Source organism: Mytilus edulis, chromosome 1 (assembly GCF_963676685.1).
Source record: "Mytilus edulis chromosome 1, xbMytEdul2.2, whole genome shotgun sequence".
NCBI classification, from domain to species: domain Eukaryota; kingdom Metazoa; phylum Mollusca; class Bivalvia; order Mytilida; family Mytilidae; genus Mytilus; species Mytilus edulis.
Window position 1 is genome coordinate 69,811,788 of NC_092344.1, and position 72,089 is coordinate 69,883,876.

Sequence of the window (72,089 nt, forward strand, 5' to 3'; positions counted from 1 at the left end):
CTCGATCAATAAGATTGCTTTTAATAAATTTTATTTTATTTAAAAAAAAATCACATATAATTATTAGTGAAACATACTTGAAGCAAAGACCCAGACATTTTATAGGTCGTACAAAATGTTTGCGGCATAACACCGAACGCTATAGATAACCAATCTGCAGACCAAGATCATCTTTTAGCCGATTTGTTCCTTATGGATGTACTTAGGTGAGGTTAGGTAAAAATTAAGAAATTAAGAAATTAAAATTGATACTATAAGCCGGTAGAGCATCAATTAAGGATAAAGATAAGCTAAAAATATTGATAGGTCATGGATCTCCTTTTCGAGATATTAGAGATTTAAAATATGGCGGGAAAAGGCTGACTCGGTCTTTTACCTTATATTTGCATTGGTATTATTTGGGTCTCAAAACAAAAGAAAGAAAATTAGGAATCTTCTAAAATTTTGGTAAATGACAGTCCATGAGCTATTAAGTCTTACATAAAAAAATAAATGGGTGTTATGGGGCAAAATATTTTACATTGTATTGTATGGATAAACACCAAGGAGTCCGAAAATTTGACACAAATTCCAAAACCTCACCTAAGTACATCCTTATGATTTGTAGCATGACTTAGTTATAAATTATTTTGTAACCTCAACCTCTAAGGGAGCTACCATTTGATTTTTATGGGGGGGGGGGGATAGGATGAAATTTGAAAAAATAGGCAGGACAGGAGTTTTGAGTAAAAAAAAGGCAGGATGAGAAACTTGTTAAAAAAAGGCAGGATGACAATTTGTGTAAAAAAAGTCAGGATAAACTAGTAAAAAAAAGGCAGGACCGAATAGAGTAAAAAATAAAAAGGCAGGACAGAGATTACAACTAAAAAAAAGCAGGACAACATTTTTCATCCTAGCCCCCCCCCCCCCCCCCCCCATATAAATCAAATGGTAGCTCCCTAATGCTCAAAACTGTTCTGGACTTGAATTGTTCGTTACCTTGTTGGTTTTTTTTTAATTCCTTTGTTCGCAATAAATCTTAATTTAAATAATCTTATCCACCTGCCTGCGAATCCGTGTTGTTTATAAAAACGTCAAAACAACTAAAAGTCGTGCTAAACCATCGCCCTCAGCGAAAGGACCATCGCACTTCGGCATAGTCCATCGCACTTCAGCGTGACCATCGCACTTCAGCGTCCCCATCGCACCTCCGAGTCCTACATTTATATGCTAAAGATGTCCTTTTTATACGACCGCAACATTTTTTTCAGGTTCGTATAATCAGAGACATATATATGTCCCTGGTATAATGCTATGATGTCGTCGTCGTTGTCCGAAGACATAGAATCATATTCAAAACAGTGTGGCTGAGGTCATTGATTGACGACCTAAATTATCCCATTGACTGGGACAGATTATGTGAACGTTTGTCTGTAACGACCGCTGCTCACTATGTACTTGTTAAAGACACTTAAACTGTGGGGTCACAAAAGGTTCTCAACACCTAAATAAAGTAATTAGAAAAACTAATCAAGAATAACACGATGTTTTGATTTATATCAATAATATAAATCAAAATATAAAGTTATTCCTTACAAGGTTCCATACCACAAAGAAAAGGCTGGGATTGAGTTTTGGGGTTATTGCTAAATGAGGGGTTTAAAAAAGTTAGGGGAGAGGTTCTAATTTTTTTTAAGGGATTCATATATTTTTTCAAAATTTTTCAAATTTCGAATTTTTGAAAAGTTTCAAGAAGAAATCTTGAATTGCACAATATTGGGCAATAGATTTGTAAGATCTTTGACCACATTTAATTTGTGTCAGAAACCTATATTATGTCAAATTTGATCACAATCCAAATTCAGACAGTATCAAGCTTGAATGTTGTGTCCAAATTTGCCCCAACTGTTCAGGGTTCGACCTCTGCGGTCGTATCAGGCTGTGCTCAGCAAGGCATTTTATTTTTAAAGGGTTCATAACTTTTTTCCAAAATATTTTCAAATTTCAATTTTTTTTAAAAGTTTTAAGAAGATATCTTTAAATGCACAGTATTGTGCAATAAATTTTAAGATCTTTGACCACATTTATTTTGTAAGAAACCTATATTATATCAAAAATTCAGACAGTATGTAGCTTGAATACCCAAATCTGCCCAAACTGTTCAGGGTTCGACCTCTGCGGTCGTATAAGCCTTCACTCAGCAATGCATTTTATTCATTTCCGTCCGAGACTACTATATGCGTCATAGAAGTCTCAGTTTTCATTATTTAATTTTTTTAGGTCAAAATGTGTGTTGGGTGGGGATAAAAACACATAGTGGTACCCCTCTCCCCAAAGCTCCTTCGCCAGTGAGCCCGGTTTCATTTAGAAGCAGGTAGTATACAAATCAATGTATGTCCTTCATTCTTCCGTCTGTACCACATTTTTATCTGCTGCTCCTGAACGGCTTGAAAAATATTGTGAAACTTAAAAAGACTCTTACTCACAAGATGCTCTTTTGCAACACCTACTTTATTTCTTTATGCGATTGGTTTCTGGGGTGGATGTTGCCAACTTGGCATAACATGGACTGTTCATATCTGCACACTTGACACACATTTGTAACGACTTAAAACCCTGTTCAGTATTGATTTTTTTTTACTAAAAATGTAAACCATTTCAGAACTTATGGTATCCATGCTTTAGCGTTTGTCACAAAATTCCTTAGCGAGTCCTTATATGTCTCCGATATATAGTACTAGTAATAAATAAAATATATATGGTGAATATAATCAGGTTTTTGCTAAATGATCTCCGAGTGAAGACGATTATATTCTATAGTTAAGTTTGGCATGAAATATATATATATATAGCACAGAGCAACCTAGTTTACAACAGTGCACACGCTGTAATGTCTCGCCTGCTTTACTGACCATTGATTTTATGTTGAAAGTTCCAAAGTTAAATTAAGGTTTAACAAAAACAGAACAGAAACCCAGGTCTTTATGTTGTCAGACAGACCGACATATACACCTACAGTAAATATAACTGACCTATTGCTTATGAAAATTATAAAACAGACCCAAAAAACTTACTATTGACCAAATTGGCAAATGAAAATGAGGCCAAGGTCAGATGATGCCTTTCAGACAGACCTATACACCTTAAAACCATTCCATACACCCAAAATAGCCAACACTTATTTAACTACTTGAAAAAACAGACCAAAACACAAAATTTAACATTAACCAATGAAACATGAAATGAGATTATAAAGGTCAGATGATACATGCCAGACAGACATAAATCTATCATGATTTCCTTGAAAACTGTCAGACAGGTATGAGGACCTAGCAAGAGTATTCACAATGATCCAATTACTCATAAGAGAGAAACAGGTACTACAATTGCTTTTCTTTTAAGTAGTCACTCAACCATGAAATTGAGGTCAATGATTGATTGATTGTTGTTTTTTTGTTTTGTTTCATTTTGTTGTCTACTCTCTATTGAGCCTCTTCACCAATTTCATTTGTTTAAAGTGATTTTTTCTAAAGAAACTCTTTATTTTTGTGATTATCTTGTTTCACATTACAAACTTGCTTAAATTGTGAAAATGACTTTAACTACAGACTCACATTGTGCTTTTAGCCTTTTACAGTACACAATGTATTTAATTGTACATTCATGTGCTATTATATCATCATTCCATACACACTGTCAGTTAGGCTTTGGCAACATACAAATTTGAGGACCTTGAACCAGTAATACTGGTCCAGTGGTTCTGATGTATCAAACTTCTCCAAGTCTACTTCTTTCTCAAGACTAATATACTGTTTTCAATCTCCCTCTATTCCAAGTTGTTTTGGTAAACCACATCTTTTTTTCAATAGATCTTTGTATGTCTGTGCATTTATTATTGTAATGTAGTTATATGAAAATGGATGGGCTTTAAAAGGAATTTTTGTTGAAAAAATAAAATTATTGTGAAAAAAATGTTAAGATGGGCTTTCGTTTGTAATTTATTTACAAAATGAACTGCCTGGCTATCTTTGAATACTATATAATAATCGCTAGATTTCTTTCTGGTTTTATTGTGATGCAAGATTTCTGTCGAGAATACGTAGGACCTCTAGATGACAATTGTTTTTCTGTTGTTGTTTTTCTCTCATTGACATTTACGCTATATTCTAATCTACTGTATCAATAACACTCAATTTGATTAAAATACACACTATGAGTCCAGATATTGTGGTTTAAATTTTTCAAGTACAATTAACGTACTCAGACTTAGAATTTAACCAATCAAAATACTGGATTTGGTGTTACAATCACAAATTTTGTACTACAAGTACCAAGAGCAGTATTATGACTGAGACATTGCTTAAAAGAATTTGAAAATACTCAGTTCTACTATCTGTTTAGAAGATCATTTTGGGATAATGTTTTATGTAGAAATGAAACACACTTTCAAATATTGGAGGCAGAGATTTCATTGGTTGATACAATAATGCCAGCAAAAAGGTGGAACAGAGCTTTGTCTAGACATTGTTAGCAGATTGGAAACCTGGTTTGTACTCAGATTACAAATACACTACCATTCCCTTTATTTCCTTGTTGTGGAAACTGTTATAAATAATGAATAGTAATTCAGTGATGTCAAAAAATATTATTAACATGGCAATTCAAAGATAACAAGTCACAATACATTCAAACATATAGTTCTTAGAATTATTTGCAAGTTTACATCTAAGGTATAACAATATTACAGCAGGACAATAAATAGTTTCTTTCATTCAAAACTATAAATCAACACCAAAATGTGCCATTGCTGAGCAACAAGTCTTGAAGACTACTTTTGCTAAAATCTGAAAACAGATTTATTAAATCAATCATACAACTGCAAGTAACATGTAGAACATTAGATTTTAAATCTAATAATTTTACAGTCAATGACAATGGGACTTTTCACCCATGGTATACGTTTGTAACTAGCACTTTAAAATTCTGATTCATGCACAAATCATGTCATATTCAAGTCATTACATTAGGACAAAGCAAAGCCTGAGTGTTTACATAATACAGAAAAGCAAATCATGTTAAATGCTTATTTGGTATTATCAAATCTAGTTCATATACTGTGTTTAGTATAAAATAATTGTTTAATTTCCTTTCACACTGTCACCCCAGCAGCTGTAAGGTACTGTTGTACAAATGTCTGAGCTTCTGCCTGTAATCCTGCACTTATTAAAGCAGGAACCTGAAAAATAAATATTGATATATTAAGCTATTCAACACAATCCTTATTATTTATTTTAAGACAATTGTTTTGATTATTTTCATGCTATTATTAAGTCCTTGTCCCTACTATATATAAAGTGGCAAGGACATATAGTATTACTCATATATGCATGTCCATCATTTTGAATTCAAACAGGAATTTATTCATTATGACTGCAGATTTTGTTCTATTATTAGACATTCAATATAAGTATTAAATGATGACATTGTCATTTTTTATGGCATCGGTGTCGTACAAACATATCTGGTTTAGTGATATTTACTTCTATTCAATAAGATTTTAAACAGCATTTTTTTTCAAAATATAATTTGCCAATATCTACTTCCTAACTCAGTTGTTCCATCTGTTTATTTGACAAAAATCTTGTAAGGTTCCACATATTGTTTTCAGATAATTAGGTCTTTCCACCTTTCCGTGTGGAAAGACCTATTGAACTATTATTATTTTATTTTTTTTGCCTAATTTTTTTCTTGCGGTGTAAAAATGTTTCAAAAGATGTCACTTATCTATATCTTTTTCCATAGAAACCATACATTTTTGGAATCAGCTTCCAATAAGCTGTCATTTGACGCTACAATTGACATTTAAAACCAAATTCTAATATTTTCATATAAAAAAAAAAATCCTTACTGGTGGAAAGACCATCAATGGTTCTCTGAACAATTGGTTTTTAATTTTGTTTAAAAATGTTGTAAAACTAATTCATTCAATAGAAGATATTAAATACCTTTCCAGGATGAGCAGCTGATAATTTGTGAAGTTGTCGTGCAAGGTTTATTTTAACATCTGTTACTTCTGCTACAGGATCATGTTCCTTCTTTCCAGCAAATGCTAACTGTGAATAGGCTGTTTGGTATCCTGAAATATCAAATATCCAAATGTTAAAAATAAAACACAAATAAATTAATTTACAACTGTCCAGACTTTTTCAAACTTTTGTTAAGAACATGGAATAAAAATTTGTCAAAATCTTTATACTAAATTTTACTTTCACAAATACTAGCATATTGAACAAATTGTTAAACAGCATAGCCTATTGAAGATTTTCTTTTGGAATGCTAGTACCGAATAAAAACTACACCCAATTAACAATAAGAGAACAGAAAGGAACTTATTTCAGTGGAAATGCATTTTTTTTCCTGTGTAAATTAATTATTGGACAGTTATTACTTATCCAGTGGTAACACAATGCTGGTTTTCTAGTCTAGAATTAGTAAATGCTGCACAAACCTGGTGTATCTTCTATCTCAATGAAGTGCTCATCATCTGGAACATTGGTGTCTTCAGGTAATTCTATCAAGCTAATTAATCCTTGTAAAAACTGTGCCCTGTAAAATATCATATAGTCCATGTTAGGCAAACTCACTTAATTTCATTTATTGGTAACAAATCCATACTTTAGTTAATACTATTAGTGTTTTTTTCCAAAAATAATTGAAACATTGACGGATGGGATAAGGTCAGAGGTCAAGATATGTCTATTTTGTCTAAGTGCAATTGTGCCCTTTTTTGCATCAAAGACTATCATAATGAAATTTATAGCTGTTTCCTTTTGTACACATCATGAGAAATATCACATCTATCACAATTGGAGAAGACATTGCTTAAACTTACAGAGCACCAGAGTCTACCCTTTGGTTTTTGGTTTGGTTCCTGTTGTTAAATCTTTAGATCTACAGACTATTTATTACTTGTCATATCTTTTGACCATGGTGTTATTTCTTATTGGAATTATTGTTCCCTTAGTTTCTGTTTATCACTTTTTTAAAATACACAAGACATTTTATTGTGATTATTGTGGAGTTAAATTCATACAGAAATCAGTTGATAGATTTCATTGTAAAAAACAATGTTTGCAAAACACTTACCACATAGCATTGTATGTTTGGAACATCAAAGACGATTCTGTTAAAACATTTGTTACACCTACAGCACATATCTTCCTTTCTAATGATCCAGATACTTTCTGTAAATCTTGTAAAAATAATTTCTCTATCACCATTCCAAACATGCTATAAGAATAAATACAGATAATTACGGTTTCAGGAAACAGATTGCTTCAAAGCAGTTTGTTGTGTATCTTAAGAATTACCAGTTCTTGGATGGAATAATTTCTATATATTTATGCTATATCAAAATTTTCAAGGCAAATTAGTATGATTAAGTCAACTTTCAAATACAGATGCCTGATTTAGAATGTTCAGACCGTTTGGTGTTTAAAATCATTGTGTATAAGTTTCATAACATTTGGTTGAGGCTGAACAGAAACGAAAAATTCAGCATTATTTTTTCCATTTGTAATGGGGCATAACAGTTAAAGTGACGTCACCAAAACATGAGATCTGTGTTTAATTGTTATAAGCATTTTGTAAGAGTTTCATAACATTTGATTGAGGCAAACTAAAGTTGAGAACGGAAACCAACTTTGGAACGTACAGACAGACATGGGTAAATCTTAACTCCAACTCTAGTGCAGCAGGGACATAACAAATTGTCTAAAAAAAAATTCAGTATAAAAAGTTGATTTCAACTTTACTTCATATTGAAAACTCGTTTTTTTTTTTTTGTTTGTAAAAATATGCTGGCTATTTTAGAATATCGTAAAAATTATTAACAACTTACTTAGCTTGAATTCCATCTACATTCTGGATGAGTGCATCTGGACCATACTGAATAGCAAACAGGCAGAAAAACAGAAGTAAACCTGAAAATTGAGTTGACAAGTTCAATAATTCACATTTCTTAGAGATGGGCACAACTTGAATATGATTTACATCCCTCAATAAGTATATGCAAAGAAAAATATATGTAGTTTCCATGACAATCTGTCCATGTAAAATTTGATGTGCTTTACAATAAATGCAACTATTAAAACATTAAACTATCTCAGTATTTTAAAGAATTACACAACAGAGGAAGAATGAACATATATAAAAAATTCAATATATCTGTAAATTATATGCATCATTTATAAACAAATAAAACTTGTTATTTGATGGACAGCTAGATAACCCCTTATTTATCAGTTTCATATATAAATATATACTTACTTTTGATATACTTCGTTGTTTTTGAACTTGATAATCGTTGAAATAACAGGATAAATATATTTTTGATGTACTGACTCACAACCTCCCTGTAAATAATTAAATAATTATGTTTTAATAATCAAATGTGAATCACAAATATATTGGTAGTAGTGACAAATGATTTCTTCAGTATAACAGAAACCAAATACCTGATGGAATGGTAACATGTGTCTTCATCAGATTAAATATTCTCACAATTTTAGAGACAAGTTACATAATCGGTCATAAATAATCAATTTTCAGTCCAATGCAGCATTCATATAAACTATAAAGCTGCAGTCGATTTTCTGCATACTTGTATTGAAACATAATTCATAAATGTTTCACTAGTATCAACTTGTAAATTCCAATCAGTAATGACTTCTGTCAAGTAAAGCTGGAAACCAGTCTGTGCCAAACTGTTTTAGGGTTTGTCTAATTGAAACAGAAATTTTAGGTCTTTCCGCTATATATTCAACAAAACAATCTGAAAGTTTCTGTTATATATTTAGGATAAATGTTGTCATTGGAATATTTCTTACTTTGTATTTGAGTCCGACTTTTTAACATGCTAGCTCACAAGGAAACAGCTACCAAATCCATACATATTATTTTGACTTTGGGCCAATTTTCAGCTTCCCTTTCTGCTGTTACTCCTACATAATAGGTGTTCAGGAGAAAACAGCAAATACCAATTCTAATGCCAATCAAGTTTGCTTTGACAACCCTGTCCCCTATAAAGTCAAAAGTACTACCAAGACTAAACTTACTTTGGCATATGTTGTACAATGGAATTCAGTAGATAGAATCCTTCATGATCATTGGCTTTGGATGCAATTAGTTTTTGAAAGACTCCAAGCAGACCATTCTGTAAAAGATAAATACGTACCAATACAATTTCTAATCCAACAAACATAATGATTATTTAAAAGCATTTATTACAAAATCAAGTATAAATGCTGGTAATTCATCAATGTTCATGGATACCAATTAAAGTGGATTTAATAAAAAATAAAATCATATTTTCATACATTGTTAGATTTCAGGGTTTTGTACAAGTCTCAAACAAGCATATAGAAAATTTTAAATTTTGTTTTCCATTAATTATGAATCCAAGTTACTTGAAAATGGATAACTTCAAATTATGTCAAATTTGTTTTAAGTTGTTGTAAAGTCGGCTTACTAGATGAATAGTAAAGCACGCCGCTCAATTGTAACGTCACTATAGTTGACGTACTTCTTTTAGCTTTCATTACATTATCCTGGTCACGGCACCAATATTGCGTATAGTGGGTAAGATTTCGTACAATGGCATGAAGTAAAATAACAGACGTCTTGCTAGTTTGATAATGTAATGAAAGCTAAAGTAAGTACGTCAACTATAGTGACGTTACAATTGAGCGGTGCGCTTAACTATACATCTAGTAAGCAGACTTTACAACATAAGTATATAACCTGGTATTGGTTTGAAATAGCTGATCATATCTAATATCTATGCTATGCTTTTAATGTAGATCAGCAGAACAAAAGTTCACATGGTAAAACCACAGGCATTGAAGGCAAAATAGTTTGCACCTCAGAGTGATATCAGAACTGATAATGGCAAATGATCTGTACTATAACTTTATGTGTATGCATGAAAACAATGGCAAACTGTAATTAAATGTCACAAATGTTCAAAATTAGTAATTTATTCAAATGTTTGTTTCAATGATATTTTTAGGCATATAATTTATACATACCACATTTTCTACAGGGATTTGTTTAGCCCCCTTTTCAATGTAAGCCTGTATTAATCTGACTAGAGGAGGTATATTTCCAGGTCTCTCCCACAGAGCTGGAGCTAACAGGTGAGGAAACAATGCCATATATGTATCAGGAACTGTCCCACTAGTGTGGTAGTCAATTAATAAGGAGAGGATTTGGAACACATATGGAATAAATTCTGGAATAGAAAAAATGAAGAAAAAAATGAACTACTTGTGATGGAAATTTTAATAAATCTAATTATTTAGTCAGTCCTGATAAAATTCCCATTTGTTCAATGCTTCTGAGATCTCTTACCCAATCAAGTCCAGCTGGTAATTATCAGTGTTGTATGTTTAAGAGTTGAATATTTTTTTTTTGATGAGTTATTATTTTTATTACATTGCAATGAGATTTTGAGTGGGATTAAAAGTAGAAAATGCAAGGAACTATATCTTTTTCTTTGCATTCACAGTTGGTTTGATACAACGCCATCAACAACACCTATTGTTATATGACGTCAGAGGAGTGAAAGTGATATTATTGGTTTTTATTTCACTGGGAAATAATGGTTATTCATTACATGCAATGTAGTAATGCATTGTAATTGGAATTCATGGTGTGAAAACTGCAGGAGAAACATTAACATCTTCCCCCAAAAGCATGTCAAGGCTTACCTTGAACATCTGCCTGCAGTATATCTGTAAAAGGCTTAAATAAAGCTTCTTCAAAAGTAAATATAGCTTGAGGTTGGTGTTTACATGTTGTTCTAATGCCTATACATAGAGACTCAAATAAATAATGGTTAAACTGGGGCTTGCTGGGATTCTGAAAATATAAAAATTTACAAATAAAGTCATATGCTGTTTCATAAACAAGTCAATCAAAAGCTGAATTGAAGAATAATATAGATATGACAAGAGAAAATTAACAATGTTTTCCTGATCCTACCATCTTTTATCCTGTATTCAAATTAAGTATTACCATTTCGAAAAGTATTATGGCTAATCATGAACCAATTCAACTGGTTACCTTAAAAGAGGATATAATTCATGTCCCTTGTGAATAAAAGGATCAGAATGAATTGACACGACAGAAAATTTTGTGTTATCAAACAGGTTATCGTTAAATAACTTATTAACATTTTTTTTCTGTCTATATTTGAAATAACAAACAATGTGGTGCACACTGAATAACCCTCAAAGCGGTTATTTTAAAGTTTGCACCACATTTTTTATGTTATTTCGAATAAAGAGATAAAATATTACTGTTATTTCTTATAATTTAATTCTAAATTCCATTTTAAACCGGAGTAAATCTTGAAAAACGATGATGACGTTGCAGTCACATGACTAAATTATGTCTATGACCTGATAAACAAAACAACGTCAGCCAATCAGAAGACGTGTTATATCCAAAATTTAATTATAATTAATTATTGATGATTGTAATTACTTACTGTATGGTTTTAACATTACACAAACACAAATTCAGTCTTTGTTATGATACATTATTAGTAAGTACGAATGATAAATTTCTCGCCAAATTTAAAAGAATAAAATGTTACTAGTCAAATGTTTCACATGCATGGTATAAATACAAAACTTGCTGATTGTATTGCATGCATGGTATAAATACAATGATTCACATGCATGGTATAAATACAATGATTCACATGCACGGTATAAATACAATGATTCACATGCACGGTATAAATACAATGATTCACATGCATGGTATAAATACAATGATTCACATGCATGGTATAAATACAAAAACTTGCTAATTGTTCAGCTTTAAAAAATTAGAAATCACAAAGAATTCTAAACAGTTGTTTAGAGTTTTTAATTCCTACTTACTTTACTGACTATTATTAACTTTTGTGTTAATACTCCCATGACTTGCTGTATAACAGTTAAAATGTGTTCCTGTAATGCAGACATACTTCTCATCAGAGCTGAAAATACAGAAAATACTAAAATTAGAAAAACAGCATTTATAAGGATGTTACACCAAATTTAAATTCAATTCCAATTTGACCACGCTTCTTTGAGACACTTGATGTCTATTCAATGTCCATCTTCTTTTTTATTTGCAAGTTAGTTCCCTTTAAATAATCTTCATGGCTGATTAAAAGAAAAATCCCTTTAATGTGAAAATGTGGTCGTGCAGTATTTTGCAATTTACATTATTCAACTTACTTATTTTTCTGCTTTCATATGATACAAGAATTCATACCTTTCATAATATATTCATTTTCTGCTGATCCAGGATGATTAAGTCCTTCTATCAACCCTGATATCAAATCTGTTGACAATGGCTGTATATCGGCTAATGATATTCTGAAATCAACAAAATATTATACATGTATTTACCATAAAAAGAAGTTTTTTCATTCTGTAACATTGTCATCTTTGAACCTATTCAAAATAATTTTTTCATTTTTTTTTATAAAGGCCATGTATTCAAAATTTCAATATGTTTAAAAAAAAAAAAATTCAATATGTTTGACCAGCCAATTAAACATTTAGAATAAAAATAAAATGGAAATTTAAGTTTGAAATTCATCAACTCACAGATGTTTCTATAAGATTCTGAAGGAAAGGATAAGAATTTTCTATCCGTAATATTTTAAAGTGCACTGGATGGACAAACTACACATTCACCATTTTAAGATATGTTAATTATATCATATTAATTAACTGCAATGTTGTTAGTGAACAAATATGTAGTTCACTCATAATTTTTTTAATAGCTGAAATGTCTAGCATCCTGTATATATGTCCATGGATGCAGCCTTCAAGTTTGTGTAAAAATATAAATCTGAAATATTGCTTACGCTGCTGTTTTTCCATCTGGTGTTCGAACCATTAATAATCTTTCTATTGTGTGTGCTGCATAACTATGGACTACTAAACTTGTAGCTTTTAATAATTTCATTAAACATGGTAAACTGGCCACCAGGGCTTCTTTTGGTAACTGGAATAAATGTGAAAGATAAATAACTTTAACATACCAAGTCATTAGAAATTAATTGTAAGATGGTTAGAGTAAAAAAAGTTTTCACATATTGACTACTAATAAAAGATACTTTTTTACTGCTAGGCAAAAGGACTTGATTTATCATGATGGGCACCCCTTTATCTTCTTCAAACAAAATATATATTTCAATAATGAGAGCTAATTCTGTTCCCACAAGACATTTTTGAAATACAACAGCCAATGAAACATTTGAAGATCTTATAACAAGAATTTTGAATTTGAGTCCAAACTGAGAAAGACCAGATTACCCCAGAGCAATGATAGCCCTTTTGATGACATTAAATACAGATAGCTCATCATAGCAGACTGTGATATGTATATTTATCATCACATCAACAGCCGCTACAATGGACTAGAAATATTCTTCTTAAACTGTTTCCACATCACATCAAAAGTTGTTAAAATAAGAACAGGTTTTCTCAAAAACAGTTAAACTTCCAACATAAAAATCCTACAACTCACTACCTTTCTCTATATTATATAAGTGGACAAAAAACATCAAATTATTTGCATTGTATCTGAGCAATTGACTCCTCATTATCATGCCTAATCCAAATTAAAAAGGGCCATAACTCTAGAACTATTGGTGATTTACTGCATAATTTAAAACTCAGTCTGCAAGTTTTGGTTCTTAGCATTGTGTACAAGTTTCATTAAATTTACATGAGAAAAAGTTGTTAGGGTGCAGATATGAAAATGGGACAGACAGAATGCAAAAGGTCAAGGAAAACGCATCACAAAATTTATTACAAGTACCATTTAAACCACTATATTTTTATGATTAAACTGTTATAGCATACCTGACTTCTAAATACCATCAGGAATTTTATTGCATCTGCTTTTAGAATTGGATTTGCATTTACTGAAAAAGAAACCAAGATACAATATAGATTTTTTCCTTCAAATTTCTATTCAACATTCAAAAAATTTAAAGAGTGGTATTGGCTACCGATAAGATCAGAAAATCATTCCAAGTGCATGAGAGCATAGAAGGTTATATTGCTTTTGCTTTCATTTTGCATTTTTGTGAATTTTTAAAATAAACTATGCATTGTATTTTGTTAAGCAAATAAAATATGAGTAAGTGTTATCTTCCATTGTTTATAATTGTACAATTGTGGATAATACCATTTTTAGGTCTTTCCACTTTTCCATGGAAAGACCTATTGCTTTTCTTGATTATTATTTTTTTTTTTTCTTCCGCCTAATTTTTTTTCCTTTGCTGTTTTTTTGTTTGCAAGATGTCGCTTAGATATTTGGAATATGATATCGAACAGTTAATACGCTTTTAAAACTGACACTGCTCAACACAATACTTTCCCATACAGAAATTATCTCCCTTAACACTGTTTTTCTTGTTATGTCTAAGGCTTCGCAACCGTGTAATAATTGTATTTTACCAAATTGCTCGTTAAATCCTCAGGATGTTGTTTTATTTTGACCAAAGCCGTATAGATTCCATTAGTTATTTCCCCTTTTGTATTTGATATATAAGTGAAATGAACTTTCAACTGGAAAACCATAAGTGATAGGGCCTAGGGTTTTTGATTTGAGGTCCTTGGTCCAAAAAAAATTAAAATGAGGTCAAAGTCAAAGTCATGTTCAAAATTTTGATTTTGGCTTGCTATTTCTTATTTTCAGAAATCTTATAAGATATCCACAAAATATTTTCACATAATTGTTAGTTGTCACATGTCGAAAAATGTAAATTTTAGTTGAAAGGATACATAGACATTTGAGGCGAGTTTTTCCCCCTTTTATATGTAATATTAGTTGTATGGTAATCTAACTCATTAACAATATAAGGTAGAGGCCTAGAGTCTTTTGATTTGAGGTCCTTGGCTGATGACCTTGAAATTGAGCTCAAGGTCATAGATAAATTTAATGTTTTAGATTTTGACCTTTGCCTTTACCTCATATGTATACATGCTAAAACCATGGGGTTTTTGCATTAGGTTGCAAGCAATGTGATCTAGAAAGCCAACCGGAAGTGACCTTTTGTAAACAGGAAGTAGCTATATTTTGTACTAAATAAATGTAAAAGTATATAGAACCATATATTTTAGGAATCAGTGTCAAGTAAACAATCAACAAGAATGTGTCCATAGTACACGGATGCCCCACTCGCACTATCATTTTCTATGTTCAGTGGACCGTGAAATTACTTCAACTTCATCAAAAACTACCTTGACAAAAAACTTTAACCTGAAGCGAACGGACGGAGGCACAGACCAGAAAATATAATGCCCCTCTACTATAGTAGGTGGGGCTTAAAAACTTTAACCTAAAGCGAACAGACACACGGACGGACAGACGGAGGCACGACACAGACCAGAAAACATAATGCCCAGTACTATCGTAGGTGGGGCTTAAAATTACTGGAAGTAACATCTTTAAAACCGGAAGTAAACAATGATCTCCCTTATTTATATCTTTTTGTATAAAAACCATATATTTTTGAGATCAGCGTTTAATAAGCTGTCATTTGACGCTAAAATTGACATTTAAAACCAAATTTTAATATTTTCATATAAAAAAAAATCCTTACTGGTGGAAAGACCATCAATGGTTCTCTGAACAATTTGTTTTTAATTATAACAGATTCAATTTCATACACTCAAGTCAGTGTCCGATGGGTTTTGATTGCATTCCTTACCCCAAAAAATCAATACAAGCTTTTTACTTGTATGCTTTTTTTTTTTTTTTTATCTTGAAGACCATTGAAATGTAGACATCAGGCTAGTATGATCATATCATAAATATACTTTAGCTTAGTCACAAATGCTATTAATTTTGAACAGACAAAAGAGGTGAAGGACTTTTGATTTCCTACAAAAATTTAAAAGTATGTAGGTGATTAAACTAGAGGCTCTAAACAGCCTGTGTCCCTAACCTTTGTCTATGTACATATTACCTGATTTATCTGATAATTTCATGACAGCGAACATTTTTTCACCTGTCAGATTTGCTCTAAATGCTTTAGTTTCAGAGATATGAGCCAAAAACTGCATTTTACGCCTACATTTTATTTTTAGCCATGTCGGTCATCTTGGTTGGCAGGCAGGGTCTTCAGACACATTTTTCAAATTAGATACTCTAGTGATGATTGTTGCTAAGTTTTGTTAAATTTGGCCTTGTAGTTTCAGGGAAGATTTTTTAAAAAGTGAATGTACGAAGAATACAATGGACGCCAGATGCCAAGTGATGAAAAAAGTTCACTTGGCCCATTGTGTTTATCTGTCTGGAATAGTCCTAGAGCAGTTTAATGTTATCAACCGAAAACTTGATAACACTGAGCTTTGAAAAACTAATTGAAAAACATTAACTATAATGTTGTACTAACCATCTGCTGCCTGAAGGTCAGGTACAACTTGTGTGGTGAAGAAATCAGCTGTATTAACCAAACTACTGGCTGTTGTAATGCCATGCTGTAGAGTAAACAGGAAATGGTGCAAACAATGTGTACAAATCAAGTATGTTAACAAAAATCACTTACTAAAATAGTGATAAAAGTTATTTACAGTTGGTTTAAAAATGTTTACAATTAGCAATGCAAAGTTCAACACCCCTAGCTGTTTTCTAATGATTCTATTCTTTGTAAGCATCTGGGAATCAATTAATTAAAATGGATTGCATTCTTTTAACTGGCAGTAATTACAGATTTTTTTATATTTTTATTTTTGTGTTTTAACGCCACTTTTTATGCACAGCTTTTGTGCTATTTTGTGGCAGCCAATTTTGATTTGTGGAGGAAGCTGGAGTGCCAGTCATAGATATTCTCATTCACTTTTTTGTCTGATTGTATGTAGTTTAATCTTTTGTTTCTTTCTATAAAGATGTACAAATACATTACAATTAGTTCTAGGTATAAGAAGTTAGTGCATCAAGGTAAACACATGAAATAAGAAGAGTATATGACACAATAACAGGTGTGCTCATTGTCATCTGCCCAGAGTAGCTCTCAAAAAGATCTTGATCATACAGAGAAATTGATTGAGTTATATTGGTTTATTGTTGGTTGCTTAACATGCAATGGCAAACATCTCATGCATGTTCAGGACGGGAAGAAATTGGTTGAGTTAGATATTAATCAACTCTTCCATAAGGTCACTTCTATCATATTCTAATGTCTGCAGTTTTTTTGTTGGTTTTTTTTACAGTTGAAACGAAACAAGAAATAAAGACTGAAGCATCAGCAATATAAAGGTGTAGATTCATTATTGAGAATTTTTAACAACTTACATTTTTGAAATAAATTAATGTAAAAACTTAAAATGGGGCTGGCATATTGCAAAATTCATTCTACTAATTTTTTGCATTAATTTCACTATTAACAATAGTTTAAGTGGATTTTGGACAATAAATAACTATTTAATTTACTTTTTGTGTTTGACCTTTAGCTGCTAAGGATGTTACTAAGTAATAAGCTACATCTTTTGATTTCCAGCTCGAAGGGTTCTTTCCATACTCCTGAAATATATACAACAGTATTAGTAATGATTAAGAAATATATACAACAGTATTAGTATTGATTAAAAATAATAACATTCAGACACTTAAAAAGTCATTTTTGCACATGTAAAAACTTAACATACAGCATAAGTTTAACCATTAAAGGATTGATTTTCCTGGATTCATTAGGCTGTGTTGGATTACAGTACTCAATGCATTAAAATCAAATTGTACATACTATTTGAAATAAAGTACCCTTATTCATGTCTAAGCACTTCAGCACAATTGCATTCAGGTCTGCAGAATGAACTCATTCTCTTTTGATATTTAAAAAAAAATTGCTGACTAGAGCTCCTAATGGATTATCATGAAAAATATTTGTTTTACTAAGCAGTAAGCATTTATGGAACAGATTCAATAAATAATCAAATTTTGGAAATTTTAAATATTTTATTTATCAAATCTAACAAGAATGTGTCAAAAGTACACAGATGCCCTATCTATGTTCAGTGGAATGTGAAAATGGGGTAAAATCTCTAATTTGACATTAAAATTAGAATGACCATGTCATAGGGAACATGTGTACTAAGTTTCAAGTTGATTGGACTTCAACTTCATTAAAAACTACCATGACCAAAATCTTTAACCTGAAATGAGACATGAGACAGACAGACGAACGAACAGAGGGATGCACAGACCAGAAAACAAAATGCCCATAAATGGGGAATAAAATTCAAGAATATATTTGAACAAAAGTTAACCTGGTCCTTCACATTAAAATACCTCAAGAAGTCCTGCTACATATTGTGAAAAATTCTGTATAACAGGTCCTTCAAATGATTTACTTAGAGCTTGTACTAAATCACAAGCTGATCGTCTTCTTGTATCAACATCTGTAACAGAAAAAAAAAAACCAATTAGACAATACCAATTTGAAAGTGTAATGCATTTAATAACACTTACTAATAGATTATCTTACAAGTGGGAAAAGAAATTTCAAAAGACAAATAAAATTCCAGCTTTCAAAACTTGGGAATTTTTGTTTTTCACATATATACCATTCTTATTACTAAAATACATTACTTTTGGGTTTATATCTAATTGACCTTTTTAGCAGTTTTGCCTTTTACATCCAGCATTAAATTCCTTGTTATATATATAAATTTCTTATTCTTTTTTATTAATTCAACTAGTAAAGCCAGTTGACCTGAGGTCAATCTTCTTAAATGATGCCATTGAACATAATAACATAAACATTGCGATATGAGAAATGTATAAGGAATTGCACAAATGTTAAATTCTTTTATTAGGGCTTTCCAATCACTTCATGTTATCTGTACACCAAAGATCACAGGAATCACATTTCTATCATCGCTACTTAAATTATGATATTTACAGTATATATATATACATGAGGCAGAGGGTGTAAAAAAATAGTTATTTTTTTTTTTTGCCAAGTATTACCATTGTTAACTTACTATTTTGAGACACAAATATGGAGCAATAGCGGCTATCAATCATAGAACGGGTCACAAAAGGATGTCTGAGCAGTAACAATAGATTATGTACTCATGGTTCACCTAACTAAAAAGCAAATAAAACTTGTATGCATGTGTTGTCATAAGTATCATTGTACATAAACATACCAGAACCCTCTATATCCCTTCTAATATATTCGTCTGGATTATCTTCAAATAGCTCTTCATCTGCATCTAAACAATAAGTCACATTTTCCATTAATTACTGATGTAATTTATCAAATAGTATAATTTCTATGTCAAAACAAATAGTCAATTAACCTGACAATAGTTAAAAATCTAATAACTAATCAAATTAAAACTTCCATTTAAAAATAACACAAAATACTGCATTTGTGTATGTAGTAGAAGCAATACTACTTTCAATAGCTATTAATAAATATTCAAATTAACAAGTTGAATAGAAATGGATACATCTAAGGATCATTTCTATTCAGTCACTCTAAATTTTGATACTCATCTTGATTTATAACCAAAATGGTAAAACTAAGCTTTGTGTGTTTATTGTCAAAAACACTTAGGTATCAGAAACATACCTCTGAACTGCATGTTTGGAACAATAACTTTTTCACAAATACTGGCTAGTGTACTTGGATCTTCAAACAAACTTTTATATGATGGCCTTTCTGCCACTGATGCTAAGAACTGGATGGCATTACTGACTAGCTGAAAAAATATATAGAAAGTGAACTTAAAACATTAGTCAATTAACATTATCATTTACTGTGGATTGAGGAAAACTTCTATTATCTGGGTTTTGCCAAAGTATGAATACAAGCCTATATAACAATTTGTTATTCATTGAACTATTTGACTTCAGTTTTACTATCAAAAACTACGTTTACCTAATCGTATAAATAAGATGGACGTAATGCACACCAGCCAATTTTGTGTACTTACATGCATGCATAAAAAGTAGATAAACTGTGATTATATTGGTTGACAATATATAGTTTGTCATATCAAAGTTGCATTTGATAAAACTGATTGAACTTATTTCCTATAAGAAATTACTCACTAAATATTAGCTGACGATGTGAATTACTGAAATCCAATGTACATGCCTGTGATTAGGCAGATACCTTCTGGTTCAGTTAAAGTATATGAATGCATTTATAAAAATTGAAACCTACCATGTCATATTTAACTTGCTGTCCTGTAGATGTCAAGAGATTCCATATGGCAGTCACAAAGCTTGGTAACTGTGGTGAGAATTCTTCATCATATTTCTGGGCATATAATGCTACATTATCACAAATTTGGGATTTGACTTGTTCTAAAAGGCCAGCCTCTTCTTCATCCTGTAAGAAATATGTTCAGGTCAATATAAAATAGAATTAATATATCACATATTTGAGTTAACTTATTTTGTCAAGTTTCTGTTTTATATATTACAATAATTTAAGTTTGGATGTTACACGTTTTCTGATTGGCTGACATTATTTTGTTATCAGCCCATAGACATATTTTAGTCATGTGACTGTGACATCATCAACGTTTTTTCATGGTTTTCTAAGGTTTAAAATGGAATTTAGAATTAAATTATAAGAAATGACTGTAATATTTTTTCTGTCTATTCGAAATAACATAAAAAATGTGGTGCACACTGTTAAATAACCAGCTACACGCGTTATTCAGTGTGCACCACATTTTTTATGTTATTTCGAATAGAAGTCATTCCTTAATTAAAATGAACACCTTATTCAAATTAAACAAGACTGAAAAGTACTTTTAACTCAATTAAATATTATCAGAAAATATTCAGATCTATTTGAGCAATCATTGTGCAAATTGCAATTATTGTGATACTTATGCTAAAACTGAAAATTGTAAATGTTATCAAATTAATCCATTCATTAAATTCTTAAAGTCGAAGAACTTCGTAATTTAAGGATGATGCATTTTATCTTTCAATATTTATTTGTTTGCAAAATCCTTACTTATCCTTGAACTAGAGGCTCTCAAGAGCCTGTGTCACTCACCTGATTCTACTTGGGATTTTGATATAATAATAAAAAATGTAAAAAATTGTAACGGATACTTATTATGATGTTTTTAATATTGTTATGTTTGATTTTATTTTATTCAGTAGTTCTCTTAAAGAAGACATTTGTATGTATTTCCCATAGGGTCCTATGTTAAACTAAGTCCCCCGCTGGCGGCCATCTTGGATGATGGATCAGCAACAAAGTAACAACACTTGGTCAGCACCTCATAAGGAACATTCATGATACATTTGGTTTCATTCCATTCAGTGGTTCTTCAAAAAAAGACATTTGTATGTATTTCCCGTAGGATCCTATGTTAAACTAAGTCCCCGGCTGGCAGCCATCTTTGATAATGGAAGGGCTAGGCTACAAAGTAACAACACTTGGTCAGCACCTCATAAGGAACATTCATGCTATGTTTGGTATCATTCCATTCAGTGGTTCTCTTAAAGAAGACATTTGTATGTATTTCCCATGGGGTCCTATGTTAAACTAAGTCCCCCGCTGGCGGCCATCTTGGATGGTGGACCAGCTACAAAGTAACAACACTTGGTCAGCACCTCATAAGGAACATTCATGCTATGTTTGATTTCATTCCATTCAGTGGTTCTCTAGAAGAAGTTCCAAATGTAAAAAGTTTACGCCGACAACAGAGTCCAAGTGATGAGAAAAGCTCAATTGGCCCTTCTGGCCAGGTGAGCTAAAAAGCTGAAAAACACTACAAAGGTTGTATTAAGAAGCCATCTATCATGTCTATCTTCTTTTCTAATCCTCTACAGCAGAATATTTTTTTCATCTAAGATGTTATGTTTATAGTATTTACCTGTGTCCTTAATATTTTATTATCTGCACTAAGTAATGTTAAGAAATGGTTCATCCAGATGCCCATGTTATCTTCAAAATATTCTGGTAAATCCTGTAATCAGCAAATACAATATGGTTATTGTAGTAAAATATGAATTGGTTGAACATTGTACTTGTTATGTGACTTTTTTGAGTTCATGATACAATAACGAAGAAAACAGATATTTTTAAAATGTTATGGTCTTGTTTCATTGGGTTTGTGTTCCATTGACTAAACATAAAGATTTAAATGTGATGTTTCCAAAAAAACTTAAAATTTTAAAAATTGTTATTTTTTTACCAAATAAACCCTTTTACACAATCTGTGTTTCTGTATTTTTGGATGGCAATACATATGTTGTATTCCTGTAAAATTTGTTTTCCTAATTTCAATATTCAATGCACAACTTAAGAAAATCAATTCATGATTGTCAACACCAAGCTGTTTACAATTTTGGATTTATGCTTCAATATTACCAAGACTAGAGTGCAGTGTTCTCCCCAGGCCGATATGACACTGCAGTGTTGCAGCGCCTTCATAATATTTTCATAGATCCTGCAGCGCCTTAATTGGCGGCTGTTCATTAATACTTGATCCCGTAGCATGTTAATTTTCATATTTTTATTATAAATGTTGGTTAAAATTGTCAAGTTACTGATCACTGCTGATAGGTCGGTCAGTGTTACGCAATAACTAATAATTATTTTTACCTGAGCCACACTTATCTCAGCATTATCGAATTATGTTATCAGGTGATAGTGTAAATGATCATCAAGAACATAGATATTTTTTTAAGAAAAAACTAGAGGCTCGTGTCGCTCACCTTGGTCTATGTGAATACTAAACAAAGGACACAGATGGATTCAAGACAAAATTGTGGTTTGGTGATGGTGATGTGTTTGTAGATCTTACTTTACTGAACATTCTTGCTGCTTACAATTATCTCTATCTATAATGAACTTGACCCAGTAGTTACAGTGGAAAATGTTAGTAAAATTTTACAAATTTTGTGAAAATTGTTAAAAAAATATGACTATATAAAGGGCAATAACTCCTTAGGTTGTCCGATTCATCTGAAAATTTCAGGGCAGATTTACGAAAAATGGTTAACTAGAGGCTCTCAAGAGCCTGTATCGCTCACCTGATTCTACTTGGGTTTTTGAAATCATATCAAAAAAATATAAAATTTGGCTAAAAGTGACAACACAACCTCATTTATAAGGAAAGGAACATGTTTAATTTCATTCAAAAGTCCCCCACTGGCGGCCATCTTGGATGACGGATCGGCTACAAAGTAACAACACTTGGTCAGCACCTCATAAGGAACATTCATGCCATGTTTGATTTTATTCCATTCAGTGGTTCTCTAAAAGAAGTCATTTGTATACATTTCCCATAGGGTCCTATGTTAAACTAAGTCCCCTGCTGGAGGCCATCTTGGATGATGGATCGGCTACAAAGTAACAACACTTGGTCAGCACCTCATAAGGAACATTCATGCAATGTTTGGTTTTATTCCATTCAGTGGTTCTCTAAAAGAAGTCATTTGTATGCATTTCCCATAGGGTCCTATGTTAAACTAAGTCCCCCGCTGGCGGCAATCTTGGATAATGGATCGGCTACAAAGTAACAACACTTGGTCAGCACCACATTAGGAACATTCATGCCTTGTTTGATTTCATTCCATTCAGTGGTTCTCTAAAAGAAGTCATTTGTATGCATTTCCCATAAGGGTCCTATGTTAAACTAAGTCCCACGCTGGCGGCCATCTTGGATGATGGATCGGCTACAAAGTAACAACACTTGGTCAGCACCACATAAGGAACATTCATGCCATGTTTGGTTTCATTCCATTCAGTGGTTCACTAGAAGAAGTGGTTTGTATGCATTTCCAATAGGGTCCTATGTTAAACTAAGTCCCCCGCTGGCGGCCATCTTGGATAATGGATCAGCTACAAAGTAACAACACTTGGTCAGCACTCCATAAGGAACATTCATGCTATGTTTGGTTTAATTCCATTTAGTGGTTCTCTAGAAGAAGTCATTTGTATGCATTTCCCATAGGGTCCTATGTTAAACTAAGTCCCCTGCTGGCGGCCATCTTGGATGATGGATCGGCTACAAAGTAACAACACTTGGTCAGCACCCCATAAGGAACATTCATGCTATGTTTGGTTTTATTCCATTCAGTGGTTCTCTAAAAGAAGTCATTTGTATGCATTTCCCATAGGGTCCTATGTTATACTAAGTCCCCGGCTGGTGGCCATCTTGGATGATGGATCAGCAACAAAGTAACAACACTTGGTCAGCACCTCATAAGGAACATTCATGCCATGTTTGGTTTCATTCCATTCAGTGGTTCTCTAAAAGAAGTCATTTGTATGCATTTCCCATAGGGTCCTATGTTAAACTAAGTCCCCCGCTGACGGCCATCTTGGATGATGGATCGGCTACAAAGTAACAACACTTGGTCAGCACCCCATAAGGAACATTCATGCTATGTTTGGTTTTATTCCATTCAGTGGTTCTCTAAAAGAAGTCATTTGTATGCATTTCCCATAGGGTCCTATGTTAAACTAAGTCCCCTGCTGGGGGCCATCTTTGATGATGGATCGGCTACAAAGTAACACAACTTGGTCAGCACCACATAAGGAACATTCATGCCATGTTTGGTTTCATTCCATTTAGTGGTTCTATATGAAGTCATTTGTATGCATTTCCCATAGGGTCCTATGTTAAACTAAGCCCCCCGCTGGCGGCCATCTTGGATGATGGATCCGCTACAAAGTAACAACACTTGGTCAGCACCCCATAAGGAACATTCATGCTATGTTTGTTTTTATTCCATTCAGTGGTTCTCTAAAAGAAGTCATTTGTATGCATTTCCCATAGGGTCCTATGTTATACTAAGTCCCCGGCTGGTGGCCATCTTGGATGATGGATCAGCAACAAAGTAACAACACTTGGTCAGCACCTCATAAGGAACATTCATGCCATGTTTGGTTTCATTCCATTCAGTGGTTCTCTAAAAGAAGTCATTTGTATGCATTTCCCATAGGGTCCTATGTTAAACTAAGTCCCCCGCTGACGGCCATCTTGGATGATGGATCGGCTACAAAGTAACAACACTTGGTCAGCACCCCATAAGGAACATTCATGCTATGTTTGGTTTTATTCCATTCAGTGGTTCTCTAAAAGAAGTCATTTGTATGCATTTCCCATAGGGTCCTATGTTAAACTAAGTCCCCTGCTGGCGGCCATCTTTGATGATGGATCGGCTACAAAGTAACAACACTTGGTCAGCACCACATAAGGAAAATTCATGCCATGTTTGGTTTCATTCCATTCAGTGGTTCACTAGAAGAAATCATTTGTATGCATTTCCAATAGGGTCCTATGTTAAACTAAGTCTCCGCTGGCGGCCATCTTGGATAATGGATCGGCTACAAAGTAACAACAATTGGTCAGCACTCCATAAGGAACATTCATGCAATGTTTGGTTTCATTCCATTTAGTGGTTCTCTAGAAGAAGTCATTTGTATGCATTTCCCATAGGGTCCTATGTTAAACTAAGTCCCCCGCTGGCGGCCATCTTGGATGATGGATCGGCTACAAAGTAACAACACTTGGTCAGCACCCCATAAGGATAATTCATGCTATGTTTGGTTTTAATCCATTCAGTGGTTCTCTAAAAGAAGTCATTTGTATGCATTTCCCATAGGGTCCTATGTTAAACTAAGTCCCACGCTGGCGGCCATCTTGGATGATGGATCGGCAACAAAGTAACAACACTTGGTCAGCACCTCATAAGGAACATTCATGCCATGTTTGGTTTCATTCCATTCAGTGGTTCTCTAAAAGAAGTCATTTGTATGCATTTCCCATAGCGTCCTATGTTAAACTAAGTCCCCCGCTGGCGGCCATCTTGGATGATGGATCGGCTACAAAGTAACAACACTTGGTCAGCACCTCATAAGGAACATTCATGCCATGTTTGGTTCCATTCCATTCAGTGGTTCTCTAGAAGAAGTTCAAAATGTAAATTGTTCGGGCCAGGTGAGCTAAAAATTGACTATAAAGGGCAATAACTCCTAAAGGGGTCAATTGACCATTTCGGTCATGTTGACTTATTTGTAAATCTTACTTTGCTGAACATTATTGCTGTTTACAGTTTATCTTTATCTATAATAATATTCAAGATAATAACCAAAGACAGCAAAAATTCCCTAAAATTACCAGTTCAGGGGCAGCAACCCAATAACGGGTTGTCAGATTCATCTGAAAATTCGAGGGCAGATAGATCTTGACCTGATAAACAATTTTACCCCATGTCAGATTTGCTCAAAATGCTTTGGTTTTTGAGTTATAAGCCAAAAACTGCATTTTACCCCTATGTTCTATTTTTAGGCATGGCGGCCATCTTGGTTGGTAGGCGGGGTCACGCCACACATATTTTAAACTAGATACCCCAATGACGATTGTGGCCAAGTTTGGTTTAATTTGGCCCAGCAGTTTCAGAGGAGAAGATTTTTGTAAAAGTTAACGATGACGGACGACAGACGACGCCGGACGCAAAGTGATGGGAAAAGCTCACTTGGCCCTTCGGGCCAGGTGAGCTAAAAATAAAGAAAAAAATTGAAGAAATAGAGTGTACATACTGAGATATCTTGCCTGCTCTACTGGTAATACATTTGTATGTTGTAAATCATTTATAACAAAGTCTAAGTACAAGTATGGACCTATGGACATATTCTCCATACACCAAACTTCGTTCACCAATTGCTTATTGTATCTGAGAAATGAATGTGACCACTTATTGCTTATAGTATCAGAGAAATGGCATTAATACTAAAACTTAATGTTAATCGGTGTTGAAGGTCAGATGAACCCTGTCTGAGGGACATGCAAACCTTGCAATGACTCTACATGTACAGTATATTCAAGATGGGGATTATATTTAGTGTGATATAAACATTGTGTAATTACTTACCTGAAAATTTAGACTATAAAATATTTTACAAATTAGCACTATAGAACTGAAGATGACTTTTAAAGCAACTGGATCTTCTGCATGTGTCTTTGCCAATTCCATTGTTGCCTACAAAATATAATATAAAATAAAGGTAGTAAAAGAAACCTGCATGTACACTCAGTTAGGATAAGTTGTTAATAAATACAGGTAGAATATATAAAATTATATACTTCTTCAGTGCCTACAGTGTTCTCCCCAGGATTTTTGGATAGCGCTGTGGTAAGCGCGTGATTTTCGACAATTCTCAGTAACTTTGTCGCGGCGCGCGGTTGATTTGTAATTGATATGTTGTGGTTTTTTTTATCATGCTATTGATGTTTTCTCTTGTAATGATGTTCTCATGGCAGTTACCCCTTTGTTTGTCAATGTTGTTGTTTTGATATAGATGAAGAGTCTTTTTTTTTATGTCTCTGTTGTAAAATTCTTATAATCAAACACAAAATACAAAAATAAATTTTATTCATTGTCATGATTAAACTGTAGCATACATCACATAACAAAACATAATATTTAAACAATAACAAAGATCATTCAATAATTTAAAGGCTATTTAAGCATAAACTCCAACAGCTACTATTTTGTTCTTTACTTAAGCACTAAATTAAACACATTGATAAAATAAATTAACTGAACTAAATGTCTATATATATCTATAAAAGTCATTAAAGCACACAAAGTTAATCAGTAGTTAGCTTTCTTTTTCTGATCTGACCAAAAGCAGACACACATGATGGAAAGTTAAAGTCACTTGATGATGGGCCTTCAATAGAAATACACATTAGTTGGTTCAGTACTCTTTGGCTGAGGCGGTTCCTGAGAACAGACTTAATCCTAGCCATGGTGGAGAAGGACCTCTCACAATCAGCTGTTGATACTGGCAAGACTAGAGCAATCATGCAGTACTTGGCAAGAGCAGGATACATGTCACCCATCTGTATAACTTTAAGCATGGCATCTCTCATTGAATGATCTTTCATGTTGACTGCAATAAGTTGTCTAAGAGAGTGGAATTCTGTCTTTACCATCTCAAAGGTTCCAACTGAAGTGAAGTGATCTGACAGGGTCTAAAATTATAAAATAAAAATGAATTATATTAAACAGTCTAACAATTAATAACAACTCAGAATTGGCAGTATCTTCTTGACTTGAACTATTGTGGATAAGTGTCTCATTGTCAATCATACCACATCTCCTTATTTTTGTACCGACTCAAATTCAAAACCAGCAGTGAAACAAGAAATATACACCAACATCAATGTAATGTTTTTCTTTGTATTTATTTGCTCCAGTAACACTAACAGTTATTTTTTTGTGTGTTTTAGTTCTTAAAAATAAAGTATTTCAATTTCAAAGGATACTGATTATTGAGTAACATTATTTACCTTCAGCTTTTGATGTAGCCACTCATGGAGTGAGGGGTCTTCTTTATCAATAAGTTCTGGATCAAACACTGACAAGGCATCAAGAATGTTGGTGTCTGGAAACCTCTGGTGAAGATTCTCAACAACATTGTTGATGTACTGGTGGTAAATCTGGAATAGAAATTTCAAATTAAAAATATGACAAAATTTGTTACAAACAAGTCAAACTGTACATATCATTTGGTTGAAAGTTGTCTCATTGGTAATCATATCACATCTATCTTTTTTGGTTTATCTGATGAGTGTCTATTATTTCACTTTAAAAAAATGCTGAAGTGGTTTATGAAACAATGTGCAATATACCAGCTAAAACTTTGGTGTAGTTCTAATGATTTATTTAAATATTTACCCTTTCTTTGAATGATGTGATGTCAGTCTCTGACCCTTTTACACCGTACTCTTCAAGTTGCTCGAATCTGGTTGGTAGGTTGGTCATGTGGTCAGCAGGGTACTCAAGTAGACGTAGAAGTGTCATCTGTGTTGAGGAAACCAAGGGATCCACTAAGGTGAAGTCAACTGATGTCTTCTGGAAGAGCTTGGATAATCTGTTTAGATGAGGTAGAACATCACCAAGCATGGCAAGGGTACAAACAAAGGAAGGACTCTTGACGAAAGTAGCTAGACCTGCTGCAGTGGCGTCATGACGTTCTGATGCTTCACGCTCAAGGCTGGCTATAAGCGAGGGTAGGCACTGGCTAACAGCACGGACTGCAGTTTCATGTGACAACCAGCGAGTATCACCAACCTCTTTCAGTTTGATGGCAGGGTCACCAAGAATGTGCTGCAAAAAAGAAATATATATAAGATTTCAATTTTCAAATAAAGTCAATATACACATACAAAATATAATTTTAGTATTTTATAATTATGATAGTTTTCTCATTGGCAATTACATCACATTTTCTTATAGTTGATATTTTCATTAAGTAAAACAGATTAATGTCACCTGAAAATTGCTTAAATTACTAAATGTTAATATACCTCTAACTGCTTTAAACCACTCATTCGTACTGCTGAGTTCTGGTAATAGTAGAAGAGCTGCTTCAGTATAGACTTGAATTTCTGGAGATAGGGTATGTTGTTTGAAGCTTGAGCTGCTGCCAAGGCTAACCTGTGTGCAATGCAGTGTATGTTGATCAGTTCACTATTTAGGTCTGCTTTCAACTGTGTAGCAACCTGAAAAAGTCATAATATATTAACCAATGCAATATATAATATATAAATATAATAGAAGTAATAATAACATTAACCGGAACCAATTTTTCTGCACAACAGCATAAAAGCCTTTTATTTTAATTTTTCATTTCATTTCAAGTTGTATCCCTCAACAGTTGTATCATTGGCATTCATACCACATCTTATGAAATTTTTTACTACTATAGCTTAATCTAGTCATTGGCAATCATACCACATGCTTATAAATACAAATTCAATAAATCTTACCCCTGTCTTCTTGCCAACCATTACTGCAGCACCATCTGAACCCAGACCAATAAACGAGTGTGCAGGCAACTGGTTTTCTGTCATGAACTGCTTGAGTGCTGCGACTAAGGTGTCTGCTTTACCATCTGGAACGTCGATGAGTGTCAGAAATGATGTCTTCAACTGTAAAAGAAAGAAAATAATATAATATGGGAGTCATTATTAGTTTTTAAATATATCAACAATAATATGCTGTTCCAGTATATTGTTTAACATTGTTTTACATTGTCTTATTAGGGCTTATTATAGCTGACTATGCGGTATGGGCTTTGCTCATTGTTGAAGGCCGTACGGTGACATAGTTGTTAATGTCTGTGCCATTTTGGTCTTTTGTGGATAGTTGTCTCATTGGCAATCATACCACATCTTCTTTTTTATATGTACAGTTTGTAAAAAAAGGGAAATATTACCTCTAAGTCCTGGTTGAAGTATCTGGCCATAACTGTCAACTGTTTTAGCACGGACACATCTGTTGTCTCGTCAACTAGTAATGAGTAGTAGGTGCTCTGCTGAATGGCGTCTATAACGGGTGTAGAAATCTGTAGACTAATGCTGTGTAACATCTCCTGCATAATACGCTGGCTGGTGTAGTTGACACTTTCACCTTTCTGCAGTAAGTTGAGATAGTCACATCCAAGGTTCTTGGCTAAGTCTAGAAGTGAAGCGAAATGAGTTGTGTGTGGAATCTCTTCTTTGGCTAACCAGTACATTATCTTGAAGGCACCAATCAGGGCTGTCTTTTCTAAGGAGGTGTGATGTTCTACAGCTGACTGAATACTCTGGCCTTTGCCTGCAAGAATGGAGTTGGCCTCAAGGTCGGTAGCTTCTATGTGCATCTTTGTCTTGGCATGTCGTAGTAAGCTATCTCTAACTAAGTAGGTACACGGAACAGACACCCATACACCAGACCCATTCTTTGACTTCATGTTGAACTTTGTGCAGAAACTGCAAAGCATACCTATAACATAAGAAAAATGATTAAGTTCATTCAACCTAAATTTATAAACATTTATTTCATAACAGTTTACTATGATATCTTTTCAATATTTACAAGTAAAATTATGAATATCATGGCACAATACAAATTTCTATTTTATTTTATTTATTTCTGAAGAATTCTTGTCAAAATATAATAAATTATTAAATAGAAAAGAAAATATAAAAAAGATTATTTTACTTAATTTTAACATAAACAAAATAGATTTAAAATTTAAGAATCAATCCCACATTTAAAAAAGTTAAATTTTAACCTATGGTATTCTAATAGTTTTTATTTTATTATGCAAAATATTTATTTTTTTTCTTTTGACCAATTTTCAAAATCAACTGAAAATCACATGAAATTTATTTACCATTCTCATTATCTGTGAATAAAACCCAAGGAAAAGTCTTTTTCCATGATGGGTCTACACCAGACTGCCTGTGTGAAGATTTCTTAGCACTAACTGGTGATGTTGCAGAACATGTAGGACCAACAATCAAGTCATTGTCAGCTTCTGTGTTGGGTTTTGTAACCCACTGTAGCAGTGTACTGTTAACCTTACGACGTTTAACAGGAGTTGACATTTTTTAGCATAATGATTTCCCATTTTTCTGATTAACGTTTTATAATATTCGTATGGCTTCACCCAAGCTGGACATCGAGAAAGTGAATTTCTCAAGTCTAGTATCAGCTTGGGGTTTGTTTTTCTAATCATATCCTCTTAATTGTTTTCAAAGGGTAAACTTCATTACTGTAGAATTGCTGATTAAACAGTTATTAGTTCGATTGGGTGATAATTAATACTTCAAAGACTAGCTCATTGAAGCCAATTTGATCGTTGTTAAAATCAGTGTTTGTTCAAAGTTCGTTAAACAAGTTTGTGAATGTCGTTGGGAAATGCGGTCAATTTATTTCATCTCATTTCATTCATATATGCCTCTATATATTCTTTAAATTCAAAAAATAGATGTCAATGTTGAAATCTTTGTTTATTTTGATCGTTCAAAGACGCCATTTTTTATTAGACTGGTCCCGCGGAGTTACTTTAATACAACGGAAATGATTCTTTCAAAAATCGTAAACCAGTCAATCACGTGATCCAAAAAGAAAAATAAGCGGGAAATTTGAAAAAATACGAAAAAAAATATAGCGACGCGGTTGAACGGGATAGCGACGCGGTGAGTGCAATAGGACAGCGGGAAATTGAAATAGCGCTGAAAATCGCGGCGCTAAAACGGCCTGGGGAGAACACTGGCCTACTTCCTGTGACACCAAGGATTTTTGAAGGCAAGTCCAGGGACTAGTCAATTTTGGCCATGGTGAGTCCAACATTAAGAAGATATTTTATTGAAATATAATTCATTTTTTTAGTCTGTATGACTTAATAGAGCAATGAAATGACATTGGATTCAGAATAATTCTAAAGTTTGCAATAAAATTATGATATGCGTGTAGTTTGATGATTTTTTTTCAATTTTGAGGCATCTTTAGACTCGCCAGTATTGAAAATGGTGAGTCCAGACAGATTTTCATGAGTCCAGGACTCATGGATACGCCTAAGTGAGAACCCTGCACACATTTATAAGTTAATAATTTTGTTTATGTAAGTCATCTCATTCCATATAAATTGTTAAATTTCTTCAAACTGATTAGAAGAAAATGTTTCATGGAATTAAACTCTACAGATTACATTCTGATTTTTTCCTTTGCAAATAACAGTTCTTAAAGTTGAACAACATTATACAAGCATAAATACTTACATTAAATAATTCTGTGAAAGGCTGAGCAAAATTATCCAATACAAACTTGATTTCTGCCCATAACTGCTGAGATTTAAACTCATGTCTGTATCTGTAATGTAAAAGTAAAATGTTGTCCAAGCAATTTTACAACATTATCCTTCTTTATTCTTATAAGGACAATAGAAAATAATGTTATAAATACATAATTATGATGTGTAAACAATTCATTAAAAGCTTTGTATGTCCACATAACTTTTTGTTCTTCAATTTTTAAATCTGATTTCACTTTTGGCTGCTTCATTGAAAAATACTTAGTCCAAGGATGGCACTTAAAATTTCAACTATGGGTGTATGTCAAGTACAGTAAAACTTATTTGGTGATTTTCTAAAATTTAATGTTTGTTTTTGTGCTGAACATGCTTAAGTGTAATTTTATTGTTCAATTTTGTAAAAAATAAATTTCCCCAAAACCTATTGATTGTCTTACTCCAACACAATTTTATTTACCTTTTAAATAAGGAATGAGCTGTAATTAGAATTCCATTTATAACATGAAAGTCTCCAGTTTGGAATTTTGTGACCATTTCTTGCAACAAGTCTGGCCATTTGTCTGGAAAATCTTCCCTTCCAATAATACTTATTGCATCACTAAGCTGTAAAATAAAACGAAATTCCCTTCTAATCAGTTTTACAGTATAAGCCATTAATGTCAGTCAAATTTCTTGCAAGTGGCCATTTTAAACTCAGATTTGAAAATAATTGTATAATTTCATTTGACATTGCAGAAAACTGGTTAACAAAAATACAATAGTTCTGCTTTAAAAAATGTATTTATGAGAAATGTTTTGTATACTTTCGACAAATAAGCTACCAACTTAAATACATCAATGTTATTGTTTATGAATGAGTACAGTTCAAATGCACTGTAAACTGTTACATTTCAAAATCATAATCTTGGTGACAATCATGGAGAAAAAAGTTCATTTCTCTATGACATTTGCAAATTGTAGATATACTTGACAGCTTGAGAAATAGTTTCAGTAACACTAGAATGGAGGAATGGACTTACCTGCTTTTGTATCTGATCAGGACTTTTTAACATCAAACCAACTATTCTTTGTTTGATGGTAGTCCTATCATTTCTATGAATTTTATCACCTTCATCTTCTGTCTGAAAAAATAAATTTAAATGACCAAAATAATATTTTTTTTAAGTGGTTTACTTGTCAAAAGTGTGTTTTTTGGTCCTCAAAAGATTGAAATGTTGATATCATGTTTTTCAAACCTATTCAATATCTACCTAGACACATTGAAGGCTGTACAGTGACACTAGTTGTTCATTTTTGTGTCATTTTTGTGTTTTGTAGAGAGTTATCAAAATGGCAATCATACCACATCTTCTTTTTCACATTAATCTAAAACATCTGAAATACCAAATAGACCATATATGTCAATTGTCATAGCCTTTGTTTTTTTCTAGCATATTGGAGTACTCTCAGATAAGTATTTTGTGACTTATTTTTTGTGCTTCATATCAATGTCTAGTTAATCAATTTCCAACTTTTTTTTTACACCACTGTTTAATTACATGGATGGTTTAATCCCAAAAAAACATGTCTCAATCCACCATATTCTTTAATTCCCAAGTCAGGACTCTGGCCACCAGGAGCCTATGATTCACATGATTCAGTTTATTGTTTTTGAATTTTTTTTTGTTGTTGCATAAATTGTTTCTTGTTTGAAAATGTTTTTACATTTTGTCAAGTTGGAGCCTTTGACAGCTTACTGTAGAGTTTTGATTTTGCTCATTGTTGTAGGCTGTAACCTACATTGCATAGTACTTTAAGTTGATTACATCTATGTCATTTCATCAATGGTAAAATTTGTAACACTGGCAATCATACCATATCTTCTTATTTCTCTATTAACTTGAAAACTTTTACATTAATTTTTTTACAATAAAACATATATCTCTCAATCGATAATTTGATAAGTTGATAACAAATATGAAAACCCCATCTAAGTGATAAGATGTGCATGTGGTGTTTATTGAATAAAATGATAAATCGAAAATAATGACGTCATCATCCTTTCTGGATAAAAATAAAACACTGACATATAATAAAAGTTCTCACAGGATGCATATATCTAGGACTCAATAACACTTACCAATAGGTTTTCATACAATATATCTATACATGCATTTACCTGTTAAAAACTATGACAGCCCACACAGGTGACAAAACATTATTGATTTATAATTGCGGTGATTACATAAACTGACCACACAGAGAGGCATGTGTCTACTGTAGCCAGGTTGAAATTCAAATGGCAACACAGTAGGACTATCTGTACACACAGCAAAATGAAAGGTTGGACAGTTATATAAGGGAAAACTAATAAAGTATTTCCTAGTAAAAAAAAAGGCTTTCAAAACTTTATCCTTTGGTTTTAATGGATGGTTGTCTCATTTGATGTCATACAACAATTCCATCTGCCAAATCAAAAATTTTATGACAGACAAAACCTTTGATAGCTGAAACTCAAAAATTCGTTTTTCAAAATGAAAAATATATCAATATAGCCGATTTGTTCATTGACAAAGTGAAAACATTCCTGTAAGAGGTATGTATGATACCAGAACTCAGCAGAATCACAATGATATTTCAGAATTGTGACTAAATAAATCATCACCTAACAACCCTACAATCTTCAGGAACACTGAAAACATATTATTTCCCTTTGTTTCTGCATTTTGTACTTCATGTGCTAGAAAAATACATTTAGAGAAATTGACATAATCACACATTTTTGATAATTGATCAATAAAATGGGTATAATGCCAGGTGAACCTGGTTTGATGGACAGGAAGCCCTTGCAGGGATTTCATAGACCAAATAGTATTATCTTGTTACTTATAGGTGAGAATTTCATGACAACTATAGGTTGTTTTTTTCTAGGCAGTCACTGTGTGGTCAAGCACAATAGTCAGATGGAAACTTCCAAAACATACAGTCACAAGGCTTCTATAAACAAGGTATAAAGCATCAAAGTTTTTACTTACTAAAATCACTCAAGTGAAATAATCAAATATAAATGCCCAAACCATGGTTAAACAAAACCATATTAACTACTGCCATTAATTATTTCTCAAGAAGTTACACTCCAGCTCATCTTTTGCAGATGTATTTAACAACTTACCACCCTCCAGCATCTTTTTGTGTAATTTTTAAACGTGACAGCTGAGCTGACCCTGAGATGAACTGGAACACCATCTTTGTCTAACAGAGTAAGCAACAACACAGGGTAATTTTGGCTGCCTTCAACAGATTCTAAAAACTTTTCAGCTGAAAAATAGGAGAATAAAATTTAGAATCAAGATTATATATGATTGTAACTTGAAAATAAATCACACTGTATAGCACTCTCATTTGAAGCTTACTACTATATTCATGAAAAAAAAGTGTGTAAAAATTCAGGGGATAAATGACAGACATCAATGGACTTAAACCAGTATACCCCTTCATTTAGGAGCAGAGGTAGAATACAATATACCATTTGTAAAAAAGAAAGCCTATATAGATTTGTACTTTATAGTCTGGCAAATTTAAAGTGTTCTCCCCAGATATTTCATTTAGCATCCTGGTCAACAGGTGAAATTGAAATACCATCTTGTTTCTAAAAATTATAGCATCACATCAGGGGTCGAATTTAAGCTTTTTTTGTGTACTAGCCAGACAGACCAGTGGACTGAAAATGTATTGGTCCAGCTTCAAATCTAATGGTCCTAAAAAATAATGACATTCATTTGACAAACACTAAAAAGTTTAAAATAAATAATAGATGTTTACTTTTATTTTCCTCTAGTGCTTTCGTCTCCTCTATTCCAATAGGTTTTGTGCTGTTCTGATTGTTCATGAGCAAGTACAGAATCTACGATCCCGTAACAAAAATACATTTCATAAATAGGGGTGTCACTGCAAATGTTTCACATGTTATACAATTCATTTCAGTGCGATCGACTATATAATTTAACCATTCACGATCTTTTTCCAAGGATTTTCTTATATTTACGTTTCTTTTTGTCAGTTTTATAAAATATATTTCGATATTCCTTTTGAATGTCAATTATTTTATTTTGTTGTTCAGTGGTTTAACTCCTTCCAAAAATTTCCACAATTTATGTTGTTGTGAAGGACGCCCACCCAAAATATTAATTACTTGGTCAGTTGTAATAATTAGTACCCCCAAGTACAGTGTTATTAATTTCGTGTGTAATTTTTGTAAACAAACCCAGAACGTGATGCAATCAGTGCTTTTATCGACAAATTTCTACTGGTCCGTAACATAATCTATAAGAAAACCACTTCAGATAGCATCACATTTCAGATTATAGCCTCACATTACTATGATACTAAAAGGCCATGTGGAGAACACTGAGTCATGATAGTGGCTGATGGGCTTCACAGAATGTTTTTAACATTTACATTATCACACACCTTTTCGGAAGGACAAATTTACATACAAGAATATCTACAATGTAAGCAGGTAAGCTTCATTCAGCGTAAAGTTACCTGCTTTTCTGACACTTGCATCAGGTGACAATGTCTGTTCTAAATAACCTGCCAATGACTGTAAATTACTATCTGTAACTTCCATCCTATCTGTAAATTACGATTAGTCATTAAATTAATCACAATTACAATGTACATAAATCCAAATTTGTTATAATGCAGAGGCTCCTTAAGTTTTTTTACTGTACAAAAATGTATCTGACCTTAAACTCAGTTTATTTAAAATTTGAGATTGTTTTTTCTGATGATTCTGATATTTTTTTAAAGGTTACCAAACCCAAAGAAAACCCATTTTGGTTTGTTAGAGAAGTAGTGATCAGTTCAGAAATACAAAAGTTTGAAAAGTAATGGCCAAAAATAGTGAAGCCCTGGACTTGAATACAAAATTTAAAAAAATTGGTTATCCCTAGTACCCAAATGTACAAATAAACATGGTGTAAAAATGTAGTACCTACATGTATCTCATATTAAATAAATATGCATTTGTACCTATCAAATAAACCCCCACTCTGCTGCCTGGTTACATTACCTCCCCCTTTTCTGCCTTATGTACAAAATGTGTACCTCAGCAGCAGGAAAATGAAAGTAACAGTGCTACATTTTTCTACACTAGAGAGAGAGCAGAGCCTCTTATTTTGAAGGGCTGTTTTGATGGACAGTGTACTATATATGTATATACTCAGGGTTCGACACTAACGGTAGTCCGGTGCCCCCCTAAAATCTAGGAGGACTACCAAAACATGGTTAATCAGTAGTCCTGTGGACCACCTGGAAATTTGTATATGGTCTGGCTATTTCACTGCCAAAAATTGGCATAAAAGTCCTCCCAATTATGTTTATATTTTTCAAAGACAGTGATGGCATTTGGAAGAACGTAAATTTTATTTTGTTATTATGAAAGCACTTTTGAGATCCAGATTTCTGATCAGAATCTTCACAGTGTTTGTATCACATGGGATTTTCAATGTAAAATAAAAATGTCTGATAACCAAAATGTGAAGAAACTGCAGAATAGACAGCAAAGGTCAGCAATAAAAACGTAGGTGTCAGAGTTAAAAAAAGATACTTCCCAAATTTGAATAAAAAAATTATTACCCCCAAAAAAAAAGAAACAGGAAGAGGTAGTTTGAAAAAAAAAGCCAACAATATTTTTTGGTGGCTTTCTTATTAAAAAAAAACCATATATATGCATGTCATTCAAAATGGTATTAAAGGCATTTTGTTTTAGCAACATATCCACTGAATTGCTTTCAACAGTGATGATGAAGTTGACCTCTAGTTCACAAACAAAGACATTGTACATGTATCACTACAAGAAAAATCTTATAAACTGTTTGAAGAATTAATGAAAACTTTGACTTATTTTTATCCTTTTTTTCTAAATAATCCTGGAATAAAAGGTCAAATAACTCCACCTAACAAGGCCTTAGAAATTGTCTCAGATTGCAGATTTTGAATTTCATTTTTCAAAATTTTCTGACTGTAAAAGTTCAGGAGTAATAAAATTTATTCACTGAATGTCAACTTTAATTTATCTGAAAAAAAAACAAAATATTTTCAAACTCAAATGAACATTTGTGTGCTTTTGAGATGCTCAGATGGCAGGAAATTGCATCATATTTTGAAAAATTTTCTTGGGGGGGCATGCCCCCAAACCCCCCTAGCTAGTTCGGGCCGCGTTGCGGCCCTCACCGGTGATAGAGGTGGACTACCAGAAATACCCAAAACTTTTTCTTGGTAGTCCTGAGGACTACATCACCTCTAATGTTAATGTCAAACCCTGATACTGTATGTGGTACAATCTAACGAATTATCATTGTTTCTTTGATTCAATGTGGCACATCCACTGAATTGTTAAGTAAGCATACACATTTTGTTAATGTCATGAAGTCACAAAAACTCTGCTTTCATCCATCTCTTACCGTGACTGATAATGATGCATGCCTGTTTTACAACACTGTTAATAAATACATTTCTTTTGGAACTCAGATATTTAATTTCAAATTAGAATGCATGAAAATTTGCAAATCAGCCCATAATATATGTAAGTAAGCACACAGACAATATCAAAAATAATTTACATGTATCATACTTTTTTTTTAATTTCCCTCTTTGCATATGTACATGATTGCGTCAGCCATTGACTGTAAAAAGTCATCTGACTGCACTTGTAACAGTTCTGCCAACTTTTCATGAGGCAAATGGGCGAAATTGGTCAAAATTGTAAAGATAAAAGAGGAAATAACAATCAATACAAGGAAAATGCCGCCAAATAAACAGGAAAATGTGGGAGTCTCACGCTAAATAAATGAGATTTGGCAGTCCTGCTATGATAGAGCATAAGAGTGATGATTTAAATATTATTTTTTACTGTGACAGTTTGTTCATTTTAAATGGTGAAGTTGAAATCATCCATTTGTAAATTTTACGTACGCCATCACGAGTTGATTGACCTTTATGGAATAAGCAACACGACGGGTGTCACATGTGGAGCAGGATCTGCTTACCCTTCCAGAGCATCCAAGATCACCCTCAGTTTTTGGTGGAGTTCATGTTGATTAATCTTAAGTTTTCTATGTTGTGTCTAGTCCAAATAATTATGACGTCTCGAAAGGCTACTATTTTTTTTTCTTTGACGCCTTACATCATGTCAAAATGCTGAAGCCACCATTTTCAGTTGGACTTTGAGAGCATATTTTTCTCTCAACTTTAAGAACCAATTAATTTAGCCATAAAACTCACATTGATTTGAAGGATACAAAATTTTGCATATATAAAAATTCTTACTTTTTATGTGTTTGTTTGTGCAAAATATTTCCAATTAATCCCTACAGTAATAATAAAATAAGTAACAATTCCATCCGAGGTGGGAACATGTCTACTGCTTTTTATAAAACGTTAATCTGATTTTTTTTTGGAGATTATAAAATAATTTTTGCAACAAACTCGGTAAAATTTTCCAGAACCTTTGTTTTACATTATCCTGAAATTCAAATTTAACAGTTTGGTTCAAAAATCTATTTTAAACTCCTAAAATGCATCATCTTGAGGAGAAATCAGATAAGCATTTTAATAAAGCAGTAAATTCCCTCTCAAAGTCCAACTGAAAATATGAGTTTGGCATTATGATGTCGATGTAAGGCGTCAAAGAAAAAAAATATAATAGCCTTTCAAGACGTCATAATTATTTGGACTATGTTGTGTCATGTGTACTATTTTCGCCTGTTTGTCTTTTTCATTTTTAGCCATGGCGTTGTCAGTTTATTTTCGATTTATGAGTTTGACTATCCCTCTGGTATCTTTCACCCCTATTTTACATACCAGTGATATTATTTGCCTTAAATTAGTGGAGAATAAAGGCTTTTTCCCCTGGAGAAGAATCACAATATGAAAAAAATGGCTTAAAATTATTCCCTTAAAGACAATTGTTTTCCCAAATAGTGCAGTCTCAGTTATACTAGTAATTGTGCAAGAATACAAACTGAAAAACACTCACTTAAACAATTTTCTTGCCTAAAATTACTATATGGGCACATTTGAAGGTCTTTTTATGTACCATCACTAACAAATTGGGGTCTTATTTTAAAGCAGGGTTTGACTCTTGAAAATGGGTCTGTAAATTGAAGTTTCCGTCAAATTTATGGTTTATTTTAAATTTCCCAATTTTGATGAAAATGACGCATATTTGCCCAAATTATGATAAAAAAGGGTAGAGGTAGTTTTGAAAAAAGCCAACAATATCACTGCACACAGGTAGCAGTGACACATGTACATTGTTTGCACCTGTTAGGAGTGAATCTAATGTACAGTAGTTGTCGTTTGTTTATGTAATTTATACGTGTTTCTCAGTTTTTATATAGATTAGACCATTATCTCCCCTTGACCACTGATTCTTTCCTCATGCATTTGAATTATTTTATGTTTCTTTAATCACTCTGTAATGTTTATGTCATGTTGTAATTAATGTTATGCTCTTTATGGGCCCTTTAATTTGGAAAATAAAAATATTGTAAAAAATATTGTATTGTATTTGGTTTTCCCTTTTGAATGGTTTTACACTAGTAATTTTTGGGCCCTTTATAACTGTAGCTTGTTGTTCAGTGTGCCAAGGCTCCGTATTGAAGGCTGAACATGGTTTACTTTTATAAATTGTTATTTGGACCGAGAGTTGTCCGGTAGGCACTCACACCACATCTCCAATCTACATAAATTTAGCCAGATGTCAAAATGTTGTTTTGCCAGACAAGATGGTGCCATGGGAAGTTAGAGCTTGACCCATTCCAAAAAGTAGATATTTGCCAGTCCCCTCCCCAGGGTTTACAATCATTTTGGAGGAGGTCACAAAACAAGGGGGGGGGGGGGGGGGTCAGCGAAAACTATAAATATGCGAAAATATAAATATGGGAAAACAAAGGATGAAAGGTAGGTGAAGCTTACATAAATAAAGAGAAAATGAAAATGAACAAATTGAGGACCGATTTATATGGATCCACGACCGTCATTTGGTTCAGAAGAAACAAAGCGGGGCATCCATTTTTGGACGGGCAAATATCTACTTTTTGATATGGGACGAGCTCTGACGTACAACGGCCCCAGTTTGTCTTGCAAAAGAGTCGTTGAACGTTAGAGTAATCTCAGACTAACATAAAGTGGATACTTCTACATCTACATCATTGAAAAGCAAAAAAAGGGTTTAACACCCGTCAATGGCTGTTGATACCTAACAGTTAAAATGAAACCATATTACATCATATTACGTATAAGATATTAACTGAAAAAATGAAAAGAAAATGGTAAACCCAAACAAATAACTATTATTACCTCACGTTTTTCGAAATGGCGCTTATTTTTTATTCCGTCTGGGGGCGCTTCTTTATGAATCGGTCAGAGAATAACCGAATGTTGCTTCAGTTAATGACCGAAAAGACACACGACGAAATATAATATGACTACAATATTTGTTTTGGGTGAATTTGTCCGCTTTACCAGAGACATGTATACTATGTCTCTGGCTTTACACACCAATTAATTCCTTATGAAAGGCGTTTAATCATATAATAACATTTGAATTGAATGGACTATTCAATAAAAAAATATTTTATTTCTGTGTCGTTTAGTCTTTTTTGGAAAGATCAGTCACTTCGTTAGGCTCAGTATAGTGTATTTATGCAGGGACACATATATTAGATATTATATACATGTACGGTTCCCAGATTTATGATAAACAGGACTTAACAAATGTCATGACATATCATGCCAACGGGGTATCATTGTGCTTTTTTTTCAATAAATTAAACTATAATATAAAAAAGGTGTGGTACAGTCAGGGGATGATCCAGGAATTTGGAAAGGGGAGCGAAGTTTCAGTTTAAGATCACCGAGCGGAGCGAGGCGATTTTTTTTATGGGGGGGGGGGGATTTTTGGCCGTAAAAACATAAAATAAGTGTAAAATGCACATTTTAAACGGTTCCTGGCGTGGGGCATGTATACATGTATATTCCATAGTTGCTGCAAAGCGTAAGTGTTGGACATTTTATGCTGTTTTCTCCCTATTGATATTCTATCATAAAATGATAGTAGATGGATCCAAAGCTTTATGTACTGATATATTTGATGTCGGACTTGTCAGTAAAAAATAGACATGGAAAATACATGTATGTTAAGTTAGCATAATTCCTCACAGATTTCTTGTTGTAAACAAGAAATACGTAGGGCTATAATATTCGATGAAATGTACAATACGACCGACACGAAATAAAAAGTCAAACAAGCAATTTTCATTCAAATGTTTGGATGATATGTTTCACCCGACAAAATTAAGGGAGGTGAGGGGTTCCAAATCAACCAAAGGCTACGAATGAGTCTGAAATGACAACTAATTTATGAATGACGGTCGACAAATGGAGACATAAATTAAGGCCACACTCAGCTTTTACTTAAGGTGCAGTCTGGTCTTGATAAAAGTATTCACTTCAATATATCAGTTCGGTAAACTGACAGACATTCCGCCGCGTCAGACATGCAAACCCAGACCTAAAAAAAAATACTAAACCTAAACAATGTTATACTGTAATTTGAATTTCAAAATGACTAAGTGACGTTTTTTTACGCACTGGTCAACTCCATCATAGCGAATCACATGACTTTGACATAATCAGTAAATACCAGCGAAAATTATCTTTATAAGTAAAGAAATAATTGTAGCATGAAAATTAAATACATGGGAAATGGCAAAGTTCATGAAGTTTACGAAAAAAACAAGTTCGAGCAAAAAAAAGGGGGGCGTACGCCCTCTACACCCCCTCTGAATCCGCCACGTGACTTATCGAAAAACAAATGTGATATACAGCAATAACTGACAACCAATGAATTACATGCTTCTAACTATGTACATACAATTGTACATATTGTGGCGTGGTTTAACACGTTTTCGATCGCCTAACCCTATCCCTTATGTTGGACTACATAAGTACAAACTACTGAATAAGTTGAAAATAAATTAAATTAAAGCATAAAAGCGATATATATATATACAATTCAATCACTAGCAAATGTATTAGTCAAAGTTTTATTTTTCAAATTTTGTGTTAAGATATATATGTATTATTTTGCAGAATTTTGAAGACGGTCCATCATTTTGCCAAAAAAGTTAAAAAAAAAATAAATATAAGTAGATTTTACAGACATTTCATAAGCTAATACTATGACTAGGACAACTTGACATTTTAAAAACGCTTGCATTATATAAGAAGTCAAGCAAGTATCAATTGGTAGTATGCGCAAATTGAGTTGGTCCTATCAAGTATATTTTTGTCTTAGTAAACAGCTTAACCTTTAAGAAAAACAGGTAATGGAAAAGAAGGTGTAAAACTTAAAGCAGTTCTTATTCAATAAATGTCAACACCTTGGGTAATTGGTGATATTCTACGAATAGCACTTGACCACTGGAGACATATAGTGTATGACGCTTAATGTGGGAAAATAAAATCTCAAAAAAATATACAAGAAAATACGGGATATCAAATATTTCGAAAATGAATTGTTGTAGACAAGAAATACGTAGGGCTATAATATTCGATGAAATGTACAATACGACCGACACGAGTTAAAAAGTCAAACAAGCAATTTTCATTCAAATGTTTGGTTGATATGTTTCACCCGACAAAATAAAGGGAGGTGAGGGGTTCCAAATCAACCAAAGGCTACGAATGAGTCTGAAATGACAACTAATTTATGAATGACGGTCGACAAATGGAGACATAAAGGCCACACTCAGCAGTCAGGTTGCAGTCTGGTTTTGAAAAAAGTATTCAATAAATCAGTTCGGCGAAACAGACATTTCGCCACGTCAGACATGCAAACCCCGGCCTAAAAAAATACGCCCGTTTTTTATACATCATGTTCATTTGTCTAAATAATTCTGTTGGAAATTTTCGTTTCTAATAGCAAAAAAGTGGACAAGATTATTGTTTTCAATCCAGATACGGCCAGAATTTTTATTTAATGCAAAAATCAGAGTCGTAATTTTTTCTTTGAAATACCTTAGACTGCGTCCTCAAATCAAATGGTTCGTATACCTTAGACTTTAAATCTATCTAGAGCTTATACTGACTGGGGATCATTATTCAGCTATCAAGTTATTTCAAAATAGGCTTGGGCGTTTGGGGTTAAACATGTTTACGTAGGTAATTTAAATAATATTGCTGTGGATTTTTTTTTCATGAGAGGGTTTCTGTTTGGTTGAAATTGGGCAATAGAAGTCACTACGTTCTTTCTCAATCCTAATTCGCTTTGAAGGTATCCATGATATCATGGTTGTCACCAGGCCTCAACCTAAGCAATGTTGTACTGTAATTTGAATTTCAAAATGACTAAGTGACATTTTTTTTTTACCAACTGGTCAACTCCATCATAGCGAATCACATGACTTTGACATAATCAGTAAATACCAGCGAAAATTATCTTTATAAGTAAAGAAATAATTGTCGCATGAAAATTAAATACACGGGAAATGGCAAAGTTCACGAAGTTTACGAAAAAAGAAGTCCGAGCAAAAGGGGGCCGGGGGGGGGGGGGGTGCGTACGCCCTCTACGCCCCCCTCTGAATCCGCCACTGACACTAATCGAAAAACAAATGTGATATACAGCAATAACTGACAACCAATGAATTACATGCTTCTAACTACTGTGGATTCATTAATATTCGTTGGATACCAATTTTCGTGGATTTCGTGGGTACAGGGAAACCACGAATTTAAATGTTTAACGAAATACAAATGTTCTAAAGGATTGTATGCAGACTTTGCCAAAACCACGAATTTAAATATCCACGAACATGCAAGTTTCCCTCAATCCACGAAAATTGATACCCACGAAAATAAATGAATCCACAGTATGTACATACAATTGTACATATTGTGGCGTGGTTTAACACGTTTTCGATCGCATAGCCCTATCCCTTATATTGGACTACATAAGAACAATCTACAGAATAAGTTGAAAATGGATGAAATGAAAGCATAAAAGCGATATATACAAGTCTAAATTGAAAACTACGTTCAAACCTATGATTGCGTTGGATAAAATCGCAACTTTTATACGTGTGCATGTAAACAAATTTCGTTGTAGAAGAGTCTAAATACAGCACAAACAACAATTTCCAAAAGATATATATATACATATAAAGCACATAAGCAACTAACAAAAAAATAGAGTTCCATACTCCTCAATGCCAATTCAGAAATTTATTAAAACACTAAAGGGATGTAAAGTTAACAGAAATAAAACAGTCACCAAAACTTCATGAAAACTGCCCAAAGCACCTCTGAAAACTGGAAAATATCCCCTTTTATATATATGAATACAAATTCCATTATTCGAAAACCTAAGTAATGTTAATGAAAAAAATGTCAAACTCAGAGAAATAAACATTTAAAATTTATAAAAGTCGAAAGAAATCTCACATCAATAGATATAAACAATTCCCCAATGTTTAATGCACATTGGTTAAAGCATTTTGAGTTTTTGTCCGACATGTTGACGATGGAAGGACAGACATACTGACGGACGGACAAACGGAGGAAAACGGTATACCATAATACGTCCCGTAAACGGACATATAAAACCACACGCAAAAGACACAAAGTATAGATCTGAAAGTAGTCCAAGTTGCTGACAATTGTTCAAAGATAAAAATTTCCTGTTAAGGAAGATATTAAGTTAAAGAGTTTTAATGGCGGCCCATGATTTGTTTTAGAAAATATGAATGGATTATACAGACATATTTTATCCTAATTATGTGACTAGACATTGCAATTGACATTTTAAAAGCTTGCTATGATTAACAAGTGTGACGAGTACCAATTGAAAAAAATGAGCCGGTGCTACAACTCTGTCTTAAAACAGCTTAACCCTATAGTAAAAAGGTCATGGAAAAGAATGTGTTAATCTTAACACAATTCTCATTAGTTAAATCTCAACACACTGGGTCATTGTTGATAGGTTTTCTTTAATAGTTATCCCATAAGGACGCAGTGTGTCAGTGTAAGATCATCCCGATGGCCGGAGGCCAGAGGGTGATCTTACACTGACACACCAAGTCCGAATGGGATAACTATTTTACATCCCAGCTGTTTTAGATTAGACGAAAAACCATTTACAATTCATAAAATCTAGTGTAGAACGCCACATAACCATTATTATATACTTTATATATTACTATATGATGTTTACCCTTTATGACCCCATAACACAATGAGTAGATATTAAACAATGTCAACTCGCCCCACTGGCCAATCGTCCTACACTATATCGCCACTTTCTGCTAAAAAATCGCCCCACTCTTGTAACCGACTCGCCTAACTTTAAAAAAGTGTAAAATCAAATTGAACAATCAGTCTGACAACTCATTTATTTAACGAAAAGGGTTTAAACCCCACTGAGTAAAGGTCTGCTAACTCGCCCCAGTTATAAAACATATCTTGCTTCATTCAAGTATGTTAAATTTCTGATAGTTCGTATACAGTCGTCCTGGTGAAGTGGTATGTATCGTGGATTGATATGCTAAAGGTCTTGAGCTCGAATCCCAGCATATACACTGGATTTTTTCTACGTGAATTTTGATAGATAGTCTTCTCCGTATAATTAATTATAAGTTTTATACTGGATTAGACATTCCCGCCAAAATGTTACAGAACAAAGGAAAGCATACATAACAAAGAAACTTAAACTGGGGTGATCTGGTAGGGGTGATCCGGCTCAGATCACCCCTGTTAGAACAAAGGAGCTGGAATGTAAATAGCATTATTTACCACTGGGGATTTATATTGGACCTCGGACGCATGCAATTAATAAAGTGCTGTTTTCGTATTTTTTGTATACTGCAAAAAGCGGTAACATAATATCTTAAAAAAAATATTTATTTCTAAAACTCATTGTCATCTTGAATTCAATCACTAGCAAATACATACGTCAAAGTTTTATTTTTCAAATTTTGTGTTAAGATAGGTATTATTTTGCAGAATTTTGAAGACGGTCCATCATTTTGCCAAAAAAGTTTAAAAAAAATACTAGTAGATTTTACAGACATTTCATAAGCTAATACTATGACTATGACAACTTGACATTTTAAAAACGCTTGCATTATATAAGAAGTCAAGCAAGTATCAATTCGGGTAGTATGCGCAAATTGAGTTGGTGCCAAGTATATTTTTGTCTTAGTAAACAGCTTAACCTTTAAGAAAAACAGGTCATAGAAAAGAAGGTGTAAAACTTAAAGCAGTTTTTATTCAATAAATGTCAACACCTTGGGTAATTGGTGATATTCTACGAATATCACTTGACCACTGGAGACATATATATAGTGTATGACGAATAATGTGGGAAAATAATATCTCAAATTTCAATACACAAGAAAGTACTGGATATCAAATATTTCGAGAAAGAAGTGTGAAATACCATTATCAATAATGAAAAAAGGTAGACAAACTGATCTACAAGCCATAAAAGAGATGCAAAAAATACATAAGGAATATATTCAAACTCATAAGTCGAAAATGCCATGGCAAAAAAGATATCAAAACAGAAACGAGTAAAAGACAAAAAGTAGTATACAAAACACAACATACAAAACCAAAGAATGAGCAACACGAACCCCATCAAACACTAGGGTGATCTAAGGTGCTCCGGGAGGGTAAGCAGATCCATAACATTCTGCTATATTTAAAGGAATAACAAAGGAGTAGTCCAATAAGACTCCTTTTTGGTCCCAAAATATAGCAGTTTTACAAAATTGTTAAAATGTAAACTTTTAGTTATCTATTGGAAAGTAGAATGCTTCTGTTACATAAATATGGGATGTTTTTAACAATACAATGTACATATATCGCGTACAAGCATCACTGAGTGATGCTAGATTACTGAAATCTTCACAATTTTTGTATTTTAGTTAAATTTTAGACGGTTTACGTCTTAAATGAAAGTGGTCACATTTGTGTTCATTCTTAATATTGAAATGTAAGTTGTATTTGATGATAATACATAGAATATATAAAGGTTGAGGATAATCACGGATGCGGCCACTTTTATTTTTGACAAAAGAAATCTAAAAAGTGACATTAGTTTTGGCATATTTGATAGATTTTTCATATTTAAGCTTGAATCGGAGCGTTTTTAATGACTAAATAAGTTAAAATCTTTCACTTAAACTCACTGAATCAACTGAAATAGACATTTTTAAAAGTGTTTAAAAAGTGTCCAAAATCTTTCGTCAAATGAACCTGAAATTTGAGACCAAAATCGGCCATTATCGGACCTACTTCTTAATAAGACAGCAGTAGAAAGCTATCTTTGTCAGCTATTTCAGTATTATTCGACATACGTTCACAGAGACGTCAGTTACAACATTGAGAAGAAGCAAACATATGGAAAGATCTAAAGTTGATGAAGCATTAATTGCCTATCCAAACTACATTAGAAAAAAAATTCTGGGTTAATACTGTTAAAGTAAAGAACACTCTACAAAATGAAATGTAAAATATATTTGAAGAAAACATAAGTCAAGCCCAAAGTCTATCTGATGGCCTTGAAATAAGTATACGTTACGAAACTTACTATATCTCTTATCTTATGACGAAAGCTGTTCAAAATTAAAAGCTAATGCCTCAGAGTGAGTCAGGTATAAACACATATATGGTATAGTTATCTCCGTCATAAACGATTATGGCTGTAAAAAGTGATGAAAGTTGATGAAAGTTGACATCACTTTCAAACTCAGCATAGATACCAGGATTGAATTAAGCGCCAGACACACGTTTCGTCTAAAAGGACGCACCAGTGACGCTCGAATAAAAAAAAGTGAAAAAGGCCAAATAAAGTACGAAGTTCAAGAGCATAGAGGACAAACAATTCCTAAAAGCTTTACCAAACACAGCTAACGTAATCTATTCCTTAGTTAGAAAAGCCGAAATATTTCAAATTTCAAAGTTTTGTAAACTGTTCATTTTTAATTATGACCATATCAATGAAAATTCATGTCATTATAAAAGTGCTGACTACTGGGCTGGTGTTACCCTCGGGGAACAAAATCTCAACCAGCAGCGATATCGACCCACACTTCTTTTTTCTTTTGTAAACGTATTTTTTTTTCGCGCATGAGTGTTTGCCGTTTATTTCGCGATCACTTAAAATGCACGAAAATATTCCTTCGCGAATAGTGTTCACGCATAAGCAATGTAACGTAAATGGACTAATTATCGTTCGATCGATGCGCGAATTGACAACCTGTAAAATATAGACCTTTCGTAACGGTAACATCCTTAACAGTTAACTAGGCTATGTGAGATGCAAGCACTCGAAAAAATATTAGTTATTGATTGAAAGAATAATTCAATATACCGGTATATACTTTATCTCAATATGTAATTAAAGGACTTTGCGACATTCTTTTTTTATTTTTGTCTTTGAAAGGGTTCTTTATGAATTCTGATTCAAATGATAATGTGTACAAAAAGCAAAAGCAAATCTGCCAGATGGGGCACACAATAAGTACCAATTGCAACACGATTCTTTGTTCAAATATCAATCCATTTAAATAAACAAATATGATGGCCAGCATTTTGATGATTATATCCTTGGCGTATTTGTTGATGGAAACAATGTAGTTCTTTAAAATGTACGATACTCATTACCTCAAATAAAAAATTTGTATCTACGAATCCCTTTTTGTTGAGAAAAGTTAAGACAATGCAGTCCATATTCAATTGAAGAAATAGAAGTGTAGATAGTTATCAGAGGTACCATGCTGATAATTTGGTATACCAGACGCGCATTTCGTCTACATAAGACTCATCAGCGACGCTAAGATCGAAAACGTTAGTAAGCCAAAAACAAGTACAAAGTTGAAAAGCAATTAGGAAATTACAAAAAGTTGTGCCAAATACGGACAAGATAATCTATGCCTCTACTAAGAAAATCATTAGTATTTCGAATAATTCATACTTTTGTTAACACAGTAAATTTATAAAAATGACATAAATTTCTTTTCGTTATAAGGCTTAACGAATACCGTTATGCGTAGTAATTTGCACGGGGTGGATTCACCCGTGCATACTAAGAAGGAATTTAAATCATTCGACGGTCTGCATTCAATCAGTCTATACGTTTAATTCAATTGTTGTTAAGGTCTGTTTGGCTTTTCTTTAAATTTTTGTTCTTGTTTTTAAAACAATTTTTGTTCTATAGGTACTGTCTTTCACACGTATAAGCTATTTCTAATAGAAGTATAGTACAATTCAACAGACACACATGTACACTGTCCAAAGTTACAGTATTTATTCAATTTTATGTTTACAATCATTTACATGTAGTTGTGAATTGTTTCTAATTTTTGTAATTGTATTTTGTAGATTGTGCAGGCTGTTGATCATACTTCTAGTGAAGAGAATGTGATAAGGACTGTTTTTGCGTAACACCTGCCATTCTAAATTTTTTGTTCACATGTTGTTACTATGTTCCGAATTTATTATTAAATGACTGGATGCTGCAAACCTACATCCCATAGAATATTTGTGTTTGTGTCTTTAAGCCTTGTATAGAAAAGAAATGCTTTATGTTCGGTTGAACCCGTGAAAAAGAACATAACTATATTTATATTCATGTCAACACCAATGTGCTGACTACTTGGTTGGTGATACCATCTATATATATATATGTTGTGTACAAGTTGTAATGTTGTACAAATTATAATTTGTACAGAATTTTTGTACAAGTTATCAGTGTTTTATGACCTGCTGAACAAAACTGGATGATGCAAGCACACAGTCTTTTGCTCAGCATAATTCTGTCAATTTTTCACAACTTCATTATACAGTCTAATACTGAGCATTGATACAAAAACATTATAAGACCTCACAAAGATTTTGTATAGATATGAATATGGTATAAGGAAAAAAATAAAATTAGAATTTAAACCATTCAGGTATCCTCATTTCCAGTTTGAAGGCAAGGAGAATAGCAAGTTAAATGTTAGGTTGACGTATATTTTTTTGAATTTAAAACATTACACTGGTACATTTTATAAGTTAAACCTGTATCACCTGTTGCAAGAAGGTAGCCTTTTCTATACAAGGCTTAAAGACACAAACACAAATATTCTATGGGATGTAGGTTTGCAGCATCCAGTCATTTAATAATAAATTCGGAACATAGTAACAACATGTGAACAAAAAATTTAGAATGGCAGGTGTTACGCAAAAAACAGTCCTTATCACATTCTCTTCACTAGAAGTATGATCATATACATCTTCATGCCTTATATATCATGTACTGTAGTACGCCGCTAGATTAAAACTGACGAGGAAAGGTAACACACGGCCAGCGGAAGCTCTTTTTTGAGAGCCCAGGTGGTCGTGTGGTCTAGCGGGACGGCTGTTGTAGGGTTGTCACTGACTCAGACGTACTTATAAATATAATTATTTTCTGTGACTGTATCTTACATTAATTTGTAGGATCCTTTACTATAGATAATTTAGCTGATCTGTAACAATAACATCTTCATGCCTTATATATCATGTACTGTAGTACGCCGCTAGATTAAAACTGACGTGGAAAGGTAACACACGGCCAGCGAAAGCTCTTTATTTTGAGAGCCCAGGTGGTCGTGTGGTCTAGCGGGACGGCTGCAGTGCAGGCGATTTGGTGTCACGATATCACAGTAGCATGGGTTCGAATCCCGGCGAGGGAAGAACCAAAAATTTGCGAAAGCAAATTTACAGATCTAACATTGTTGGGTTGATGTTTAGACGAGTTGTATATACATTATGTACACAGCCATGTATCACCATCATTGATGGCGATCCGATGGATACATCTGTTGTAGGGTTGTCACTGACTCAGACGTACTTATAAATATAATTATTTTCTGTGACTGTATCTTACATTAATTTGTAGGATCCTTTACTATAGATAATTTAGCTGATCTGTAACAATAACATCTTCATGCCTTATATATCATGTACTGTAGTACGCCGCTAGATTAAAACTGACGTGGAAAGGTAACACACGGCCAGCGAAAGCTCTTTATTTTGAGAGCCCAGGTGGTCGTGTGGTCTAGCGGGACGGCTGCAGTGCAGGCGATTTGGTGTCCCATGAAGATGTTATTGTTACAGATCAGCTAAATTATCTATAGTAAAGGATCCTACAAATTAATGTAAGATACAGTCACAGAAAATAATTATATTTATAAGTACGTCTGAGTCAGTGACAACCCTACAACAGATGTATCCATCGGATCGCCATCAATGATGGTGATACATGGCTGTGTACATAATGTATATACAACTCGTCTAAACATCAACCCAACAATGTTAGATCTGTAAATTTGCTTTCGCAATTTTTTGGTTCTTCCCTCTCCGGGATTCGAACCCATGCTACTGTGATATCGTGACACCAAATCGCCTGCACTGCAGCCGTCCCGCTAGACCACACGACCACCTGGGCTCTTAAAAATAGAGCTTTCGCTGGCCGTGTGTTACCTTTCCACGTCAGTTTTAATCTAGCGGCGTACTGCAGTACATGATATATAAGGCATGAAGATGTTATTGTTACAGATCAGCTAAATTATCTATAGTAACGGATCCTACAAATTAATGTAAGATACAGTCACAGAAAATAATTATATTTATAAGTACGTCTGAGTTAGTGACAACCATACAACAGATGTATCCATCGGATCCCCATCAATGATGGTGATACATGGCTGTGTACATAATGTATATACAACTCGTCTAAACATCAACCCAACAATGTTAGATCTGTAAATTTGCTTTCGCAAATTTTTGGTTCTTCCCTCGCCGGGATTCGAACCCATGCTACTGTGATATCGTGATACCAAATCGCCTGCACTGCAGCCGTCCCGCTAGACCACACGACCACCTGGGCTCTTAAAAATAGAGCTTTCGCTGGCCGTGTGTTACCTTTCCACGTCAGTTTTAATCTAGCGGCGTACTGCAGTACATGATATATAAGGCATGAAGATGTTATTGTTACAGATCAGCTAAATTATCTATAGAATATATAGAATTTTCTTTAAATTTCATACTTAGCTGTTTGTTTGTGCTCTCCTTTGATTCTAAAACTATTGTTTTGGCTATTAATAAAATTGATGTCATATGAATTGATCGAGATAATGATGACCTTTTAAATGAGCAAAACAAATTTTATATATGAAACTCTGATCTGATTCAATTAGAGTGCAAGTGCTAAATACTTTCTAAATAAAATTGTGCCTCGAAGTCATGATAGGTGCCAAAAAAGCAACCTCACGGTGTGTCACTCTTGACTCATTAACAACATTTTTTTGATTACCAATGAACTGAATTGCATACGATAATGATGACCTTTTACCAGAATAAATTCAAGTATAAAAGAGCCTGATGTTCGAACTCATATTGCAAAACAATTCGAGAACAAGTGCAGTTTGAAAATATTATTTTTTTGCCTGATTATCGTACATTGCAGTAAAATGGGAGCAGGATTTTCTAACGACGATGAAAATGACAAGACTGGTGCTTTATTCCAGGCAATACGCAGCGAAAAATTTCAGAAAGCTACAGCTCTTATTTCAAGTGGCGCAGGAGTCAACTGTATAAATTATTTCGGAAAAACACCATTGATAGAAACATGTCGGAGCCATCGGACATCAAGCCGAAGCTTTAGCATAGTTGAATGTGAGAGAGAGCGTTTTGTCAAATTTCTTATTAACAATGATTGTGATACCAGCAAGTATGATATATATGGATGGACAGCTCTTATGTATGCAGAGAAAAACGGCCATGATAAGATCATTGATGTTTTAGATGAAGAAGAAAAGAACCAAAAAAAATAATAAAAGGATATAGATATTGAAGGTAAGACCGCTAAATTTTGAAGGTTATAAATTTATCACTGACATTTGAGGTTTTGTAATATTTGTGGTACTTCCAAGTCACTTTCATACTTTTTATGTGCAAAAAAAACAAACAAAAAAAACCTTCAGAATGTTTCTTTAAAAAGGACTTCATGAATGTTAGTGCCGGCAATATGTATGTCCTGAACAAATTTATTCAAATCTTGCTTACTGTTTTGTCTGACTGAACACCGGTCATGGTAAGCTAGTACAATCACAATACGACAAAGTTTGTCGAAAATAACTGCGTACGGTCAAGAACTAACACAAGACCTTGGTGCAGTTTTGTTAATTATGTTTAAAAATTCTTAAAAAAAACATGGAAGTTTAAAAACTTTTATATAAGCAAAGGAGAAATATACTATGAAAATATAAAACTGATGCACATTTTTGCGATAATTTGTTTCCATTGATGACCTGGTTTACTAGGGAACATACGATTTAAAAACTATTAAAATTGATGAATGAAATATAATTTATGACACGTCATATTTTCATTTTAATTTTTTATTTTAGATTCATTCGCTGAAAGACTATTGATATCAACAGGAACTGTCAGCCATCAAACAACGAAAATCGTGGCAAACTGAAAGACATCATATAAGATTTAACAACGTTTTCAAAATAACGCTGCACTTATATAGGGGTAAATTCAGTTAAAAATCTCCCATTGACTTTAATGCTAATCTATGTGTGGAAATAAATTTATACCTGATTTACCTTTAGAAATTAAAAACTTTCATATATCATTCATGAAAGTACAAATGTAGCCCTATCTTTTGCAACAATAAAAACATAGGGGTATGCGGCATTTTTGGGCATTCACATGGCCTTGTTTACAAACAATGTAGATTCGCACTGAATTCCTATACTGACCCCCATTACTTTTTAACCCTGAAGGGAAAAAAAATAGTACATTCAGCATTTATTTTTTTATTTTTCTTCAACTCTAGTTTTGATCCATCTACCATAAAATATTTATTAAAAACATTATCTACCAATCAGAAGAGCACATGACTTCACTTTTAGACAGAAAGCTCTCCCCCAAATGGGCGGTCCCTGATGACGTATATTTATTTACTGAATTTACCCCTATATGATATAATAGGAAAACTTGTTCTGTACCCGGCAATTCCATTTAAGTTAATTTGCCTGATAATAAGTTCTAGAGGCAACCGTGGTCAATATTGATAATAAGATTTGCTTGAAAACAAAACTAGCATATACTTTAAAAGTAACAACAATGGAGATCTAAAGAACTCTTTCGTTCCTTGGTTGATTGCTTATTGCTTTTAATTACATTAAACGAAACATGTCTATTAAAGCTTATTGATAAGTTCAGTCTCTAGTCTCTGTTACTTAGCAAGCACTTGAAAGTAAAGATATTTTGGTTGGAAATAAAAACGACATCTTTTTGAAGAACGTTTCAATTGGTTATTAGTTACTTTGCAATGATATGTATTGATGAATATGTTCTTACAAAAGTGAAAAGATTCGAAGAATTTTTATGAATATTGTGGATAACGCAATTTGTTGCGATGCAATACATACTTCTGAGTCAAAAAATTTGATTTGCAAAGCGTTCTAGATATTGAAAAATTTCACATTCCTCTTTGTATTTAGTTGATTTGTTTTATTATGTGTTATGTTTGTGGTGGATACTAACTCTTAGCGTTCAGTATACTAAAATGAAATCTTTCCAGAAACACATATCATGTACAAGGTATCGATTCGTTTATCTATATGAATGAAAAAAGGGTCAATACCTCTGCTAGTAGACTGTCAGGTCTCAAGGGTTACATGGTACATCAGTATATTTACAGGATTTTCGATGACAAACTATGGGTGTTTTTTTAAATTTTTAATTGTTTTTTATTGCAATATATGTTATGATTTGTAGTTATAAAAAATAAACCATTAAAACATATTTCTGTTCAATTTGATGCTTATATGATATTGGTTGACATAAAACATAAAGCTTCCCAACTGATTGATATGCATCTCTTTTGAAATTAAGTTACTGTGAACATTCAAACGGATCTTATTCCAATGTTACCAAGACAAAGGAGGGACGAAAGATACCAAAGGGACAGTCAAACTCATAAATCTAAAACAAACTGACAACGCCATGGCTAAAAATGAAAAAGACAAACAAACAACAGCACACACGACACAACATAGAAAACTAAAGAATAAACAACACGAACCCCACCAAAAAACTAGGGGTGATCTCAGGTGCTCCGGAAGGGTAAACAGATTCTGCTCCACATGCGGCACCCGTCGTGTTGCTTATGTGATGACAAATCCGGTAAATAGTCTAATTCGGAAGGTCACATTTAGGAAAGGGAAGGGGATTGTAGTTAAGACGTTAGGAACATATCCGATATCATATGTGATACGGTTATTCCATAACGGTCAACCAACTCGTGATGGCGTCCGTAAAATTTACGAAGGGATGATTTCAACTTCACCATTTGGAACTCTTGGTTTAATAGCTTCCTTGTGAGCAGAAACCCTCTATCAAGAAAATCATGATAGGAAATGCAAGCACGGGAATATCGTATCAATTGGGAGATATATACCCCGTATGCAGGTGCTGCTAAATGTTGCTACTTAGAAATGGAAAGTTCACAATTGGAAAGCTGAAATCATCTCTTTTGTCGTAAAGTTTTGTTTTCAACCGACCCTTATTGTCAATTTCTAGATGTAAGTCAAGATACGAGGCCGACTTAACTGTATCTGTAGTATCCTTTATCTCTAGCTCGATTGGATAGATGCGCTGCACATAGTCACCAAATTTTGAATTATTTAGTGAAAGAACATCATCTATATAGCGAAAAGTAGAGTTAAAGGATAGTGCTAACTTCTTATCTTTCTTCCTAAGAAGTTCCTGCATGAAGTCAGTCTCATAATAATAAAGAAACACAGTTTGTTCCCATTTGAATGCCGACAGTCTGTTGAAAAACACGTCCTCCGAACGTAACAAATATGTTGTCAATCAAGAAATCAAGCATCTTGATAATATCAGTTTCAGAGAATTTTTTGTTCGAATCAGAGTGATCCTTTACAAAGTAGGATTTATCCCTCCCTAAGACAAGATACTTGTATCTACGTTGGCCATTTTTTTTTACGAATCAAAGCAATACCAACTCTTTCAATTTGTCTTTTAGTTTGGAGTGTGGAATACTAGTGTACAGAGTAGAAAAGTCAAATGTCATATGCACATATAGAAATTATAAAAAAGTAGTAAATTCTTTGAACGGACAATCTACTTTGTAAAATATTTATCTTTATTTTTTAAACACAATTATTATTTTAAGGAGTCAATTAGAATTTCAGTTAAAAGCTGTTAATGTCTGTGTAATTTTGGTCTTTCGTGGATAGTTGTCTCATTGGCAATCGTACCACATCTTCTTTTTTATATGGTCAATTTCTTCAATAGGAAGTCTATTTAAGATCTTTCAAAAGTACCAGGATTATAATTTAGTACGCCAGACGCGCGTTTCGTCTACATAAGACTCATCAGTGACGCTCAAATCGAAATATTTGTAAAACCAAACAAGTACAAAGTTAAAGAGCATTGACGATCCAAAATTCCAAAAAGGTGTGCCAAATACGGCTAAGGTAATCTATGCCTGGAATAAGAAAATTCTTAGTTCTTCGAAAAATTCAAAGTTTTGTAAACAGGAAATTTATAAAAATGACCACATTATTGATATTCATGTCAACACCGAAATGTTGAGTACTGGGCTGGTGATACCCTCGGGGACGAACCGTCCGCCAGCAGTGGCATCGACCCAGTTTCTTTTATAACCAATTGTAATTTATGCGTTGACTACTCCTATCAAAGGTCAAATGACGATTCTAGTCATCGAGACGTATTTGTCAAATGTGGTTTGCTAACAATACCCCCTACAATTTCTATTTTGTTTTGGACTTTTGATGAGACCGTTGAACATTTCTGTCGCGTTTAATTTACAATTACCTTTCCTTGTTTATCATATGGTTTAACTATAATTGCATTTGAACATGAGTGTCCTCAAATCGCGAATCTTATACCTTTTGTAAATTAAGAAATAATAAATGGAAGCCATAGATTGTCTGAAATTTACACATGACCTGGGCCGTGTATTCGAATTTATCCTGATCGTTAGCGAGGGATAAAATTAACGAATAACCTAGCCCAAACCATGTGTAAATTTCCAACAATCTATGGCTTCCATGAATTATTTCGATTCTAATAGGACAAATACGATCATTAAAAATCTGAAGCGGAGTGAGTATGCTGTGTGTGTGGCTGTTCTTATTTTACTCCCCGTTAGATAAAGTTCAAATATAACAGCTAGAAAAAAATCTATTTAATTCTTTTAATTCTCCAACCCAACATTTGCCATTTTTGATTTACATGCTTTTCTCGTAAGCTACCGTCAAATCCAAAGTTGACATCTCGTAATTAAGGAGCCGCCATGTTGACTAACTGAAATCAAATATGTGAATAATGCAATACAATATGAAATTAAAAAATGCCTACCTCAAAAATCTATTTAGATACAATATTATACGAATTTTGATGGCTCACGTAACAGAAAACTTTCAACTCTATCATTTTCATTTGTATGACGGCATGTTTTGAAATGACTTAAATGTGCCAAAATCAGTAATAGACTTTCGCGGAATTTAATTTATTCTTGTTTTGTTGATTTCTTCGAGCTTTTGTGTATTAAATCTTTTTATTATGGATCTGAATAAGAATACAAGTTATTTTCTTTTTTTAATTGCAATTTTTAAAACAATAAAATCGGCAAAGGGTTTGCAAATAGGTTCAAATAGGTTACGTGGGAAGTAAATTGTAACCGCCATTATTATGTTTATCGCTGAGTCTGCGCGAAGTATAGATAAACCGAGAATATTATCACTGTGCTGTTTACAAAGCGAAAGAAGCACGTCATATTAGAATTTTGCTTTTGTCTGGGAAATATCTTAGACAAACAGACAAACGAAAACTGAAAACTTTGCCCATATATGATATTCATTTTTATTTCCTGAGGTAAATGAAATAAACACTTTACATTGGATGTGATTGAAGCGCTTACTATTTATGTATACACGATAATCAGGAACGCTTAAATATGACCATTGGATATCCAGGGATATAAATATCTGAGCTTTGGGAGCTATATTAATAAACAGCACCTTAACAAAATAGCAAAATCCCATTTTAAGGTTAATCTTGCCTGAGGAGGTCTGAATTTTTGTTTCTTAATAATTTCTCAACTCACCATGTATTTTGTTCTTTTGAAAAACGGATGTGTTAAAGATAAGTTAAGGCAACAGTAGTATACCGCTGTTCAAATGCATATTTTAAGGTTTTTCTTGTCTCAAAACACCCCGAAGGGTGTCAGTATTGATCAAACAAAAGAACGACATCAGGGAGGTTTTTCAGTGGGAAATCCTTACACCCGAGGTGTGTTCTACGACAAGAAAAACCTTAAAATATGTATTATCTGACTGAAATATCGTCAAAATTTTTTTTTTTATCAAGATTTGCAAAATTTAGAATTCAATTTTACCGACCACACTAAAGTGGGATATTCCCTTCTATTCGATAAGGTTTAAATACGTGTTTCTCATTTAGAATGTGGATTAAACTCACTAATTAATCTAGATATAAACCTTAAAAATTATTATCCATACACAATACTTCTTTTACTGTAAGACGAGTTGTTACCATCCGATAACGGTGTATGAAAAATTAAAGACATTAAGTTAGTTAATTATTGTACCAACTTACTTTATGGAAAAAATAGGGATGTTATGTCGTTATTTTTTTCTATTGGTAATGACATTTCTATCGCGGAAAAGTGGTTATTTCTTCAACAATTTTAATTGCTTCGAATGAAATATTCAGAATGATTTACTTTTGAATAGCAATACATTTTTTAACAGATAGTCAGGATATAATTCTATACCCCCTCCATTTCATCCAACCCCATTGTAAGGTACGTGGATGTTAATAAATAGAATATAAGAATATTTTATCAGTTGATCAATTGATAGAGTAAAAAAAGTATACACCAATGTAAAAGTATAGAAATGACACGAAGGGAGCACGAAATCGTGATACATGTACATGTAACACGAAAACGAATATCGATACATTTAACCCATTGCTATGATGTCAGTCGATTGTTCTTACATTGAATTATTTTTCAAGAATCCATTGACCATAGTGTTAACTTAAGATAACTTATATCATAACTTTAAACTTTTTTAAATTACAATGTTACCCTCTCAAAAACGAGTGACAAATGAAAGGTTCGAACTAAAGTCGCTCGATGATTATCGTTTACGAATCCACTACTTCTTATCAATTCTCTACTACGTAGGATACAGTATAATTTCCTATTCAGTGTGAATCAATAAGATTTTTAAAATCTTACACACGAATATGTTAAATCTGACTTTTTTTTTTAAAGTGTTATGAAAGTTTTACATTGAAATTCATCTCATATATATGATAATGTCTCTATATTGTTACGATAAATTAACAAAGCTTCACATTAGTGGTTTCTAATTAGTTATCAAAGGTACCAGGATTATAATTTAGTATGCCAGACGCGCATTTCGTCTACATAAGACTTGACAGTGACGCTCATATATATTAAATATTTATAAAGCCAAACAAGTACAAAGTTGAAGAGCATATAGGGGTAAATAATGTATATAAAATCATATGAAAAAAATGGATTACCTCCCTTTGACATAGTGATTTTTTTATAGCTGTGTTCCCCATGTTAAGTTGTAGAACAAGTGGTAAATAAGCACTTTTCTAGTATTTTAACACTCGAATAATCTGACCGCATGAAGGTATTCATTTATTTTTACATAACACATTGCGTTTCTTTATTTAAAAACTATACTAGACAACTTTTCATGATTACATATCCTTCATCTAGGAAACTATAGTTAAAATGTTTGTAATTGGACTTTTATGTTAAATAATTGCTTTTAAATATTCCAAATTGTTACTTTATTCTTCCAAATGCAAAGTTTGGTTATACTTAGTCTTATTTATTCATATTTGGCACTTTTTTCTACTTCATTTCTGGCCGTCTAGTTTTGGCGAAGAATCCATTCTGATGTTGGGGTAACAGGAATTTCTGCAGAGTGATTGTTAATGACATTTTGTGAACTTTACAAGTAATTACAAAACACAGATTTAGTATAATGAAACATAATTGTTGTTTTATTTGGTATTAAAGTGCTAAAAAAAAACACCTTTAAAAGTCTTTTTGTGGTCTTTTCAGGGTATTTAATCAAAAACTTCCATATAAGGAAAAATTTAACTAAGAGTACACCAAGTCTTTAGTTTCTATGTGTACTTGCAATACTGGTCAAAGCAAACACAGAAAACAATTCATATTTATTAAACATAGTATTTGACACCATTCTTTTAAAAACAGTCAATGTGCAACTTTATATACCAAATATACATTGGCCGCAGTATGGGCTGTAGTATAAATTTTGCTCTATCTTTACAAATTCAGCATTTATGAATGTTGTATTGAAACTGGAACTTGAAAATTGGGTACCTTACATGTTTATTACAAAAAAAGTGGGAAAAGAAGTAAAACAGTCCCTTATAGGGGTAAATTCAGTAAATAAATATACGTCATCAGGGACCGCCCATTTAGGGGAAAGCTTTCTGTATAACACTGAAGTCATATGCTCTTCTGATTGGTAGATAATGTTTGTATTAAATATTTTTTAGCAGATGGATCAAAACTAGAAAAAAAATAAAAAATAAATGCTGAATGTACTAATTTCTTTTACAACAGGGTTGAAAAGTAATGGGGGTCAGTATAGGAATTTAATGCGAATCTACATTGTTTGTAAACAAGGCCATGTGAATGCCTAAAAATGCCGCATGACCCTATGTTTTTATTAGTGCAAAAGATAGGGCTACATTTGTACTTTCATGAATGTTATATGAAAGTTTCCAATTTCTAAAGGTAAATCAGGTGTAAATTTAATTCCATACATAGATTAGCATTATAGTCAATAGGAGATTTTTTACTGAATTTACCCCTTTAGGATCCAAAATTCCAAAAAGTTGTGCCAAATACGGCTAAGGTAATCTATGCCTAGGATAAGAAAATCGAAAAATTCAAAGTTTTGTAAATAGGAAATTTATAAAAATGACCACATTATTGAAATTCATGTCAACACTTCTAAAATTCTAAAATTAAAAAGCAAGCAATGCCGATTGTTTTACACCTGTCATAACTTTAAAAAATATATTCCCCAATCGGCAACAAGAAACTATTTATCAGACGAATATAATATTGAAGTACATTATAGTTTGCACTTTTGAAGTAAAATAATGACCTAACATAGGTCATTATTTCATGCGTTGGAGAATATTTTATTAAAACATGGTATCGTCCGGGTTGACTCTTCGAAATAATGACCTATCGTTCTGAAAGTAAATAACTCAATATAGGTATATAATTACTGAACCCAATATCAATACAAAAGCTGCTGTCTAAACAATATCAACCAACCAATTGCCAGATATTTAAACCTTACGTATTTAAAGAGTTCGAAGGCTATTAGAGATACTTCATTAAATATAAGCAGCAGTAGGTAAGCGATTTTCAAATCTCATATATAGATTCAGATGATACCAATCAAAGAACCTATCTAAAGGTGACATGGACTCCAAATGAAGTTAAGTTGGATTTCTGAATAGGCAGCGTATTCGTCTCCTCCTATACATCCATCACTTAACACGCATATCAACATTCGGTCAAAGTGTTTACAAAACTTTTGATTTTTTTGAAATTCTAAGGCTTTTCTACCTCATGAATAGATTATATTAGCTGTATTTGACAAAACTTTTAGGAATTTTGGTCCTCAATGTTATTCAACTTCGCACTTTATTTGGCTTTTATGAATTCGAGCGTCAATGATGAGTCTTTTTCGTGTCCGGCGTAAATATAAAACTTCTTATACCAGGCATAGATTGCATTAGCCGTATTTGGCACTGATAAGTATAATTTAGACAAAAAGTAAAATCACAAAAATACTGAACTTAGAGGAAAATCAAATCGGAAAGTTCATAATCACATTGCAAAATCAAATAACAAAACACATCAAAAACGAGTGGACAAGAACTGTAATATTCCTGACTTGTTACAGACATTAATGTAGAAAATGGTTGATTAAACCTGGTTTTATAGCGCTAACCGAAACGCGCGTCTGGCGTACTAAATTATAATCCTGGTACCTTTGATAACTATATTAACCCTGCTATTTATGATGAGTTTTTTTTTATTTGAAAAGGAATGTAATAATTTGTATAGAATTATTAGGACAAATTAATAACACAACAATGACTAAATGTGGACAAAACAATCGATATAATGTCGAAGTATTCGTTTGTTGAATCAAATGTGCCTTTCAATCATCTCTCTAAATTTATCTTCATTTGCTCCTACCTGTTGATCAACCTGTAATAACATATGGATAAGAAGTATAAATGAATGGTTTGATGATTAAACTGGAAGAATTACACTGCTGAATAGAGAAAGATTTACATGATATTTTGATCTATCCGAGACGAACAGTCCTATGTTGTAGAGTTGCTACAGTGAATTTGCGATAAGAATGTCGCAAATGCAATTCGTCAATCAATCAAAAATATCTTTACATTTTGTAATGTTTTTTTTGAAGTATCAAACCGTTCAAAATCACTGAAATAAAATAAAAAACCAACCAATGGACTGCTTAAATAATTAAAAAAAAAAAAACCCAAATATATACATTTAATCAATAAAACCTAGTCAAAGTAGAAGGTATAAAAATGCCACCTTGAATTCAACTCATATATATATGTTTGGCAAAATCCAACATTGACAATTTTATCTTAAATATTTGTTTTTTGGCTATGCACTTCTTAAAGATTATCGTTAATAATAACGAAATTGATTTTATCGAGTTGAGATGACCAATAATAATCTGTTTACTGCTATTTTACCTATGACGACGTTGTCAATTTCATGTCAATTTCATTAGCAACGCCACGTGCCTCCTTAGTTTCTAGCGATAATTTTCCATATCAAGCGAGTAGCATGACATAAAAATTATCACAGAAAAGATAAAAGGAAAAAGGCACAAAATAGCGATAATTATGGTTATACAAAACTGATAAGATAGCTAAAATCAATACTTAAAAATTGTCGTTTAATTTTTAATATAAGCAAGAAAATGTCTTTTTAAAAGATTGCTATACAATGGATAAAAAGTAAAATATAAAAAATACCAAACTCCAAGGAAAATCAAATAGGAAAATCCCTTATTAAATGGGAAAAGACAAAACACATTAAATAAATGGATAACAACTGTCATACTCCTGGCTTGATACATGCATTTCTTTGTGTAGAAAATGGTGGATTAAACCTGGTTTTATCGCTAGCTAAACTTCTCACCTGTAAAACACAATTATATTGATAACAATGTGTGAACAAATCAAACAAACATAATAGGTTAAAATGTCAAAATATCTTTCTGGGGGAGTTTTAATTCCACAGAGGTATCACCATCCCAGTAGTTAGCATTGTTGACATGAATTATCATTGATATGGTCAGAATAATAATTTAACAAAATTTTGATTTTTGGAAATACTTATTTTTTTTTACCTCATGAATAGATAACCTTAGCTGTATTTGGCAAAACTTTTAGGAGTTTTTGGTTCTCAATGTTCTTCAAATTCGTACTTGATTTGGCCTTTTACCATTTTTTTATTCGAGCGTCACTGATGATTCTTTTGTAGACGATACGGGCGTCTAGCTCAAATATTAAATTTCAACCCTGGTAGTTATGATGAGTTTATTTATGGATTTGACTCACTTCTTATTTATTAAAATATTTTGTCGAAAACATTGATTTTAGGTAAAACATGTCATATTTGATCCTTTGATGGCATCTATAAGATAGGCGAACGAAAACTTTAACGCGTAATATTTGAGTCCTTAAGTGCACAGTTATATCATCATTATCGTTTGTCAATATAAGTACCACTTGTTTGATGGATTACAGAATTTAGCCTATTTGAGATTTAATGTATAGAAACAAAAGCTCTATTATATACCTTGTTAATCAGTTATTTCAAATCATACCTTTTTGTCATGTATGTAACAAAGAAATGTAGGCATTATATTTATCCCACATTCAGAAGCAACGTCCTAGAATATATAATAATACAAATATTACAGTACCCAAAGAAAGGTACGTGTATAAAGACTTCTATCATATACTTTTCTTTGGGGGTTGGGGTGATATGGTATTCAAAATATTAAAAAAAAAAAAGTGATACACTGCGAAGCTATAAATATCATTGGGGACTTTCGGTTTGCCAAGAACAGCGGTGAAATACAATATTAATATCAATCCGTTAATTTGATGTAACAATTGGTAACAAATGCTGTCGTGAATATTTCATTCAAATAGGAAAATGTACAAAATAAATAGATATTCCAGTTGCATTGGAAAGTGTCATCAATAAATAAAGTTGAGTGTGTGTAGAATGTCTGAAGTTCCTATCAAAATATGATTTATAGAAGAAGAAAAAAAAACGCAAAGTGAAAACGGGCGTCATATGAAAATTGTGAATTTACCTCAAGTTCATCTTCATATACTTTGAGAAAGACACAATCACTGTTACGGTATTCGTTTGACAATTTCTAAAAAAGAAGAATCAGAAAAACAATGTGTGTCACAACATCATCATAAAATGTTTTGGTATTTGTGTTGGGTAAAAAAAGTACTATTTGACTAAACTTTTGTTTTTTTGATAATTCAAGTATAACAATGAAAATCATAAAACGAGAAAAAAAAGTTATATGATAGACGTTACTTTTACACGTTTATAATTGTATTTATAAAAGATAATGGTATTTTTAATTCAAAAGCTTACTTCATATATAGGTGAAAGAAAATTAGTACCGTTTATTTTATTACACAAGGTCCACACAATGTGGCAAAGAAATCAAAAACTTACATTGTACCACTATCGTCTTTAACAGCGGCATGAAATTCGGACTGCAATTAGAATATTGTATTGATCTATTTGAGAATATATACTATAACTAAATTCAAAGTGAGTATTTTGTAGAACATTTATTTAAATATATAAGTTTTCTCTTTATAATATACGGCTTTTAAACATCCTATCATTAACCTCATCAAAAAGAACATAATTGAAAGTAACAATGGACAAGTCTTGTAAAATACACGTGTTAAAGAAAAATGTATTTTGTAAAAGCATAGGCTTGAATTATTGAAAGATTTCTTCTGATTTCATCTGAATTGTATTGTATTATAAAGAATATTTTATAAATAATGAATACTCAATTTTTGGTACAGTTATAACAATACCAGATAATACCGACCAAAGAAGGTCCAAGTTACAGGTAATATCTGCATTAATATGTCATTCGATGTGTTTTAACGACAACACTTTATCGTGTACTTTCTAAGTATCTGTTTTTGATTGATTGATTGATTTTTGGTGTTTTAACGCCACTTTTAAGCACCGCATTTAGGCTATTTTGGTGGCGGTCAGTTTTTATTGGTGGGGGAAGCCGGTGTGCGCGGAGAAAACCACCGACCTTTGATATGAAAACTAACATTTGTTTTTGATAAAATTGAAGATGATAAACAATCTTAGATTACAACAAATGTTTTACTCGCATTAACATCTTTACATAAGATTCACAGTAGAGATCTGGTAGCAAAATATATTCTTGGTCAGGAAAATCTCTATGATCGTATCTAATACATCAATGTCAAGATTCCAAACGCGACGGCTACTGTAGCTTTTTTTAAACAATGAAGTTCGAAGGCGTAAACTAAACATATTTGACAATTTAAAAAGTAAGAATGCTGATATCTAACTATTTATTGTCTTTTGAACGTTTGAATGCCAACAAACCCAGTATAATTAACTGATTCTTCTAATGACAGATTCTGAACATCTAGTGGCAAGTATCATATGCTCATAAAGGGCGTTACATGTTCAGATGATATAAAGATACCCTGTTTTGTAGCAAGCGGACATGCTGATTTAAGTGTCAACGTGCAACTTTACAATCTTACAGCTGTTAGGAAGGTATTTCACCCTATGTGTACATGATAATTGAATTCTAGCCGATCTGATTAATATATTTCATCATAAATGAGACGAATAATTTGGGGAACTAAAACGTCGGTGCAGTTTTTGAAATAATAACATGACTGACACAGAATATACATAATTTAGAAAAATATATTTACCTGACTTTTCACGGTCTTAATCATAATGTGTTTGTTTATGCATGAACTGTACTACTATTACAAAACTCAGAAATATCTACAAACTGCCCAAACATTAACAACTAATATTACATCCGCGATGAACAGGTATTTTCTTTATGTTCTTGGTAATTATTTCTTAATATTTCTAGTAAATTTCAACAACTCCCTTTCCAGGAAATATAAATCATGCACTTGACGAAGAAAGTTTACCTGGTGCAACTACGCCTACTATTAATATAATACAATTATGTGAGTAGAAACAAAATGGCGGATTCCGACTGTTTTGACTCTGTTGAAGAAATCTTTTCAGTAGACAGAGGCTATGAGTCTGTCTTCTTCACAAGAGGTATGTCTAATAATTCTATAGAAAGGGAAAGCAAGAAACCCAAATTTGCAACCCCTAGTCCAAATGAAAGTTACTCACATGCAATCCAAACTTCAGCCACAGTCCGATATAGACCATTTCGCAAATCCCCTCGACCCTATGTCGCTGATAGCTAGCATATCATTATTAGTGCTAGAGGTTTTCGCCTAGCAGAAGAAAATCCCCTCAAAATCCAGAAAAATATTTCAAAGGAGTATGGAATAGTTAAAAATATAAGACCAATAAGGTCTGATAATATTATTGTAAACTGTATGGATGGTATGCAACTAAAACAACTGATAAAAGCGACTCAGCTAGGAGAATGGTAAGTCAAGTGCTCTAAACCTCAGAGTTTTCTGAACTCACAAGGATGCATATATAATAAACTTCACGAATATTCTTTAGAAGACAGTTAATATACATTAAATGATTATGGGGTCACAAAAGCCACAAGGCTTACATATTATGACAAACAACAAGCCAAAAGAGTACCCTCTAGAACTATAAAATTATTCTTTAGCATTCTACAAATGCCAACATCTGTATGATTTTGGTTTCTAAAGTACAGAGTTAAACTTTTTGTATCCAAGCGACTCCATTGCTATAATTGCAAACAGTTTGGCAATGTTGCTACAAATTGTAAAAGAGATAAAGCATGTCTAAAGTGTAGTTTAAGATATGAATGCCAGTGTAGTACTGAAACAGCAGCAGTGCTTGTAAACTGCAAAGGTCCTCATAAGGCAGACTCAAACTCCAAAGATTGGCATAAAAGGAAAGAAAAACAAAACGCTCTCAAAAAGGGCAAGGAATTTAAAATATCAGTCGGTGAAGCCACATAAATTGTAAAAGGTGAAGACACTAAGACCTTTGTTGCTGAGAAAGAATATTTAAATATGCAACATGTCAATAAAACAAAAACCTACAGAAAACCTTCAATGGGTGAAGTAAATACTAATGTTTCCTAAATGGTATCAATAATGACTATTGCAATAACTCATATCATTAATGCTCCAAAAGAGAGAACTACAGTTGAGAATGTAGCAAAGTGTATAAGTAATGTTGCCAAAACTTGAGAAAAACCAGTCCATCAGTATACAAAATTCAAAGTAATCAATACATATTTATATATATTAGATAAGAATAAACTTGAGGACCATCAATACTAACATCATGCATTTCATAATTATATTTTTCAAATTCCTCTACTTATCCAAATGTAATATGCCTACAAGAAACTTGGTTAAAAAATGAAAATGAACTAACTGAAATTAATAGTTACACAGTTGCAGATTTCTCAGTTAGAGATGGTATAAAGGGGGTGGGTGGCAGAGCTATATATGTCAAAGAAGACATCCCATACTCTAATAAAGAAATAACCTCAAATTTGAAACTTCTGCTGCTCAAATAATAATGAAAAGTGATATGTTAACAATTATTAGCCTATATAATTCCTCTACAAACACAAAAATAAGATTATTATATAAATCTCTAGAATCAAATTGAAGGTCAATTTATTATCTGTGGTGACCTTAATGCTCATCATAATCTATGGGGAAGTAATAAAACTGACACTAAAGGTTACGCATTGCAAAATGCTTTTAGTACCAAAAATACTATAGTTTTAAATGATTGATCGGGTACTACACAAAAAATGTCATGTATTGATACATCAATGTCTAGTGTACAGCTAGCACACCAAATAACGGTGTCAATAGATAATAAATCCTTATGTAATACAATTAACATTGAATCAAACCTCGTCTTGTTCAAACAACGAACAAGAGTTGATTTGGAACTATAAAAAAGCTGATTGGGATGGGTTCGCCAACTCATGTCGTAAACAACTTAGTGAAATGATGGTTACCGACGATATTAATGAATCATGTACTCATCTCAAGATCACTATCATAAAATTTGCACATCCCGTCTAAGAAAAGGAGGAAAATAATAAACCAGAGGTACCCCTGGTGGAATGATAACTGTGCAAGGGTGGTGAAAGAATGTAAAAAAGGTCGTAAAAAGGGCAGACGTACGGTTATGGGGGCCGGGGGAGGGAGGGGGGATCGGACATGATTATTTATCATACAAAGAAAAAGAATAGGAATTTAGAAATACTATTAAATTAACACAGCAACAATATTGGGAAAACTTCGGCAGTGGCTTGAATAATAATACAATGTAATAATATAGGGCAATATATTACAATTAAGAGAATGATTTGAAAAACAATAAATTTTCTAATTATGCCAACTTTAATTTACAGAAAAAAGTATATGAATGTACTAAAGAAAAGGCTAATATACTAGCTGAAGCATTTGCCAATGTAAGAAGTTCAAGTAACTATTCAGAAGCATTTGTATCAAATAAAGAACTTAAAATGAACGATTTACTCTTAATGAATTACTGATACATTAGATACATCTCCTGATAAAGATAAGGTTACCTATAGTATGTTTAAAAAGTTTTAGTGATAAATCATTTAGTGTACTTCTTTTATTATAAAACAGAATTTGGTTCTCCCAATATCTTCCTCTGGTTTGGAAACATTCTATAACAATTCCAAGTTTTAAAAAGGGGAAAGATTCAAGTGACCCAAATTTATATAGACTAATAGCTTTAACATCGAATTTTGTAAAAAAATATGGAAAAGATGATTAATAACAGACTGAAGTGGTACTTTGAGAAAAATCATACTTACCCACTTTGTCAGAATGGATTCCGTCAAAATAAAAGTACGATGGAACACATTATTAGACTTGATAACGATATACAAATATCGTTTTTTTAAAAAGAATGGTTAGTTGTAGTATTTTTTACTTCCAGAAAGCATTTGATATGTTATGGAAGTTTGGACTTCTAAACAAAATGTTTAAAATTGGAATAAAGGGTATTATGCTCAGTCAAGGGTTAATTGCTTTCTTACTAACAGAACTATATAAAATTAAATAACACTCTTTCTGATAGTCTCACGATTCAAAATGGTACCCCTCAAGGAAGTTGCATCAGCCCGACATTATTCAATATTATGGTAAACGATCTCCCCTCATGCTTTAATACTTGTTCAATTTTCCAATTTGCCGACGATAGTGCAATATGGGTGTGTGGTAAAAATATTGGTTATATTCAAAAGAGAATACAGAAAGATCTTGACAATATCAAAATATGGTGTAATAAATAGGATTTCCTATTTTCACCTCTTAAAATGTAGCTATTGTGATTAGTAGAAATAAAAAGTCTGAGTTATTATTATACCCCACGCAACGAAGTTGCGGAGGGTATAATGTTTTTGACCCGTCCGTCCGTACGTCCGTCAGTCCGTCAGTCCGTCAGTCCTGTTTCTTGTCATCGCAACTCCTCTCAAACCACACAACAGAATTTCACGAAACCTTTTCAGATAATAAGGACATACTATGTAGTTGTGCATATCGACGGGAAATTGCGATTCAATTTTTTTTCTAGGAGTTACGCCCCTTTGAACTTATTTACTTTAATGTATTACTGCAACCGTTTGTCATCGCAACTTCTCTCAAACCACACAACAGAATTTCACGAAACCTTTTCAGATAATAAGGACATACTATGTAGTTGTGCATATCGACGGGAAATTGCGATTCAATTTTTTTTCTAGGAGTTACGCCCCTTTGAACTTATTTACTTTAATGTACTACTGCAACAGTTTGTCATCGCAACTCCTCTCAAACCACACAACAGAATTTCACGAAACCTTTTCAGATAATAAGGACATACTATGTAGTT

General features: G+C 32.8%; 2 protein-coding genes and 1 long non-coding RNA gene across 3 annotated transcripts; all 3 read right to left on the minus strand.

The window, feature by feature from the left end:
- Window positions 1-4,604: 4,604 nt before the first annotated feature.
- LOC139488289 (exportin-2-like) lies at window positions 4,605-42,096 on the minus strand. Its single transcript, XM_071273790.1, has 27 exons — window positions 41,990-42,096; window positions 37,169-37,258; window positions 35,796-35,941; window positions 33,664-33,765; window positions 33,102-33,247; window positions 32,613-32,703; window positions 26,926-27,033; window positions 21,915-22,007; window positions 20,237-20,404; window positions 19,640-19,769; window positions 19,212-19,277; window positions 18,349-18,458; window positions 17,494-17,583; window positions 16,457-16,541; window positions 13,914-13,975; window positions 12,911-13,050; window positions 12,310-12,413; window positions 11,931-12,028; window positions 10,749-10,899; window positions 10,068-10,270; window positions 9,096-9,193; window positions 8,308-8,393; window positions 7,880-7,961; window positions 7,126-7,269; window positions 6,488-6,585; window positions 5,985-6,115; window positions 4,605-5,215 (listed from the first exon to the last, which is right to left on the minus strand). Exons 2-27 carry the CDS (start codon window positions 37,251-37,253, stop codon window positions 5,129-5,131), a joined length of 2,904 nt encoding a protein of 967 aa, XP_071129891.1. The 5' UTR covers window positions 37,254-37,258; window positions 41,990-42,096; the 3' UTR covers window positions 4,605-5,128.
- Window positions 27,410-31,842, minus strand: LOC139488300 (zinc finger protein 862-like). The gene is made up of 7 exons (XM_071273801.1): window positions 31,223-31,842; window positions 30,281-30,828; window positions 29,832-29,993; window positions 29,370-29,564; window positions 28,738-29,169; window positions 28,350-28,499; window positions 27,410-28,031 (listed from the first exon to the last, which is right to left on the minus strand). The coding sequence occupies exons 1-7, from the start codon at window positions 31,434-31,436 to the stop codon at window positions 27,645-27,647; spliced, it is 2,088 nt and encodes a 695-aa protein (XP_071129902.1). The 5' UTR covers window positions 31,437-31,842; the 3' UTR covers window positions 27,410-27,644.
- Window positions 42,097-63,992: 21,896 nt separating the features above from the next.
- On the minus strand, window positions 63,993-66,718 carry LOC139519945 (uncharacterized). The gene is made up of 3 exons (XR_011663768.1): window positions 66,675-66,718; window positions 66,292-66,357; window positions 63,993-64,124 (listed from the first exon to the last, which is right to left on the minus strand). It is a non-coding gene; the product is annotated as an uncharacterized lncRNA (long non-coding RNA).
- Window positions 66,719-72,089: the final 5,371 nt, after the last annotated feature.

What these genes read in the sequence shown, in the direction of transcription:
- LOC139488300 (XM_071273801.1), bottom strand. Translation starts at nt 31,436, where the DNA reads ATGTCAACTCCTGTTAAACGTCGTAAGGTTAACAGTACACTGCTACAG. An exon ending in ATTCACAGATAATGAGAATG is followed by an intron (nt 30,829 to 31,222) that starts GTAAATAAATTT and finishes CTTATGTTATAG; the next exon opens with GTATGCTTTGCAGTTTCTGC. An exon ending in TCACATCATTCAAAGAAAGG is followed by an intron (nt 28,500 to 28,737) that starts GTAAATATTTAA and finishes TTTCTATTCCAG; the next exon opens with ATTTACCACCAGTACATCAA.
- LOC139488289 (XM_071273790.1), bottom strand. Translation starts at nt 37,253, where the DNA reads ATGGAAGTTACAGATAGTAATTTACAGTCATTGGCAGGTTATTTAGAA. An exon ending in AGTTAATAATAGTCAGTAAA is followed by an intron (nt 10,900 to 11,930) that starts GTAAGTAGGAAT and finishes TTATATTTTCAG; the next exon opens with AATCCCAGCAAGCCCCAGTT. An exon ending in CAAACATACAATGCTATGTG is followed by an intron (nt 6,586 to 7,125) that starts GTAAGTGTTTTG and finishes GATATTTTACAG; the next exon opens with GGCACAGTTTTTACAAGGAT.